The sequence below is a fragment of the Rutidosis leptorrhynchoides genome, chromosome 1 (genome assembly GCF_046630445.1).
Source record: "Rutidosis leptorrhynchoides isolate AG116_Rl617_1_P2 chromosome 1, CSIRO_AGI_Rlap_v1, whole genome shotgun sequence".
Lineage (NCBI taxonomy): Eukaryota > Viridiplantae > Streptophyta > Magnoliopsida > Asterales > Asteraceae > Rutidosis > Rutidosis leptorrhynchoides.
The window spans coordinates 590,894,959-590,967,047 of NC_092333.1; positions in this window are offsets into that span (position 1 = coordinate 590,894,959).

Below are 72,089 nucleotides of genomic sequence, written 5' to 3' on the forward strand. Positions count from 1 at the left end.
GAAATTTCTTGCAAAACTTCACAATAATCATGCGTAGGTTCAGTAGGCTCAACCCCTTCAGGCACACGGTAAAGATTTCACCCTTAATCTCTTTAAATTCGAATTATGTGTGTTCTTGAGCCATTTTACCTAATTTAATTTTTGTTAATTTTTATTGAAATTAGTATTAAATTGATGTTATATTATGCATGTATATCCTAGATAGAAGCTATTTAACATGAATTGAAGCTAAAAACTTCAAATTTTTAAGAATCTAGGGTTTGTGTTCTTGAGCAATTTGGGACTTTTTGATATAAACAGGTTATGGCCGATTTTTGTCATGAATTGTTGCTAAATTAAGTAGTGTAACATGTTTAGGTAGTTAATTGATCCAAACTTTGAGCCTAAACATGTTTTTGATAATTAAAGTAGACTTTTTAAGTCTAAAAAATTCATAAACTAGGTTAAATTGATATAAAGGCCATTTTAAACTTGTTTAATTGCTAGTAGTGATTAGTTTGGCATGTTATTTAAGATGAATGTTTAAAAACTTGATGAATATTTTCATATGTACTTATTTGAAAAAAATGTAGGATTGACAAAAATATGAAAATGAGCACTAGTTTGATATGAATGCCATGTAACAAGTGTTTAATTGTTATAATAATTATTGTTGACATGTTTAAGAGTTTAAATGTGATAAAACATTGTACACATTTTCGTATGTAAAAGTATAGAATTGTTATTTTTAGGAAAATATGTATAAAATGTGTTATGAATTGAACATGTCATCATAATTGTTTCAAGTTATTATTTTGCTAACACTAATGCATATTTGGATGCACAATTTTTGTGTTTAATGTGTTTTGCAGAGAAATACAGATACGGACGGTGCATCATCGTCCAGACAACCAGAGCCCGAACCGGAAATGTTTAATGAACAAGAACAACAAGTGCAAGAAGAAGAAGAACAACATGAGGATCAACATATTCCATATCACGATCAAGATCAATTATTCATGAATCAGTTTCGTCAATTCGCTCCACATCAAATGATTCTGAGCTTAGACATTAATGAAGATCAGTTACACCCAAATCTGAGATTTGATCGATGTTGGATAGAGTATCCAGATTATCAAAAGAACATGCACATTCTCTACTTTAAGATTGTTGAAATGCCCAGGACAATTGACTGGGTACCTTTGGAAACAGTTGACCTTGCCGAACCGATTCGGGAATTATTGGTGCAAAGGTATGGTAATTCTCAGTTTAACGATTGGATGCGCCTATTTTCCATTCGTAGAACCATATATAGGGAATGGTGTATAGAATTACTTAGTACTATTAAGTTAAACAGTGCTGTTAGGAGGTTAGATGATAGAAGCTTTATTAGATTTCTATTAGGTGGACGCATGTACAGAATGTCCATGATAGATTTAGCCAGGGCCTTACAGATTTACACCCCTGCTGAACTTTTGAGCCCAGACTGTAATGGCCTGATTGCCCAAGGAGAAAGGGTAGATAGGGAATTTAATGTTAACGCCGTCTGGAGGCGTATGTCCCATTTTAATGAGTTTCAAGCTGGTGGGGGACATACATACTTAGATATTGATAGAGCTGAACTCCAGGTGATACATCGATTCTTAGCAAACACAATTACACAAAGGGGTAAGAATAAGGAGAAATTGACTTTAAATGATTTATTCTACCTTAAGTGTATTAGAGACCCGAGGAGTTTCGTTAACATTCCCTATTGTGTTGGTTATTATCTATCTAATGTAGTTGGGGGGATGAAATCGGGGAGTATTATAGGTGGTGGTATTTTCATTACTCTCATTGGAGAGTATTTAGGTGTTGACAAGAACCGAGGGGGTCCAATGGTAGAAATAGAGGACGAAGGTGAAACTATAAGTTCACACGTCTATCAGGGTGCAAAGGTTTTATTGATGAGACGTAATCGGGTATATCGATACGAGGGACCTCAGCGACAGGTGGAAAGAGGTTCGGATGACGAAATGGAGGAGGCGAACAACATTATGGAAGTTGTTCGGGAGACTGCTCTTGATTTAGGCGTTCGTATGGAGGAAGAATACATGACGAACGATGATAGGCATATGCAGTACGAGGCGTGGCAACGCCGGAATGATTACGAGCATTCCCGGCAACGAGAGCATCACCGATGGGATTATCATCAGCGCCAAATCATAAGCCGGCTGCAGCCTAATGAGATTTATTATCCGACCCGACCCGCATTCTATCCTGCACACCAGCCAGAAATGAGACTGCCCTATGACTTATATGATTATGACGCAGCATACCAGTTCACCTATCAACAGCCATGAAACCCTGATCCGAACATGAATTGGGATCCCTATCCTAATTATCCTCATAACCCACCTCCTGATCAGTAGAGATAAGTTGGTAATTTATATTTTTATTATTTTAAACACTTAACATTTTAATTACATTTATGTAATGTTTGATATTTCTATTATTATTGTGTACTAATATTTTTCTTATAGTTTGAAAGTGGGATGCCAAAGTTCCATTTCAAATTGCATGTATGATTATATTTGTATTGTATGTATTTTATGTTATGCACAAAACAGGATAAAACAACGCGTTTTCAAAGACTGGCATTAAGTTCAGCAAAAGCAAGTAATTTTGACGACAAGATGCAAAATATGTGTGAAATAACAACAAGACGGAATGAACAAGTGACGTGCACCATTTATCATTCAACAATCAAACGACAATATGTTTGAAACTTTGATAAAATTTAATCATTTTTCTACGCTAATAACCCTCAATAATTTAAATTGTTTCTGATTTCTTGCAAATGAGGGCATTGCAAGATCTTAAGTGTGGGAAGGGGTTAAATTCTTTCGGATTTTAAAATTTTTATTTTATACACTTGGTTACCATTAAAAATACTAGTAAAGCAGTAGTTGTATTAGAATCTAGTGCTCTCCGATAACAAGGAACAGCTCTAGTCTTATATACTAACTACCCACTTCTAGTAAATTTTTCAAAATTTTTAACAAAATGAATTCAAAATCATGTTTATACATATTTATGAACGATGAAAACTAGGTCATTGAGCCGAAATTATCGTTACCTCGGAAAGGACATAAATTGAGAAACAACCAAAATGTTAGAATTCATTTAATAAGAATGGAATAGAAGAGAAAAAGGCAAAGAAAAACATAAATAAATGCCAAGTGTGGGAAAAGTTTACCAAGTCATTCAAAACATATATCACATATTTTTGTACAAACAATTGAAAATACTTTTGTTTTGAACGATAATCAACTGTTTTATCCAATGAAACTATCAAAGAGAGATGGATCTACACGATGAATCAATTCCATCATTAAAAGGAAGTAAAGTCTTCCGAAAAAGACACGCGCTTCTTGATTTAGGTCAAGAAGTTGTCGTCCAGACCAGCTGTAGGTTGACGAAAATTCTAGAAAAGTCATCTCTAAAATCAGCAGGAAATCCACGGACCTCAGCATCAAACAGGTTCGCCAAGTGGTCAGACTTATCCTAACCATGAGAGGATCTGTCTCGTAAAATGGGGAGGGCGCCGTGCAAATTAGCTTGATAAGACTAATGAATCAGACCCCCAGAAAGGATAATCTCCTTAAAGATTAAAAATCAGCTTTTAAGCCTGATATTACTCAATCCTTGAGATTGACCTTAAAGATTGAGAATTACAAACTCATGGAATTCGATGATATCTAAACTCGAGCTTGAACGAGAAAATATTTTGATCAAAATTACAAACCGATTTGTTTTCTAAAAACCTATTTTCAATGCGTTCATTACCATTGAACGTAAAATCCTAAGAATTCATCAGAATTCATTAGGTCACCTGAACCAAATCGGGTGTCAACCGTAAGAACGGTGGTTGCATAGCATGGTCGGAGACAGGACCTTGTGCCAGACCGAAAAATTATAGGATGATCTTTACTATTGCTCCTACCAAGGATAGTTCTAGCATCCGACACGTTAAAAAGACCATAATCATCTGCATGTCACTGGACATTGCCTTAACAGTTTCTTGTTCATCGCTTTCCTTTACAACCGGACGGTAGTTTACCGAAAGGTAATATACGGAACAAGTAAACTGGATGTGTGCTTTCCGATACAGGGATAGCAGTGGATTACACGAGCCTAAAAGTTTTAGCCAAAATATTGATCCACAGATATATTTTGCAACACCGATGATGGATCAAATCAGAAAACTTGTCTAGGGTAAAATCTAGCTTGAATTTTCAAAAGATCAAATGTTTTCATAAAGATCCAATTTCCTTAAGGATCTAAATTTTTATAGTCATGTGGGACTGTAAACCACCTTTCAAATGTGCACTTTGCTTTGGAAACCGAAAGTAAATCGGCTATTTGATTGCAAGTGTCGTTGACCTAAACCCGAGGCAACTATAAAAGACACACCCACCTTTAAACCACATCGTTACTATCATTGTTTATACCGCTGTATTGAAGTCACTTATGTACAAAGTGTGAAAAATAAAGAAGTGATTCAAGTGTTTCAAGACTATATTGCTTGAGGACAAGCAACGCTTAAGTGTGGGAATATTGATAAGGCTAAAAATGAACACATATTTTACAGCATTATTCCCCAAGAAAGACAAAATTTTAGTTGATATTGTTCGATTTACAAGCACTATTCGTTTAAATATTAAAAAGTGAAGATAAAAGGCAGATTCGACAAATTGAAGACGGAAAGGTCCAAAAAGCTAAAAAGTACAAGATTCAATCAAAAAGGTTCAAATTATTGATGAGGAACGTCTCAAAATAACAAGAGTACAAGTTACAAGACGCAAAGTACACGATATAAAATAGTACGCGAGGACGTCCGAAAATCCGGAACCGGGACCTGAGCCAAGAAGAAACGCCCGACGCAACGGACCAAAAATATCTAGTCTACTATGCACAAGAATATAATATAATATATATATAATTATATATAATTATATATTATATATTATTATTATATTACGTCGGCAAGAAGAAAACAAAGCAATTTGGCTGGATCCAGGGTGGCCATGCGACTCGCATGGCCAGAGGCACAAAATCCATGCGAGTCGCATGGAGTGAAAATGCTGGTCAGGTCCTATATAAAGCCAGTTTTCTGCCGAGTTTTAAACACACAAAAAAATATATCTCTTTCTCTCAATATATCGTATATATTTATATTTATATTTATAATTTATATTTTAATTTCAATTATAATTCTAATAATAAGGGTATGTTAGCAAATGTTGTAAGGGTGTAAGTCAAAATTCTGTCCGTGTAACGCTACGCTATTTTTAATCATTGTAAGTTATGTTCAACCTTTTTATATTAATGTCTCGTAGCTAAGTTATTATTATGCTTATTTAAAACGAAGTAATCATGATGTTGGGCTAATTACTAAAATTGGGTAATTGGGCTTTGTACCATAATTGGGGTTTGGACAAAAGAACGACACTTGTGGAAATTAGACTATGGGCTATTAATGGGCTTTATATTTGTTTAACTAAATGAAAGTTTGTTAATGTTAATATAAAGATTTACAATTGGGCGTCCCTATAAATTACTATATACACTCAATCGGACACGATGGGCGGGGTATTTATATGTACGAATAATCGTTCATTTAACCGGACACGGGAATGGATTAATAGCCACTAGAATAATTAAAACAGGGGTGAAATTACATTCAAGGGTAATTGGTGTAATTGTTAACAAAGTAGTAAAACCTTGGTTTACACGCAGTCGATAACCTGGTGTATTCATTAAACAAAGTATTAAAACCTTGTTACAATTCGAATCCCCAATTAGTTGGAATATTTAACTTCGGGTATAATAATAATTTGACGAGGACACTCGCATTTTATATTTATGACTGATGGACTGTTATGGACAAAAACCAGACGGACAGATTAAATAATCCAGGACAAAGGACAATTAACCCATGGGCATAAAACTAAAATCAACACGTCGAACATCATGATTACGGAAGTTTAAATAAGCATAATTCTTTTATTTCATATTTAATTTCCTTTATTTTATATTTAATTGCACTTCTAATTATCGCATTTTTATTGTTAATTTATTTTATCGCACTTTTAATTATCGTACTCTTTAATTATCGCAAGTTTATTTTATCGCACTTTTATTATTCGCAATTTCATTATTGTTATTTACTTTACGCTTTAATTTAAGTCTTTTATTTATTTAATATTTTACATTAGGTTTTAACTGCGACTAAAGTTTTAAAATCGACAAACCGGTCATTAAACGGTAAAAACCCCCTTTTTATAATAATAATATTACTTATATATATATTTGTATTTTTATAAAAGTAAACTAATATAGCGTTGAGCTTTGTTTAAAGATTTCCCTGTGGAACGAACCGGACTTACTAAAAACTACACTACTTTACGATTAGGTACACTGCCTATAAGTGTTGTAGCAAGGTTTAAGTATATCCATTCTATAAATAAATAAATATCTTGTGTAAAATTGTATCGTATTTAATAGTTTTTCCTTGTAAAAATTAATAGTATTTTATACCCCTCTGCTTTGACATCATGCATATAAGAATATCCCCATCATTCCGGGATCCTCCTTCGGACATGATATAAATTTCGAAGTACTAAAGCATCCGGTACTTTGGATGGGGCTTGTTGGGCCCGATATGTAGTGACCCGAACTTTTCCATGTTTATATATATTAATTGAGATTGATATTTACATGATTAAATGTTTCCAACATGTTAAGCAATCAAACTTGTTAAGACTTGATTAATTGAAATATGTTTCATATAGACAATTGACCACCCAAGTTGATCGGTGATTCACGAACGTTAAAACTTGTAAAAACTATATGATGACATATATATGGATATATATATATAGTTAACATGATACTATGATAAGAAAACATATCATAAAGTATATTAACAATGAACTACATATGTAAAAACAAGACTACTAACTTAATGATTTTTAAACGAGACATATATGTAACGATTATCGTTGTAAAGACATTTAATGTATATATATCATATTAAGAGATATTCATACATGATAATATCATGATAATATAATAATTTAAAATCTCATTTGATATTATAAACATTAGGTTAACAACATTTAACAAGATCGTTAACCTAAAGGTTTCAAAACAACATTTACATGTAACGATTAACGATGACTTAACGACTCAGTTAAAATGTATATACATGTAGTGTTTTAATATGTATTTATACACTTTTGAAAGACTTCAATACACTTATCAAAATACTTCTACTTAACAAAAATGCTTACAATTACATCCTCGTTCAGTTTCATCAACAATTCTACTCGTATGCACCCGTATTCGTACTCGTACAATACACAGCTTTTAGATGTATGTACTATTGGTATATACACTCCAATGATCAGCTCTTAGCAGCCCATGTGAGTCACCTAACACATGTGGGAACCATCATTTGGCAACTAGCATGAAATATCTCATAAAATTACAAAAATATGAGTAATCATTCATGACTTATTTACATGAAAACAAAATTACATATCCTTTATATCTAATCCATACACCAACGACCAAAAACACCTACAAACACTTTCATTCTTCAATTTTCTTCATCTAATTGATCTCTCTCAAGTTCTATCTTCAAGTTCTAAGTGTTCTTCATAAATTCCAAAAGTTCTAGTTTCATAAAATCAAGAATACTTTCAAGTTTGCTAGCTCACTTCCAATCTTGTAAGGTGATCATCCAACCTCAAGAAATCTTTGTTTCTTACAGTAGGTTATCATTCTAATACAAGGTAATAATCATATTCAAACTTTGGTTCAATTTCTATAACTATAACAATCTTATTTCAAGTGATGATCTTACTTGAACTTGTTTTCGTGTCATGATTCTGCTTCAAGAACTTCGAGCCATCCAAGGATCCATTGAAGCTAGATCCATTTTTCTCTTTTCCAGTAGGTTTATCCAAGGAAATTAAGGTAGTAATGATGTTCATAACATCATTCGATTCATACATATAAAGCTATCTTATTCGAAGGTTTAAACTTGTAATCACTAGAACATAGTTTAGTTAATTCTAAACTTGTTCGCAAACAAAAGTTAATCCTTCTAACTTGACTTTTAAAATCAACTAAACACATGTTCTATATCTATATGATATGCTAACTTAATGATTTAAAACCTGGAAACACGAAAAACACCGTAAAACCGGATTTACGCCGTCGTAGTAACACCGCGGGCTGTTTTGGGTTAGTTAATTAAAAACTATGATAAACTTTGATTTAAAAGTTGTTATTCTGAGAAAATGATATTTATTATGAACATGAAACTATATCCAAAAATTATGGTTAAACTCAAAGTGGAAGTATGTTTTCTAAAATGGTCATCTAGACGTCGTTCTTTCGACTGAAATGACTACCTTTACAAAAATGACTTGTAACTTATTTTTCCGACTATAAACCTATACTTTTTCTGTTTATATTCATAAAATAGAGTTCAATATGAAATCATAGCAATTTGATTCACTCAAAACGGATTTAAAATGAAGAAGTTATGGGTAAAACAAGATTGGATAATTTTTCTCATTTTAGCTACGTGAAAATTGGTAACAAATCTATTCCAACCATAACTTAATCAACTTGTATTGTATATTATGTAATCTTGAGATACCATAGACACATATACAATGTTTCGACCTATCATGTCGACACATCTATATATATTTCGGAACAACCATAGACACTCTATATGTGAATGTTGGAGTTAGCTATACAGGGTTGAGGTTGATTCCAAAATATATATAGTTTGAGTTGTGATCAATACTGAGATACGTATACACTGGGTCGTGGATTGATTCAAGATAATATTTATCGATTTATTTCTGTACATCTAACTGTGGACAACTAGTTATAGGTTACTAACGAGGACAGCTGACTTAATAAACTTAAAACATCAAAATATATTAAAAGTGTTGTAAATATATTTTGAACATACTTTGATATATATGTATATATTGTTATAGGTTCGTGAATCAACCAGTGGCCAAGTCTTACTTCCTGACGAAGTAAAAATCTGTGAAAGTGAGTTATAGTCCCACTTTTAAAATCTAATATTTTTGGGATGAGAATACATGCAGGTTTTATAAATGATTTACAAAATAGACACAAGTACGTGAAACTACATTCTATGGTTGAATTATCGAAATCGAATATGCCCCTTTTTATTAAGTCTGGTAATCTAAGAATTAGGGAACAGACACCCTAATTGACGCGAATCCTAAAGATAGATCTATTGGGCCTAACAAACCCCATCCAAAGTACCGGATGCTTTAGTACTTCGAAATTTATATCATATCCGAAGGGTGTCCCGGAATGATGGGGATATTCTTATATATGCATCTTGTTATTGTCGGTTACCAGGTGTTCACCATATGAATGATTTTTATCTCTATGTATGGGATGTGTATTGAAATATGAAATCTTGTGGTATATTGTTACGATTTGATATATATAGGTTAAACCTATAACTCACCAACATTTTTGTTGACGTTTAAAGCATGTTTATTCTCAGGTGAATATTAAGAGCTTCCGCTGTTGCATACTAAAATAAGGACAAGATTTGGAGTCCATGTTTGTATGATATTGTGTAAAAACTGCATTCAAGAAACTGATTTCGATGTAACATATTTGTATTGTAAACCATTATGTAATGGTCGTGTGTAAACAGGATATTTTAGATTATCATTATTTGATAATCTACGTAAAGCTTTTTAAACCTTTATTTATGAAATAAAGGTTATGGTTTGTTTTAAAAATGAATGCAGTCTTTGAAAAACGTCTCATATAGAGGTCAAAACCTCGCAACGAAATCAATTAATATGGAACGTTTTTAATCAATAAGAACGGGACATTTCAGTTGGTATCCGAGCGTTGGTCTTAGAGAACCAGAAAATTTGCATTAGTATGTCTTATCGAGTTTGTTAGGATGCATTAGTGAGTCTGGACTTCGACCGTGTTTTCTTTAAAAATGATTGCTTAACATTTTTGTTGGAAACTATATATTTTTAACATATGAATATTATGTGATATATTAATCTCTTAACGTGTTTGATATTATGTGATAGATGTCTACCTCTAGAACAAGTCCCATTGACTCACTTAATAATAATGAAGAGTCAAATGTAAATTGGAATGATTTGTGGACTGATTCACAAGTTCCCGAAGAGGAACCGGAAGAAGAGTCGGAACCGGAAGAAGAATCGGAACCGGAAGAAGAATCGGAACCGGATGAAGAAATAGAACCGGTGGGGGAAATAATAAAACGGTTAAGTAAAAGAAAATCCTCAACCAACCGACCAAAGTTAATTATGGTCAATGGTGTTTCCGCCAAGGAAGCAAAATATTGGGAGGATTACCAATTCTCCGATGAATCGGATTCCGACGAGAATTCCGATGACGTTATAGAAATTACCCCAACTGAATTTAAAAAGGCAAAAGAAAATAATAAGGGAAAGGGCATAAAAATAGAGAAATCTAATTCCAACCCCGATGAACTTTATATGTATCGTCAACCTCCGAAGTCCTTAAGTTGTAACAATGACCCGGGAACCTCTAAACCACCAGGTTTTTCTAAACCAATGTGGACAACGACGGCTCGTATTAGGGGAACATCATATATCCCTAGAAACTTGGCAAAACGAACCAAAACCGAAGAAGAAGAAACGAGCGAGTCGGAATAAGATAGTTGTATTCGTGTGGTGTAATATATGTAATATAGTGTTCTTATGCTTTATGATATATGTAAAAATTGCTTGTATTAATAAGTATTTTTTTTATGAAACTAACTCTTGTCTATTTTACAGTTTAAAAACACAAAATGGATAGACAACCCAATATTTTAAGAGACCTACCCGGAGACATGATTGATGAAATCTTGTCTAGAGTCGGCCAGAATTCTTCGGCACAACTATTTAAGGCGAGATCAGTTTGTAAGACATTCGAAGAACGTTCCAAGAATGTCTTGGTTTATAAGAGACTTTCATTTGAAAGATGGGGGATATCACATTGGGAAACCCATAAGTTACGATGTGTTTACTTTGACGCATATATTGCGGGGAACCCAAATGCTATTTTACGCAACGGGTTAAGAAATTATTTTGACTCAATATATCCGAATATTGGACTTCGTGATTTAGAAAAAGCGGCTAACATGCAACATAAAGAAGCATGTTATGCTTACGGATTAGTAATGTTCGCTTCTCACCAAAGTGAGAACAAGAACATCGGGCTACAACTATTAAACAAAACATTTCCACAAGTGACGGAGTCGGTAATTGGGGTAAGAAATGAGGTTTTTAGATTATTACGGGACTGTTGGACATTACGTAACCCTCGTCCCTTTGATGACGTTACAACACGCTGTCTTATCAACGGCCATAACGGTTATGTTGCACAAGACCAAGGATGGGAAGTAGTCCTAGTAAAACCAGAATGCATGACTTGTTTCTGGACGTATGAATTACGTGTCTTTATTGCCTTTGCCGAACGACTTGTGTACTAGCTAGAATTGTCTTCACAACTATCTTGTATCAAAGTTATTGTGTGCTATATTTCATGCTTTATGTAAAATAAGCGGTATTGTAAGTTTGTAAAATATTGTATAAAAGTTTGAACGCGAAATATTATTACAATCAGTTTTTCATATAGAATTGTAGTAGTTGAATTGTATATTAGCTACTAAGTATAAACTTAACGGGTAGGTACTACCCGAATTTAAACTTATAAAACGCTAATATGAAGAAAAAGCTTTTATAAATGAGTTCATATTATGCTACGAAATACTATTAACTACTCTTAATATTCTGTATGATTAACTTGTTCCATTTAACTATTTTGAAGGAAATGGCACTGACTACTCGACACACCGTGAATATGAATGAAGAGGAATTCCGTACTTTTCTAGCTTCAAACATAGCCGCAGTACAGGCTGCGTTACATACCAACAATAACCTTGGATCTAGCAGTACAGGAAATCGTGTAGGATGCACCTACAAAGAATTCACTGCCTGCAAACCTTTGGAATTTGATGGAACCGAAGGACCGATCGGATTGAAACAGTGGACCGAGAAGGTTGAATCGGTGTTTGCCATAAGTAAGTGTACTGAAGAGGACAAAGTGAAGTACGCTATGCATACCTTCACAGGTTCTGCGTTAACATGGTGGAATACCTATCTAGAGCAAGTGGGACAAGATGATGCGTACGCACTACCGTGGTCAGCATTCAAGCACTTGATGAACGAGAAGTACCGTCCCAGAACCGAGGTCAATAAGCTCAAGACAGAACTTAGAGGGTTACGAACCCAAGGATTTGATATTATCACGTACGAAAGACGATTCACAGAATTGTGCCTATTGTGTCCGGGAGCATTCGAAGATGAGGAAGAGAAGATCGACGCGTTTGTGAAAGGATTACCGGAAAGAATCCAAGAAGATATAAGTTCACACGAGCCCGCCTCCATACAACAGGCATGTAGAATGGCTCACAAACTAGTGAACCAGATTGAAGAAAGAATTAAAGAACAGACTGCTGAAGAGGCCAATGTGAAGCAAGTCAAAAGAAAGTGGGAGGAAAACGGTGATAAGAATCACCAATACAACAACAACAGCAATTACAACAATAATCGCAACAATTATCCCAACAATCGCAACATCAATCGCAACTACAACAAACGGCCCAACAACAACAACAACAACAACAACAACAACAACAACAACAGCAACTACAACAATCATCCCAACAACAATAATAACCGCAACAACAACAACAATCAGAAGCAGCTATGCCAAAGGTGTGAAAAGAATCACTCGGGGTTCTGCACCAAATTTTGCAACAAGTGTAAAAGAAATGGTCATAGCGCGGCGAAGTGTGAGGTCTACGGACCAGGGGTTAATAGAACGAAAGGAACAAATGGTGTCGGAACGAGTAATGGCGGAGCAAGTAGTGTCGGAGCAAGTTATGCCAATGTAGTTTGTTATAAATGTGGAAAACCGGGCCACATTATTAGAAATTGCCCGAACCAGGAGAACACGAATGGACAAGGCCGTGGAAGAGTTTTCAATATTAATGCGGTAGAGGCACAGGAAGACCCGGAGCTTGTTACGGGTACGTTTCTTATTGACAATAAATCTGCTTACGTTTTATTTGATTCGGGTGCGGATAGAAGCTATATGAGTAGAGATTTTTGTGCTAAATTAAGTTGTCCATTGACGCCTTTGGATAGTCAATTTTTACTCGAATTAGCAAATGGTAAATTAATTTCAGCAGATAATATATGTCGGAATCGAGAAATTAAACTGGTTAGCGAAACATTTAAGATTGATTTGATACCAGTAGAGTTAGGGAGTTTTGATGTGATAATCGGTATGGACTGGTTGAAAGAAGTGAAAGCGGAGATCGTTTGTTACAAAAATGCAATTCGCATTATACGAGAAAAAGGAAAACCCTTAATGGTGTACGGAGAAAAGGGCAACACGAAGCTACATCTTATTAGTAATTTGAAGGCACAAAAACTAATAAGAAAAGGTTGCTATGCTGTTCTAGCACACGTCGAGAAAGTACAAACTGAAGAAAAGAGCATCAATGATGTTCCCATTGCAAAAGAATTTCCCGATGTATTTCCGAAAGAATTACCGGGATTACCCCCACATCGATCCGTTGAATTTCAAATAGATCTTGTACCAGGAGCTGCACCAATAGCTCGTGCTCCTTACAGACTCGCACCCAGCGAGATGAAAGAACTGCAAAGCCAATTACAAGAACTTTTAGAGCGTGGTTTCATTCGACCAAGCACATCACCGTGGGGAGCTCCTGTTTTGTTTATCAAGAAGAAAGATGGTACATTCAGGTTGTGTATCGACTACCGAGAGTTGAACAAACTTACCATCAAGAACCGCTACCCACTACCGAGAATCGACGACTTATTTGATCAACTACAAGGCTCGTCTGTTTATTCAAAGATTGACTTACGTTCCGGGTATCATCAAATGCGGGTGAAAGAAGATGATATTCCAAAGACTGCTTTCAGAACACGTTACGGTCATTACGAGTTTATGGTCATGCCGTTTGGTTTAACTAATGCACCAGCTGTGTTCATGGACCTTATGAACCGAGTGTGTGGACCATACCTTGACAAGTTTGTCATTGTTTTCATTGATGACATACTTATTTACTCAAAGAATGACCAAGAACACGGTGAACATTTGAGAAAGGTGTTAGAAGTATTGAGGAAGGAAGAATTGTACGCTAAGTTTTCAAAGTGTGCATTTTGGTTGGAAGAAGTTCAATTCCTCGGTCACATAGTGAACAAAGAAGGTATTAAGGTGGATCCGGCAAAGATAGAAACTGTTGAAAAGTGGGAAACCCCGAAAACTCCGAAACACATACGCCAGTTTTTAGGACTAGCTGGTTACTACAGAAGGTTCATCCAAGAATTTTCCAGAATAGCAAAACCCTTGACTGCATTAACGCATAAAGGGAAGAAATTTGAATGGAATGATGAACAAGAGAAAGCGTTTCAGTTATTGAAGAAAAAGCTAACTACGGCACCTATATTGTCATTGCCTGAAGGGAATGATGATTTTGTGATTTATTGTGATGCATCAAAGCAAGGTCTCGGTTGTGTATTAATGCAACGAACGAAGGTGATTGCTTATGCGTCTAGACAATTGAAGATTCACGAACAAAATTATACGACGCATGATTTGGAATTAGGCGCGGTTGTTTTTGCATTAAAGACTTGGAGGCACTACTTATATGGGGTCAAAAGTATTATATATACCGACCACAAAAGTCTTCAACACATATTTAATCAGAAACAACTGAATATGAGGCAGCGTAGGTGGATTGAATTATTGAATGATTACGACTTTGAGATTCGTTACCACCCGGGGAAGGCAAATGTGGTAGCCGATGCCTTGAGTAGGAAGGACAGAGAACCCATTCGAGTAAAATCTATGAATATAATGATTCATAATAACCTTACTACTCAAATAAAGGAGGCGCAACAAGGAGTTTTAAAAGAGGGAAATTTAAAGGATGAAATACCCAAGGGATCAGGGAAGCATCTTAATATTCGGGAAGACGGAACCCGGTATAGGGCTGAAAGGATTTGGGTACCAAAATTTGGAGATATGAGAGAAATGGTACTTAGAGAAGCTCATAAAACCAGATACTCAATACATCCTGGAACGGGGAAGATGTACAAGGATCTCAAGAAACATTTTTGGTGGCCGGGTATGAAAGCCGATGTTGCTAAATACGTAGGAGAATGTTTGACGTGTTCTAAGGTTAAAGCTGAGCATCAGAAACCATCAGGTCTACTTCAACAACCCGAAATCCCGGAATGGAAATGGGAAAACATTACCATGGATTTCATCACTAAATTGCCAAGGACTGCAAGTGGTTTTGATACTATTTGGGTAATAGTTGATCGTCTCACCAAATCAGCACACTTCCTACCAATAAGAGAAGATGACAAGATGGAGAAGTTAGCACGACTGTATTTGAAGGAAGTCGTCTCCAGACATGGAATACCAATCTCTATTATCTCTGATAGGGATGGCAGATTTATTTCAAGATTCTGGCAGACATTACAGCAAGCATTAGGAACTCGTCTAGACATGAGTACTGCCTATTATCCACAAACTGATGGGCAGAGCGAAAGGACGATACAAACGCTTGAAGACATGCTACGAGCATGTGTTATTGATTTCGGAAACAGTTGGGATCGACATCTACCGTTAGCAGAATTTTCCTACAACAACAGCTACCATTCAAGCATTGAGATGGCGCCGTTTGAAGCACTTTATGGTAGAAAGTGTAGGTCTCCGATTTGTTGGAGTGAAGTGGGGGATAGACAGATTACGGGTCCGGAGATTATACAAGAAACTACCGAGAAGATCATCCAAATTCAACAACGGTTGAAAACCGCACAAAGTCGACAAAAGAGCTACGCTGACATTAAAAGAAAAGATATAGAATTTGAAATTGGAGAGATGGTCATGCTTAAAGTTGCACCTTGGAAAGGCGTTGTTCGATTTGGTAAACGAGGGAAATTAAATCCAAGGTGTATTGGACCATTCAAGATTATTGATCGTGTCGGACCAGTAGCTTACCGACTTGAGTTACCTCAACAACTCGCGGCTGTACATAATACTTTCCACGTCTCGAATTTGAAGAAATGTTTTGCTAAAGAAGATCTCACTATTCCATTAGATGAAATCCAAATCAACGAAAAACTTCAATTCATCGAAGAACCCGTCGAAATAATGGATCGTGAGGTTAAAAGACTTAAGCAAAACAAGATACCAATTGTTAAGGTTCGATGGAATGCTCGTAGAGGACCCGAGTTCACCTGGGAGCGTGAAGATCAGATGAAGAAGAAATACCCGCATCTATTTCCAGAAGATTCGTCAACACCTTCAACAGCTTAAAATTTCGGGACGAAATTTATTTAACGGGTAGGTACTGTAGTGACCCGAACTTTTCCATGTTTATATATATTAATTGAGATTGATATTTACATGATTAAATGTTTCCAACATGTTAAGCAATCAAACTTGTTAAGACTTGATTAATTGAAATATGTTTCATATAGACAATTGACCACCCAAGTTGATCGGTGATTCACGAACGTTAAAACTTGTAAAAACTATATGATGACATATATATGGATATATATATATATATAGTTAACATGATACTATGATAAGAAAACATATCATAAAGTATATTAACAATGAACTACATATGTAAAAACAAGACTACTAACTTAATGATTTTTAAACGAGACATATATGTAACGATTATCGTTGTAAAGACATTTAATGTATATATATCATATTAAGAGATATTCATACATGATAATATCATGATAATATAATAATTTAAAATCTCATTTGATATTATAAACATTAGGTTAACAACATTTAACAAGATCGTTAACCTAAAGGTTTCAAAACAACATTTACATGTAACGACTAACGATGACTTAACGACTCAGTTAAAATGTATATACATGTAGTGTTTTAATATGTATTTATACACTTTTGAAAGACTTCAATACACTTATCAAAATACTTCTACTTAACAAAAATGCTTACAATTACATCCTCGTTCAGTTTCATCAACAATTCTACTCGTATGCACCCGTATTCGTACTCGTACAATACACAGCTTTTAGATGTATGTACTATTGGTATATACACTCCAATGATCAGCTCTTAGCAGCCCATGTGAGTCACCTAACACATGTGGGAACCATCATTTGGCAACTAGCATGAAATATCTCATAAAATTACAAAAATATGAGTAATCATTCATGACTTATTTACATGAAAACAAAATTACATATCCTTTATATCTAATCCATACACCAACGACCAAAAACACCTACAAACACTTTCATTCTTCAATTTTCTTCATCTAATTGATCTCTCTCAAGTTCTATCTTCAAGTTCTAAGTGTTCTTCATAAATTCCAAAAGTTCTAGTTTCATAAAATCAAGAATACTTTCAAGTTTGCTAGCTCACTTCCAATCTTGTAAGGTGATCATCCAACCTCAAGAAATCTTTGTTTCTTACAGTAGGTTATAATTCTAATACAAGGTAATAATCATATTCAAACTTTGGTTCAATTTCTATAACTATAACAATCTTATTTCAAGTGATGATCTTACTTGAACTTGTTTTCGTGTCATGATTCTGCTTCAAGAACTTCGAGCCATCCAAGGATCCATTGAAGCTAGATCCATTTTTCTCTTTTCAAGTAGGTTTATCCAAGGAAATTAAGGTAGTAATGATGTTCATAACATCATTCGATTCATACATATAAAGCTATCTTATTCGAAGGTTTAAACTTGTAATCACTAGAACATAGTTTAGTTAATTCTAAACTTGTTCGCAAACAAAAGTTAATCCTTCTAACTTGACTTTTAAAATCAACTAAACACATGTTCTATATCTATATGATATGCTAACTTAATGATTTAAAACCTGGAAACACGAAAAACACCGTAAAACCGGATTTACGCCGTCGTAGTAACACCGCGGGCTGTTTTGGGTTAGTTAATTAAAAACTATGATAAACTTTGATTTAAAAGTTGTTATTCTGAGAAAATGATATTTATTATGAACATGAAACTATATCCAAAAATTATGGTTAAACTCAAAGTGGAAGTATGTTTTCTAAAATGGTCATCTAGACGTCGTTCTTTCGACTGAAATGACTACCTTTACAAAAATGACTTGTAACTTATTTTTCCGACTATAAACCTATACTTTTTATGTTTAGATTCATAAAATAGAGTTCAATATGAAATCATAGCAATTTGATTCACTCAAAACGGATTTAAAATGAAGAAGTTATGGGTAAAACAAGATTGGATAATTTTTCTCATTTTAGCTACGTGAAAATTGGTAACAAATCTATTCCAACCATAACTTAATCAACTTGTATTGTATATTATGTAATCTTGAGATACCATAGATACGTATACAATGTTTCGACCTATCATGTCGACACATCTATATATATTTCGGAACAACCATAGACACTCTATATGTGAATGTTGGAGTTAGCTATACAGGGTTGAGGTTGATTCCAAAATATATATAGTTTGAGTTGTGATCAATACTGAGATACGTATACACTGGGTCGTGGATTGATTCAAGATAATATTTATCGATTTATTTCTGTACATCTAACTGTGGACAACTAGTTATAGGTTACTAACGAGGACAGCTGACTTAATAAACTTAAAACATCAAAATATATTAAAAGTGTTGTAAATATATTTTGAACATACTTTGATATATATGTATATATTGTTATAGGTTCGTGAATCAACCAGTGGCCAAGTCTTACTTCCTGACGAAGTAAAAATCTGTGAAAGTGAGTTATAGTCCCACTTTTAAAATCTAATATTTTTGGGATGAGAATACATGCAGGTTTTATAAATGATTTACAAAATAGACACAAGTACGTGAAACTACATTCTATGGTTGAATTATCGAAATCGAATATGCCCCTTTTTATTAAGTCTGGTAATCTAAGAATTAGGGAACAGACACCCTAATTGACGCGAATCCTAAAGATAGATCTATTGGGCCTAACAAACCCCATCCAAAGTACCGGATGCTTTAGTACTTCGAAATTTATATCATATCCGAAGGGTGTCCCGGACTGATGGGGATATTCTTATATATGCATCTTGTTACTGTCGGTTACCAGGTGTTCACCATATGAATGATTTTTATCTCTATGTATGGGATGTGTATTGAAATATGAAATCTTGTGGTCTATTGTTACGATTTGATATATATAGGTTAAACCTATAACTCACCAACATTTTTGTTGACGTTTAAAGCATGTTTATTCTCAGGTGAATATTAAGAGCTTCCGCTGTTGCATACTAAAATAAGGACAAGATTTGGAGTCCATGTTTGTATGATATTGTGTAAAAACTGCATTCAAGAAACTGATTTCGATGTAACATATTTGTATTGTAAACCATTATGTAATGGTCGTGTGTAAACAGGATATTTTAGATTATCATTATTTGATAATCTACGTAAAGCTTTTTAAACCTTTATTTATGAAATAAAGGTTATGGTTTGTTTTAAAAATGAATGCAGTCTTTGAAAAACGTCTCATATAGAGGTCAAAACCTCGCAACGAAATCAATTAATATGGAACGTTTTTAATCAATAAGAACGGGACATTTCACGATAGATCTATCTTTAGAGTTCGCGTCAATTAGGGTGTCTGTTCCCTAATTCTTAGATTACCAGACTTAATAAAAAGGGGCATATTCGATTTCGATCATTCAACCATATAATGTAGTTTTGATTACTTGTGTCTATTTCGTAAAAACATTTATAAAAATTGCGCATGTATTCTCAGCCCAAAAATAGAAAGGGTAAACAGGTAAATGAAACTCACGCATATAAATATTGTAAAACAGTTAATAAAGCATTTGCATGTATTCTCAGCCCAAAAATGTAATGAGTAAAAAAGGGAGTAAATGAAACTCACCATACTGTATTTCGTAGTAAAAATACATATAACGTCATTGAACAAGTGCAAGGTTGGCCCCGGATTCACGAACCTAAATTAATTATATATATTTATGTGTTGGTTAATATTTGTCTAACAAATTAGGTCAAGTCATAGTGTACCACAATCCTAATGCTCGAGACTAATATGCAAAAGTCAACAAAAGTAAATTTGACTCAAAATAATTTCTAAAAATCTATACATGATTAATATATAGTTTAAATATCGTCGTTTTATATTTTTAAATATTTTTAAAAGATTTATTAGAGTAAATAATATAATTTATTTATTAATAAATAAAATTTTATATTAAATTTATATAATAAAATATACTTTTATATATATTAAGTAATAAAATTTATAGGGTTCATTTAATATCATAAAGATAATATGATAGATATTATTAAAGTAAGTTATTACACGTAGTAAAATATGTTTGTATCACATATTTATTTGATAAAATAATATCTATAATGAATAGTAAGTAAAAGTTGTATTATTTTGTAATAATAATTATTATTATAAAAATATCAATATTTATAATTACTAAGATGACATTATGATAAAACGATAATTCTAATTATGAAAACTTTAATATTTACGATAATTTTTAATATTATCTTTAAAAATAATAATTCTATTTAAAATAATAACAATAATGATATTTTATAGTAACAATGACATTTCTATTAAAATGATAATTTTTGTTAAAATGATAGTTTTAATACTAACGATACTTTTAATAATAATAGTAATGATAAAAAATAATAAGAACGATAATTTTATCTAAATCAATATCTTATAATACTTTAATTTCATCATGATACTCTTACTCATTTATTCCTAATCGTTTCATTTAATAGCTTTTAATCGTCTTTTATATCGTGTTCATAATAATGATAATAATAGTAATCAAAATAATTAGGTGTTACAAATATTTGTTTTAATTACACCAATATTAATAATGATAGTTACTATAACATTACTAACGATAATACTAATAATTTTCCTAATGGTAATATAGTAATAGTAATAATAATAATAACAATAACAATAACCATTTTTAAATAATGATATATATATTAATAATAATAATAATAATAATAATAATACTAATAATAATAATAATAATAATAATAATAATAATAATAATAATAATAATAATAATAATAATAATAATTGGATAATAATAATAATACTAATTATAACTTTAACGATAATAACGATAGTAATAAATAAAAAAAATAACAATTTTTAATGATAAATCCCTTTTATTGATAAAGATAATAATAATGATAATAATAAGATAAAACTAGAACGATGATAATAATAATCATTTTTAATAAAAATATCGAAAATTCAATTGATTATAACTTCTAATCCGTTCATCGAAACCATTCGATATCTAAAGGAAAAGTTCTTAATTTTTCGCTAACTTTCCAAGGACATGCATATCTTATACCTTATCTCAACCGCAAATATAACTAATTTAAGATTCAACCTAACCTGTCTAAGGGCAATATCAAAAGTACAAGCATGCATAATCCTAAATACTCGAGCACTAGTCAGGGATACACTATTAGTATGTAAAAGTTAAATTATGAGTACTCACGTATCAATATTGAGATTCAATATTGCAGGAAAGGTACGTAGACGCAACGAAAATGATAAACACTATATTGACCTCACGAGCATACCCATGAACCATACTCAATCACCTCCATAGCTATAACCCATAATTTCCTTCATCCTATCCTACTCGAAAAACAATTTCGAAATCACTCGGACAGCACTCCGTCGTAATATTTTATGTATACTAATAATATCTTGAAATAATACGGAGTAAATATATATATATGTAAATCGATTGAGAGAGTTTAGAGAAAAATATTTTCAAGTTTCTATGAAATAATGAAACCTATTGAATTCTATTTATAATAGATTTTTGAATTATTAAAGTAAATTATTAAAGTATAAATTATTAAAGTGAATTATTAAAGTATGAATTATTAAAGTGAATTATTAAAGTATGAATTATTAAAGTAAATTATTAAAGTATGAATTATTAAAGTGAATTATTAAAGTATGAATTATTAAAGTGAATTATTAAAGTTAAAGTAAAGTAAAAATAAAGTAAAGGTAAAGTTTAAGTATAGTAAAAGTATAAAACTATGTACGTATAATACGCGTATAAATATATATAATATTAATTTAAATCGTTATATATATTTAATAAAATAAAATATAAATATCGTTATCTTTATCATTCTAGTTAAGTAATGAGTTGTCAAAAGTGGTTCTAGATATTTATAAAAGTTATATACCTTTTAATAATAAAGTTTCTTTTAAACTGAAAACGTTTTTTGTACGTTTGAAACTAAATAGATCAATCAAGTCTTTATGAGATTCAATCTTCCACTATCCTTTGTCTAGTTCTCAATGATTGACAATTTGTTCTTATTTATAAATCACTTTACCATTTCTCGAATATTGTTAAAATGGAAAGATTTCTCAAATCAACGTGGGCCTTTCAACAGAGACTTGTAATCATAATTCAATATATCTGATAATTCAATCATTTGTTCTTATCTTCTAATTCCATTGATAAACATTTTGAAATAGATACAATCATGTAAAGTATTTAATCTAATATTTTGTTTACGTTTCAAATTATAATATATATACACATATACATATATAATCATATGCGTTTAATGGTTCGTGAATCGTTGGAACTTGGTCGAGGTTGAATGAATGTATGAACATAGTTTAAAATTCTTGAAATTTAACTTAACAAATATTGCTTATCGTGTCGAAAACATATAAAGATTAAAGTTTAAATTTGGTTGGAAATTTCCGGGTTGTCACAGTACCTACCCGTTAAAGAAATTTCGTCCCGAAATTTGAGTGGAAAGGTCGTGAATGATAATAAGTATGTTTTCATGATGCATACGGGCTGAAAATTAGAGTTTTATCATCAGCGAATAATTTGGATAAACAATCCATTTATATGAAGAGTACGAATGAAGCTAACATAGAAGAGTGAAATGAGTAAGTGTAGATTCATCTTATCATTTGCCGTAGATATGATTGATTCCCAGATTTCAAGGGATTTGAAGAAAATCTTCTTAATAAGATTTGACTCTCCGGTAATCAAGGGAATTAGGATCCGCTTTAAATGCGATCGTCCATTTTAATTGTTCTGTCGGAGATTTTCTTATAAATTCACCTCCTTCATTTCCTTACAACTCACACCTTCTGTTGATACATTTTATGCAAGTCCCTAGACATCTACCCACGTCCATTGCAGGTACAACAGTTTACAGGCCACCATGATTGCTCGTTATTATCCTATCCGTGTTTGTATGTGGTTACAGGAACTGCAGGAACGTGATTTAGATGTTTGACTATGTTAGACTTAGTCAGACGTACGAGTGAAGCCTCACTAGTACGGCTGACAGGCTCATACGCACGGTTGATGCTGAGCAAATTTACAATTACAACCTAAATGAGAAGACACGAGTGAGTGATCATCCGTACGGCTGATGAAGCCAACTCGTACATGTGATGAATGAATCGTATGGGTGAGTCAACAGAAGGGGTATATAAAGTCTTATGTTCTTCATTTTAGGTTAAGCCTCTCATTTGTTACACACTCAGATCTAGTGAGCTCCTCCGATTCTTTCTCAGTCCAAATCACCCAGGTGGTGAATAATAGCTCTAGGTGTTGATCTAATCACACTTGATTTAGTTGTGATTTGACTAAATTAATCAAAAAAAAAACTTAACCTATTCATTAGAGGGTTTGATTCACTTATTCCGCCATTGTGTGAGTTAAATCTGTTGATTTCTAAGTTCCTAGTCATGTTTCATCACCTTCTATTCTTTCCCCCTCAACTCGTATTTTAAAGTATTCATCAATATGCTCCATCCAGTTCTGATTCTCGATATACTTCTAACTTTCATATCGGTCATTCTTCTTTTTCATCTACCGCCGGAAGAATCTATTTACTTCTACTATACTCTTGGGTTTATAGTGTTTCTAGTTCTCCCGTGTCTTTATATTGCTATATGCATCGATATATGGTTTATAATTTCTGGCTTGTCGTTGGGCTTTATATGTTCCCTTATATTTCAAAGTCTCTGCTTCTGTCTTCTATAATCATTATCATTCCCAGTTAATGCTCTCTTTTATTTGCTGCAATTTATACCCCAATTTCTATTTCGGAGTTTTGTCCTTTCGTTTCTTCTTCTTGCGATTAAGCACCGCTTGTAATGGTCCAGAATTCACAGATATGAATTTCAGAATGAACATTTTTAATGTTCTAGGAAGGAGATTGTGATGGCACGATCTTGACTTGTCAAATTACTAGAATACCTTGGAAAAGGCCGAATCATCAAGAAATATTTTCTTGATATTTTAGAGGTTAAATAGAATACAAGAGTCGTATAACATGGCACATGATGATGTTATGATCTGTGAATCATCACGTTCCATTTAGAAACTCAGCATGACTTACTGTAATATAATCACATTGATCAAGTGTCATTATATTATACTAATTCATGCTTCAGTTCCCAACACTACTTCAAAATATTCCTATTTTAAACTTGAATGTTTCAGAATTTAGAAACTAAAATAGTTTCTTTATGATGTAATACAGATAGCGCGAAGAGGTAAATGATTTCAAATAAGAAAAATTAAGAAAATATCTTCAGAAATATGGAGGATATTTATAATGAAAGATATGATGATATTTTAGAATTTCTAATATCAGAGGATGATGAAGAATACTGTCCGCAGGGGTTTAGAGTCAGGAGCAAGGTATTCGTTAATGACTTCAGCAGGTACTGAATCATTTGGATCCTTTAAAGTCAGGTTCAGTCTTTGTAATTTGTCCACAGCCTCCTTCCTACTTTGCTCAATCCGTTTTCCAGTTCCAAAACTTCTCTTTTTCTGCGCTTTGCCAGCACACTTCATCATTATCATCCAGCCTTTACCGTTTAAAGTCGTTTATAGTTTTTGCTACTTCATCAGCATTTTTTCCATTTTTGAAGAACCAATTCGTAGTTCGGAGTGTTTTTCAGAAACTTCACATTCAAATTAAGTCCAGAAGATAGACGTTATATATACACATATAACGTTGGTGTAGACATGCTGCGAGATTTCAAAATACTGATTGCTAATTCCCAATGATTCGTATGGCAATTCTCATTACAAGATGTGAATGAGTAAATGATGGGGTTTCAATGAATAATTATAATGACTTTTTGGAGAGGCTAAAGTTAAAGGGTAATGAAGTTGTTGGTACATCTGCTAATAATGGGGTGGAATGTAAAAGGTTCCCTGGTAACGATGGTGTATATCTCAAGGTTATAATAAGGTTAGTCTAACTGAAAAGTCGAAGTTGACTTGCTGGAGCTGTGACAAAACTGGCTACTTTGAATAGGAGTCGCAAAGTTATTTTTTCTAATAAATGCCAAAGAATCTGAAGCGGATACGTTGTTTAAACTTTTACTTTGGTTTCAAGAGTTTTTCGGGTACATAACTGTGGGTAGCATGTGGTTGGATCATCATCTCGATTGCTCATCATTCGAAGTGTCTTCAGAAATTTTCAAAGGGTTTGAACACAGATTGTAATCGTTAACATACATTTGATGTTCTAACACAGTTTTGAAATCAAAATATAGCTTGTGAAAGATGTAAGGATCTAAGAGTGATGATTTTGGTCATATCTCAAGTTGAATTTTGAGATTTCAAAATCAAAATATGTAATTAAATTTTGAATGAGTATGGTTGTTTTGATTTCTATAAAAGAATGTATATTGTTGTGAAAGTAGGGAGTATAATGGATGATTTACTGAATCAGATTCAAAGAATGTAACATATTAATTGTGAATTTATATATCTCTCGGGTATTACCTACCAGTTAAAAAAAATTTCACAATTAATATTTTGTACAAAAGAATTTTATTACAATTAATATTTTGTACAAAAGAATTTTATTACAGTCTTTATGAAAATATATATATATATATGTATATTTTCTTCAGATGTAACATAGATTTAATGAGTTAATGTTAAATTAAACTCATTTGATTTACGGTTGAAACTAGAATTGAATAATCCCTAAAGGCTTTAAAAAGTACATAACTTTAACGCAGTATTTCTTTAATGACATTGAAATTATGAATCAATACTTCGTTATTTGTTGATGTATGATGTTCGGTTCGTGGAATTCTTGTGAATTTCGCAAAGTACGAATGATGTTATCTGAAAAGTTTCGGGTACATCGATGATGAAAGTGTAAAATCAAATATATACTTGATTTATTATGAATTGGAATTTGTTGAATTGCGACAGATATTGTAGTTAACGTTGGTTAAGTTGCGGCCGAAGGACGTACATTATTGCATATTTGTAATATGAATTAACCGAGTAGTTAAGATTCACACACAATAGCTTAGCACGGAAAGATTTATTTCAAAATATATATATATAATATACATATAATTTCTTCAGAGGGAATGAGTTAATTCTTCATAACTCGTTGATACAATATACACGTTATTGATTCGTAATGATGTCCACAGTGATTCTTGAACTGACGAAGTTTGTGATGTTATCGGTATTGTTGATTCGGATGTTGACTGTACTGACGATGATGGTAATGCTGACGGTACTGTTGATGCTGTTGGTAAATCAAGTTTAGCTTGTTAATCACACACCATTTTTGTCAGGGTTTCTACTCTTCCTTCTATCATTTTGGTTCGCTTAACTGATTTATGGTTAGGGCTAGATTAGATAATCTCTAAGACTTTAGAGATTACATAATCGCCGCGGAAATGTTTCTCTAATGAAGTTATGAATTAATACTTCGTCAGTTATTGTTGTTGGTACTCCTTGGTATCTATGGTGCGTATGACGTTGATGCTCGTGGGACAGATTATGAAGTTGAGGTTTACGACGCGGTTGTGGTTGAAGGTGGTAATGGTATTGTTGGCGTTGATGATGGTGGTACTGGTTATGCTGCTGATGCTGCTGCTGGTGTTTGTAATCTCTGCACCATATTCTCCAAAGCCACTACCCGAGCGCGAAGCTCGTTGACTTCTTCTATTACACCGGGGTGATTGTCGGTTCGGACGAGCGGATAAATAAAATCTAAAATTTGATGTAATATATAATCGTGACGAGATACTCTGGAAATGAGCGAGAAAATGGTGTTTCGGACAGGTTCGCAGGTAAGTGCTTCAGGTTCTTCGTCAAGAGGGCAATGTGGTGGATGGAAGGGATCACCTTCTTCTTGTCTCCAATGATTGAGGAGGCTACGAACCCATCCCCAATTCATCCAGAATAGGTGATGACTGATTGGTTGATCTATTCCGGTCACACTACTTTCGAAGCTTGAATGGGATTTCATTTCAGAATCTGAGTGACTTGAACTGATGACGAATTCCATTTCGTACGATTGGATAAAGGATTTTTTTTTTTTTTTGATATGAAATGATTTTGGCTAACGGATGGTATTCTAATTACATAGAATATATATATATATATATATATATATATATATATATATATATATATATATATATATATATATATATATATATATATATATATATATATATATATATATATATATATCAAAAGATTTCGTAGATTACGGAGAACTTTGCGGGATATGTCAGGCAAAGTTTAAAGTAACAGATACGATAAGATATGATTTAGCAGATATGCTAAGAAATGAATTTTTGTCTATACACTATTCATGCAATCAATGCAGCAAGACGTGTCTTAGACTAAAAATGATAAGCAGGTAATTTCCTGAGGATGATAAGTAGTTAATTTTCGACACAAAATGATAAGCAAAACTTTTGACATGCAGACACGGTCGAAGTCCAGACTCACTAATGCATCCTATCGACTTATCAGTTAGACACACTAATGCAGACCTGGTTCGCTAAGACCACCGCTCTGATACCAACTGAAAGGACCCGTTCATATACATTATAAACGATTCACAATAGTTGATTACATTGCGAGGTATTTGACCTCTATATGATACATTTTACAAACATTGCATTCGTTTTTAAAAGACAAACTTTCTTTACATCGAAAATTGACAGGCATGCATACCATTTCATACTATCCACTATCCAACTATAAATTGATTTAATAATAATCTTTGATGAACTCAATGACTCGAATGCAACGTTCTTCGAAATATGCTATGAAAGACTCCAAGTAATATCTTTAAAATGAGAAAATGCACAGCGGAAGATTTCTTTAACACCTGAGAATAAACATGCTTTAAAGTGTCAACCAAAAGGTTGGTGAGTTCATTAGTTTAACATAAATAATCATTTCTATCATTTTAATAGACCACAAGATTTTTCATTTCTCATAAATATACGTCCCATGCATAGAGACAAGAATCATTCATATGGATTGAACACCTGGTAACCGACATTCACAATATGCATATAAGAATATCCCCATCATTCCGGGATCCTCCTTCGGACATGATATAAATTTCGAAGTACTAAAGCATCCGGTACTTTGGATGGGGCTTGTTGGGCCCAATAGATCTATCTTTAGAGTTCGCGTCAATTAGGGTGTCTGTTCCCTAATTCTTAGATTACCAGACTTAATAAAAAGGGGCATATTCGATTTCGATCATTCAACCATATAATGTAGTTTTGATTACTTGTGTCTATTTCGTAAAAACATTTATAAAAATTGCGCATGTATTCTCAGCCCAAAAATAGAAAGGGTAAACAGGTAAATGAAACTCACGCATATAAATATTGTAAAACATTTAATAAAGCATTTGCATGTATTCTCAGCCCAAAAATGTAATGAGTAAAAAAGGGAGTAAATGAAACTCACCATACTGTATTTCGTAGTAAAAATACATATAACGTCATTGAACAAGTGCAAGGTTGGCCCCGGATTCACGAACCTAAATTAATTATATATATTTATGTGTTGGTTAATATTTGTCTAACAAATTAGGTCAAGTCATAGTGTACCACAATCCTAATGCTCGAGACTAATATGCAAAAGTCAACAAAAGTAAATTTGACTCAAAATAATTTCTAAAAATCTATACATGATTAATATATAGTTTAAATATCGTCGTTTTATATTTTTAAATATTTTTAAAAGATTTATTAGAGTAAATAATATAATTTATTTATTAATAAATAAAATTTTATAATAAATTTATATAATAAAATATACTTTTATATATATTAAGTAATAAAATTTATAGGGTTCATTTAATATCATAAAGATAATATGATAGATATTATTAAAGTAAGTTATTACACGTAGTAAAATATGTTTGTATCACATATTTATTTGATAAAATAATATCTATAATGAATAGTAAGTAAAAGTTGTATTATTTTGTAATAATAATTATTATTATAAAAATATCAATATTTATAATTACTAAGATGACATTATGATAAAACGATAATTTTAATTATGAAAACTTTAATATTTACGATAATTTTTAATATTATCTTTAAAAATAATAATTCTATTTAAAATAATAACAATAATGATATTTTATAGTAACAATGACATTTCTATTAAAATGATAATTTTTGTTAAAATGATAGTTTTAATACTAACGATACTTTTAATAATAATAGTAATGATAAAAAATAATAAGAACGATAATTTTATCTAAATCAATATCTTATAATACTTTAATTTCATCATGATACTCTTACTCATTTATTCCTAATTGTTTCATTTAATAGCTTTTAATCGTCTTTTATATCGTGTTCATAATAATGATAATAATAGTAATCAAAATAATTAGGTGTTACAAATATTTGTTTTAATTACACCAATATTAATAATGATAGTTACTATAACATTACTAACGATAATACTAATAATTATCCTAATGGTAATATATTAATAATAATAATAACAATAACAATAACCATTTTTAAATAATGATATATATATTAATAATAATAATAATAATACTAATAATAATAATAATAATAATAATAATAATAATAATAATAATAATAATAATAATAATAATAATAATAATTGGATAATAATAATAATACTAATTATAACTTTAACGATAATAACGATAGTAATAAATAAAAAAAATAACAATTTTTAATGATAAATCCCTTTTATTGATAAAGATAATAATAATGATAATAATAAGATAAAACTAGAACGATGATAATAATAATCATTTTTAATAAAAATATCGAAAATTCAATTGATTATAACTTCTAATCCGTTCATCGAAACCATTCGATATCTAAAGGAAAAGTTCTTAATTTTTCGCTAGCTTTCCAAGGACATGCATATCTTATACCTTATCTCAACCGCAAGTGTAACTAATTTAAGATTCAACCTAACCTGTCTAAGGGCAATATCAAAAGTACAAGCATGCATAATCCTAAATACTCGAGCACTAGTCAGGGATACACTATTAGTATGTAAAAGTTAAATTATGAGTACTCACGTATCAATATTGAGATTCAATATTGCAGGAAAGGTACGTAGACGCAACGAAAATGATAAACACTATATTGACCTCACGAGCATACCCATGAACCATACTCAATCACCTCCATAGCTATAACCCATAATTTCCTTCATCCTATCCTACTCGAAAAACAATTTTGAAATCACTCGGACAGCACTCCGTCGTAATATTTTATGTATACTAATAATATCTTGAAATAATACGGAGTAAATATATATATATGTAAATCGATTGAGAGAGTTTAGAGAAAAATATTTTCAAGTTTCTATGAAATAATGAAACCTATTGAATTCTATTTATAATAGATTTTTGAATTATTAAAGTAAATTATTAAAGTATAAATTATTAAAGTGAATTATTAAAGTATGAATTATTAAAGTGAATTATTAAAGTATGAATTATTAAAGTAAATTATTAAAGTATGAATTATTAAAGTGAATTATTAAAGTATGAATTATTAAAGTGAATTATTAAAGTTAAAGTAAAGTAAAAATAAAGTAAAGGTAAAGTTTAAGTATAGTAAAAGTATAAAACTATGTACGTATAATACGCGTATAAATATATATAATATTAATTTAAATCATTATATATATTTAATAAAATAAAATATAAATATCGTTATCTTTATCATTCTAGTTAAGTAATGAGTTGTCAAAAGTGGTTCTAGATATTTATAAAAGTTATATACCTTTTAATAATAAAGTTTCTTTTAAACTGAAAACGTTTTTTGTACGTTTGAAACTAAATAGATCAATCAAGTCTTTATGAGATTCAATCTTCCACTATCCTTTGTCTAGTTCTCAATGATTGACAATTTGTTCTTATTTATAAATCACTTTACCATTTCTCGAATATTGTTAAAATGGAAAGATTTCTCAAATCAACGTGGGCCTTTCAACAGAGACTTGTAATCATAATTCAATATATCTGATAATTCAATCATTTGTTCTTATCTTCTAATTCCATTGATAAACATTTTGAAATAGATACAATCATGTAAAGTATTTAATCTAATATTTTGTTTACGTTTCAAATTATAATATATATACACATATACATATATAATCATATGCGTTTAATGGTTCGTGAATCGTTGGAACTTGGTCGAGGTTGAATGAATGTATGAACATAGTTTAAAATTCTTGAAATTTAACTTAACAAATATTGCTTATCGTGTCGGAAACATATAAAGATTAAAGTTTAAATTTGGTTGGAAATTTCTGGGTTGTCACAGTTACAACACGCTGTCTTATCAACGGCCATAACGGTTATGTTCCACAAGACCAAGGATGGGAAGTAATCCTAGTAAAACCAGAATGCATGACTTGTTTCTGGACGTATGAATTACGTGTCTTTATTGCCTTTGCTGAACGACTTGTGTACTAGCTAGAATTATCTTCACAACCATCTTGTATCAAATTTATTGTGTGCTATATTTCATGCTATATGTAAAATAAGCGGTATTGTAAGTTTGAAAATATTGTGTAAAAGTTTGAACGCGAAATATTATTATAATCAGTTTTTCATATAGAATTGTAGTAGTTGAATTGTATATTAGCTACTAAGTATGAACTTAACGGGTAGGTACTACCCGAATTTAAACTTATAAAACGCTAATATGAAGAAAAAACTTTTATAAATGAGTTCATATTATGCTACGAAATACTATTAACTACTCTTAATATTCTGTATGATTAACTTGTTCCATTTGACTATTTTGAAGGAAATGGCACCGACTACTCGACACACCGTGAATATGAATGAAGAGGAATTCCGTACTTTTCTAGCTTCAAACATAGCCGCAGTACAGGCTGCGCTACATACGAATAATAACTTTGGATCTAGCAGTACAGGAAATCGTGTAGGATGCACCTACAAAGAATTCACTGCCTGCAAACCTTTGGAATTTAATGGAACCGAAGGACCGATCGGATTGAAACGGTGGACCGAGAAGGTCGAATCGGTGTTTGCCATAAGTAAGTGTACTGAAGAGGACAAAGTGAAGTACGCTACGCATACCTTCACAGGTTCTGCGTTAACATAGTGGAATACCTATCTAGAGCAAGTGGGACAAGACGATGCGTACGCATTACTGTGGTCAGCATTCAAGCACTTGATGAACGAGAAGTACCGTCCTAGAACCGAGGTCAATAAGCTCAAGACAGAACTTAGAGGGTTACGAACCCAAGGATTTGATATTACCACGTACGAAAGACGATTCACAAAATTGTGCCTATTGTGTCCGGGAGCATTCGAAGATGAGGAAGAGAAGATCGACGCGTTTGTGAAAGGATTACCGGAAAGAATCCAAGAAGATATAAGTTCACACGAGCCCGCCTCCATACAACAGGCATGTAGAATGGCTCACAAACTAGTGAACCAGATTGAAGAAAGAATTAAAGAACAGACTGCTGAAGAGGCCAATGTGAAGCAAGTCAAAATAAAGTGGGAGGAAAACGGTGATAAGAATCACCAATACAACAACAACAGCAATTACAACAATAATCGCAACAATTATCCCAACAATCGCAACATCAATCGCAACTACAACAAACGGCCCAACAACAACAACAACAACAACAACAACAACAACAGCAACTACAACAATCATCCCAACAACAATAATAACCGCAACAACAACAACAACAATCAGAAGCAGCTATGCCAAAGGTGTGAAAAGTATCACTCGGGGTTCTGCACCAAATTTTGCAACAAGTGTAAAAGAAATGGTCATAGCGCGGCGAAGTGTGAGGTCTACTGACCAGGGGTTAATAGAACGAAAGGAACAAATAGTGTCGGAACGAGTAATGGCGGAGCAAGTAGTGTCGGAGCAAGTTATGCCAATGTAGTTTGTTATAAATGTGGAAAACTGGGCCACATTATTAGAAATTGCCCGAACCAGGAGAACACGAATGGACAAGGCCGCGGAAGAGTTTTCAATATTAATGCGGCAGAGGCACAGGAAGACCCGGAGCTTGTTACGGGTACGTTTCTTATTGACAATAAATCTGCTTACGTTTTATTTGATTCGGGTGCGGATAGAAGCTATATGAGTAGAGATTTTTGTGCTAAATTAAGTTGTCCATTGACGCCTTTGGATAGTAAATTTTTACTCGAATTAGCAAATGGTAAATTAATTTCAGCAGATAATATATGTCGGAATCGAGAAATTAAACTGGTTAGCAAAACATTTAAGATTGATTTGATACTAGTAGAGTTAGGGAGTTTTGATGTGATAATCGGTATGGACTGGTTGAAAGAAGTGAAAGCAGAGATTGTTTGTTACAAAAATGCAATTCGCAGTATACGAGAAAAAGGAAAACCCTTAATGGTGTACGGAGAAAAGGGCAACACGAAGCTACATATTATTAGTAATTTGAAGGCACAAAAACTAATAAGAAAAGGTTGCTATGCTGTTCTAGCACACGTCGAGAAAGTACAAACTGAAGAAAAGAGCATCAATGATGTTCCCATTGCAAAAGAATTTCCCGATGTATTTCCGAAAGAATTACCGGGATTACCCCCACATCGATCCGTTGAATTTCAAATAGATCTTGTACCAGGAGCTGCACCAATAGCTCGTGCTCCTTACAGACTCGCACCCAGCGAGATGAAAGAACTTCAAAGCCAATTACAAGAACTTTTAGAGCGTGGTTTCATTCGACCAAGCACATCACCGTGGGGAGCTCCTGTTTTGTTTGTCAAGAAGAAAGATGGTACATTCAGGTTGTGTATCGACTACCGAGAGTTGAACAAACTTACCATCAAGAACCGCTACCCACTACCGAGAATCGACGACTTATTTGATCAACTACAAGGCTCGTCTGTTTATTCAAAGATTGACTTACGTTCCGGGTATCATCAAATGCGGGTGAAAGAGATGATATTCCAAAGACTGCTTTCAGAACACGTTACGGTCATTACGAATTTATGGTCATGCCGTTTGGTTTAACTAATGCACCAGCTGTGTTCATGGACCTTATGAACCGAGTGTGTGGACCATACCTTGACAAGTTTGTCATTGTTTTCATTGATGACATACTTATTTACTCAAAGAATGACCAAGAACACGGTGAACATTTGAGAAAGGTGTTAGAAGTATTGAGGAAGGAAGAATTGTACGCTAAGTTTTCAAAGTGTGCATTTTGGTTGAAAGAAGTTCAATTCCTCGGTCACATAGTGAACAAAGAAGGTATTAAGGTGGATCCGGCAAAGATAGAAACTGTTGAAAAGTGGGAAACCCCGAAAACTCCGAAACACATACGCCAGTTTTTAGGACTAGCTGGTTACTACAGAAGGTTCATCCAAGACTTTTCCAGAATAGCAAAACCCTTGACTGCATTAACGCATAAAGGAAAGAAATTTGAATGGAATGATGAACAAGAGAAAGCGTTTCAGTTATTGAAGAAAAAGCTAACTACGGCACCTATATTGTCATTGCCTGAAGGGAATGATGATTTTGTGATTTATTGTGACGCATCAAAGCAAGGTCTCGATTGTGTATTAATGCAACGAACGAAGGTGATTGCTTATGCGTCTAGACAATTGAAGATTCACGAACAAAATTATACGACGCATGATTTGGAATTAGGCGCGGTTGTTTTTGCATTAAAGACTTGGAGGCACTACTTATATGGGGTCAAAAGTATTATATATACCGACCACAAAAGTCTTCAACACATATTTAATCAGAAACAACTGAATATGAGACAGCGTAGGTGGATTGAATTATTGAACGATTACGACTTTGAGATTCGTTACCACTCAGGGAAGGCAAATGTGGTAGCCGATGCCTTGAGCAGGAAGGATAGAGAACCCAATCGAGTAAAATCTATGAATATAATGATTTATAATAACATTACTACTCAAATAAAGGAGGCGCAACAAGGAGTTTTAAAAGAGGAAAATTTAAAGGATGAAATACCCAAAGGATCGAAGAAGCATCTTAATATTCGGGAAGACGGAACCCAGTATAGGGCTGAAAGGATTTGGGTACCAAAATTTGGAGATATGAGAGAAATGGTACTTAGAGAAGCTCATAAAACCAGATACTCAATACATCCTGGAACGGGGAAGATGTACAAGGATCTCAAGAAACATTTTTGGTGGCCGGGTATTAAAGCCGATGTTGCTAAATACGTAGGAGAATGTTTGACGTGTTCTAAGGTCAAACCTGAGCATCAGAAACCATCAGGTCTACTTCAACAACCCGAAATCCCGGAATGGAAATGGGAAAACATTACCATGGATTTCATCACTAAATTGCCAAGGACTGCAAGTGGTTTTGATACTATTTGGGTAATAGTTGATCGTCTCACCAAATCAGCACACTTCCTGCCAATAAGAGAAGATGACAAGATGGAGAAGTTAGCACGACTGTATTTAAAGGAAGTCATCTCCAGACATGGAATACCAATCTCTATTATCTCTGATAGGGATGCCAGATTTATTTCAAGATTCTGGCAGACATTACAGCAAGCATTAGGAACTCGTCTAGACATGAGTACTGCCTATCATCCACTGATGGGCAGAGTGAAAGGACGATACAAATGCTTGAAGACATGCTACGAGCATGTGTTATTGATTTCGGAAACAGTTGGGATCGACATCTACCGTTAGCAGAATTTTCCTACAACAACAGCTACCATTCAAGCATTGAGATGGCGCCGTTTGAAGCACTTTATGGTAGAAAGTGCAGGTCTCCGATTTGTTGGAGTGAAGTGGGGGATAGACAGATTACGGGTCCGGAGATTATACAAGAAACTACCGAGAAGATCATCCAAATTCAACAACGGTTGAAAACCGCCCAAAGTCGACAAAAGAGCTACGCTGACATTAAAAGAAAAGATATATAATTTGAAATTGGAGAGATATTCATGCTTAAAGTTGCACCTTGGAAAGGCGTTGTTTGATTTGGTAAACGAGGGAAATTAAATCCAAGGTATATTGGACCATTCAAGATTATTGATCGTGTCGGACCAGTAGCTTACCAACTTGAGTTACCTCAACAACTCGCGGCTGTACATAACACTTTCCACGTCTCGAATTTGAAGAAATGTTTTGCTAAAGATGATCTCACTATTCCGTTAGATGAAATCCAAATCAACGAAAAACTTCAATTCATCGAAGAACCCGTCGAAATAATGGATCGTGAGGTTAAAAGACTTAAGCAAAACAAGATACCAATTGTTAAGGTTCGATGGAATGCTCGTAGAGGACCCGAGTTCACCTGGGAGCGTGAAGATCAGATGAAAAAGAAATACCCGCATCTATTTCCAGAAGATTCGTCAACACCTTCAACAGCTTAAAATTTCGGGACGAAATTTATTTAACGGGTAGGTACTGTAGTGACCCGAACTTTTCCATGTTTATATATATTAATTGAGATTGATATTTACATGATTAAATGTTTTCAACATGTTAAGCAATCAAACTTGTTAAGACTTGATTAATTGAAATATGTTTCATATAGACAATTGACCACCCAAGTTGACCGGTGATTCACGAACGTTAAAACTTGTAAAAACTATATGATGACATATATATGGATATATATATAGTTAACATGATACTATGATAAGTAAACATATCATTAAGTATATTAACAATGAACTACATATGTAAAAACAAGACTACTAACTTAATGATTTTTAAACGAGACATATATGTAACGATTATCGTTGTAAAGACATTTAATGTATATATATCACACTAAGAGATATTCATACATGATAATATCATGATAATATAATAATTTAAAATCTCATTTGATATTATAAACATTGGGTTAACAACATTTAACAAGATCGTTAACCTAAAGGTTTCAAAACAACACTTACATGTAACGACTAACGATGACTTAACGACTCAGTTAAAATGTACATACATGTAGTGTTTTAATATGTATTTATACACTTTTGAAAGACTTTAATACACTTATCAAAATACTTCTACTTAACAAAAATGCTTACAATTACATCCTCGTTCAGTTTCATCAACAATTCTACTCGTATGCACCCGTATTCGTACAATACACAGCTTTTAGATGTATGTACTATTGGTATATACACTCCAATGATCAGCTCTTAGCAGCCCATGTGAGTCACCTAACACATGTGGGAACCATCATTTGGCAACTAGCATGAAATATCTCATAAAATTACAAAAATATGAGTAATCATTCATGACTTATTAACATGAAAACAAAATTACATATCCTTTATATCTAATCCATACACCAACTACCAAAAACACCTACAAATACTTTCATTCTTCAATTTTCTTCATCTAATTGATCTCTCTCAAGTTCTATCTTCAAGTTCTAAGTGTTCTTCATATATTCTACAAGTTCTAGTTACATAAAATCAAGAATACTTTCAAGTTTGCTAGCTCACTTCCAATCTTGTAAGGTGATCATCCAACCTCAAGAAATCTTTGTTTCTTACAGTAGGTTATCATTCTAATACAAGATAATAATCATATTCAAACTATGGTTCAATTTCTATAACTATAACAATCTTATTTCAAGTGATGATCTTACTTGAACTTGTTTTCGTGTCATGATTCTGCTTCAAGAACTTCGAGCCATCCAAGGATCCGTTGAAGCTAGATCCATTTTTCTATTTTCCAGTAGGTTTATCCAAGGAACTTAAGGTAGTAATGATGTTCATAACATCATTCGATTCATACATATAAAGCTATCTTATTCGAAGGTTTAAATTTGTAATCACTAGAACATAGTTTAGTTAATTCTAAACTTGTTCGCAAACAAAAGTTAATCCTTCTAACTTGAATTTTAAAATCAACTAAACACATGTTCTATATCTATATGGTATGCTAACTTAATGATTTAAAACCTGGAAACACGAAAAATACCGTAAAACCGGATTTACGCCGTCGTAGTAACACCGCGGGCTGTTTTGGGTTAGTTAATTAAAAACTATGATAAACTTTGATTTAAAAGTTGTTATTCTGAGAAAATGATTTTTATTATGAACATGAAACTATATCCAAAAATTATGGTTAAACTCAAAGTGGAAGTATGTTTTCTAAAATGGTCATCTAGACGTCGTTCTTTCGACTGAAATGACTACCTTTACCAAAACGACTTGTAACTTATTTTTCCGACTATAAACCTATACTTTTTCTGTTTAGATTCATAAAATAGAGTTCAATATGAAACCATAGCAATTTGATTCACTCAAAACGGATTTAAAATGAAGAAGTTATGGGTAAAACAAGATTGGATAATTTTTCTCATTTTAGCTACGTGAAAATTGGTAATAAATCTATTCCTACCATAACTTAATCAACTTGTATTGTATATTATGTAATCTTGAGATACCATAGACACGTATACAATGTTTCGACCTATCATGTCGACACATCTATATATATTTCGGAACAACCATAGACACTCTATATGTGAATGTTGGAGTTAGCTATACAGGGTTGAGGTTGATTCCAAAATATATATAGTTTGAGTTGTGATCAATACTGAGATACATATACACTGGGTCGTGGATTGATTCAAGATAATATTTATTGATTTATTTCTGTACATCTAACTGTGGACAACTAGTTGTAGGTTACTAACAAGGACAGCTGACTTAATAAACTTAAAACATCAAAATATATTAAAAGTGTTGTAAATATATTTTGAACATACTTTGATATATATGTATATATTGTTATAGGTTCGTGAATCAACCAGTGGCCAAGTCTTACTTCCCGACGAAGTAAAAATCTGTGAAAGTGAGTTATAGTCCCACTTTTAAAATCTAATATTTTTGGGATGAGAATACATGCAGGTTTTATAAATGATTTACAAAATAGACACAAGTACGTGAAACTACATTCTATGGTTGAATTATCGAAATCGAATATGCCCCTTTTTATTAAGTCTGGTAATCTAAGAATTAGGGAACAGACACCCTAATTGACGCGAATCCTAAAGATAGATCTATTGGGCCTAACAAACCCCATCCAAAGTATCGGATGCTTTAGTACTTCAAAATTTATATCATATCCGAAGGGTGTCCCGGAATGATGGGGATATTCTTATATATGCATCTTGTTAATGTCGGTTACCAGGTGTTCACCATATGAATGATTTTTATCTCTATGTATGGGATGTGTATTGAAATATGAAATCTTGTGGTCTATTATTATGATTTGATATATATAGGTTAAACCTATAACTCACCAACATTTTTGTTGACGTTTTAAGCATGTTTATTCTCAGGTGATTATTAAGAGCTTCCGCTGTCGCATACTTAAATAAGGACGAGATTTGGAGTCCATGCTTGTATGATATTGTGTAAAAACTGCATTCAAGAAACTTATTTTGTTGTAACATATTTGTATTGTAAACCATTATGTAATGGTCGTGTGTAAACAGGATATTTTAGATTATCATTATTTGATAATCTACGTAAAGCTTTTTAAACCTTTATTGATGAAATAAAGGTTATGGTTTGTTTTAAAATGAATGTAGTCTTTGAAAAACGTCTCATATAGAGGTCAAAACCTCGCAACGAAATCAATTAATATGGAACGTTTTTAATCAATAAGAACGGGACATTTCATCAAGTGTACTTTGACGGGTCGTTAAAGTTACCTGCTTTATTTTTATTTTTGTTTTGTTTTTCTTTTGTGGTGTGATTGCAGCTAGGTTACAGGTATAATTTGGCTGGGTATGATTATATGATTTCGAAAGCCATGTATGATGTCCAACAATCAGGTGAATCATCAGTTTTCAAGGGTATAATTGAAGATTGGTATATGGGTTCTTGGGAAGCTAGGGTGGAACCAAGAGGTGTTTATGAGACTTATGGAGGTTACTATATGTCCGAAGAGTGTGATGATAGTCTTATGTATCATTATAGCCCTATGGACCAACCATGGGATTATTATGAAGATGGTAACTCATCCTGGGATTCATCTCAACAACACTTTCAAATTCAAGAAGGAGAGGAGAGTCAGTCGAATTTAGAAGATGTAATTTTAGACTTCATGAGAAACGAGACTGAACGGAGCCAAAATTTGCAAGAAACACTAGCGGGCCAATAAGAATCCATTGAGCGTTTACAGAGGACCATGAGCTGTCTACTCCAGCAAATTGAAGAAAGGAAGCCGGACACTTTTTCGGCTAATTCACTAGCTGATTCGAGGGGTAATACGCAGATACCCGAGGTAGAAAGTGTTGAGCGTACCATTATTATACCACCTACCACCCCAGTTATGTCCACGTTTGCAATGCTTTATCCAGGAATTGATGAAGGGGAATTGCGGGCGATAGGTTGTTATTCATGGGATAGTGATGATGATGACGTTTTAACTACCGAGGTTGAAGAAATGGATTCATCAAATATCATCGACGATGAGGAGTCTAATATAATGGAACCATTTGAGGAGTCACCTTCTCATGTGGAATTTGTATATCCTCACGAGATTAGCACTTGGAATATATTAAAAGATGATTCGTTTGGACATGATCCACCTGAAAGAATAAAATTTTTGCTGCAAGCCGTACTTAGGAGAGAGTCATGTGTTGACTCTCGGGTTAGGTATTCCTTTTTCAAGAAATTGAAAAAGGAATTATATGATATATTGTATACCACCCGAGGGGTTAATGACTGGCCCACGTTACTTATTCGTGGAACTTTTTCCACTGATTTTTTATGTCGTCCGATAAGTGTGGGGAAGAATGACCCCATTAGGTGTTAAAATAAGGGATAAAGTTTGGTGCATAACTCATTAATAAATATGCACCATATAAAATGAGTATTGTGCTATGTACTGCAATTTTCAAAGACTGGCATGAAGTTCAGCAAAATACTTGCATGATGATTGGTTTGTGATAGCGTTTAAGGAATGGATGATGTTCTTATCGTGACAGCCAATTCAGCGCCATCATTCCGTGATCTTCGGCCTAAAGCCTAGAAAGTATTAACTCTCTTTCATACTATTTGCCCTCTCGAATTTACAATTTTTCTGATTTCATGTAATGAGGGCATTACATGATCTTAAGTGTCGGGAAGGAGTAAATTCTTTCGGGTTTTACAAAAACTTGGTTTAAAATGGCTTAAAATGTGGGTTTTACAAAAAAAAAAAATGGTTTAAAATGGCTTAAAATGTGAAAATTTTTAACTTTATAAATTCATTTGCATGAATTTATTTTGTATAAAAGACTCAAGAAATAGCCAACTAAGGAAATGATCAACACGCTATATCACATACTTCGCGCAAGGATTCTATAGTACTTTGTTGAATCGGAAATCAAATCCAATACTCATTGAATTAAGGAAGTAAAGTCTTCCAAAATGACGCACTTGCTAACTTATGTTAGAAGATGTAGTCCAGAACAGCTGTAAGTTGATAAAAAATCTTGAAAAGTCATCTCTATCATCGGCTGGAAATCCACCTCACCTCAGCATCAAACAGGGTTTTTGGTGGTCAGACTTATCCTAACCATGAGATGGATCTGTCTCGTATAATGGGGGGCACATTGCAAATAGCTTTTAAGACTAATGAATCTAATCCCCACATGGATGATCTCCGTAAAGATCAACTGCATCTATGTTGACCGCGGTCAACATACATATGCCATAACAAATTGAGGTGTGCAAACTCATGGTTCACCGATGATATTTGGACACGATATAGTTGAAAGGACCCGTCCTAATCCATCCGGATGAAGTCCATATCGATTACAAACGATTCACAACAGTTGATTACATCGCGAGGTAATTGACCTATATATGATAAATTTTACAAACATTGCATTCGTTTTTAAAAGACAAACTTTCGTTACATCGACAGTTGACAGGCATGTAAAGCATTTCATAATATATCCAAATATAATTGACTTAATAATAATCTTGATGAACTCAACGACTCGAATGCAACATCATTTGAAATATGTCATGAATGACTCCAAGTAATATCTCTAATATGAGCAAATGCACAGCGGAAGATATCTTTCGTACCTGAGAATAAACATGCTTTAAAGTGTCAACCAAAAGGTTGGTGAGTTCATTAGTTTATCATAAAGAATCATTTCATAATTTTAATAGACCACAAGATTTCATACTTCCATTTCTCATAATCATACGTCCCATGCATAGAGACAAAAATATCATTCATATGGATTGAACACCTGGTAACCGACATTCACAATATGCATATAAGAATATCCCCATCATTCCGGGATCCTCCTTCGGACATGATATAAATTTTGAAGTACTAAAGCATCCGGTACTTTGGATGGGGCTTGTTGGGCCCGATAGATCTATCTTTAGGATTCACGTCAACTAGGGTTTCTGTTCCCTAATTCTTAGATTACCAGACTATATAGGGTGATATTCGATTTGATAATTCAACCATAGAATGTAGTTTTGATCACTTGTGTCTATTTCATAAAGCATTTATAAAAGCAGCGCATGTATTCTCAGTCCCAAAAATATATATTGCAAAAGTATTTAAAAAGGGAATAATGAAACTCACATAATGTATTTTGTAGTGAAAATACATATAACGATATTTAACAACTGAACAATGCAGGGTTGGCCTCGGATTCACGAACATATATCAATTGTACCTTTATTAATATATCTAATCGTATTCGAATGAATATATATATATATATATATATATATATATATATATATATATATATATATATATATATATATATATATATATAAATTTATTAATTACATTAATTTTATATTAATAACATATATCTTAATTTGTATGTACATTCAAATGGTTAATATTTTTATAGTTATATTAATATATTCATATACATACTTGTTTAATGTTATATTTAAAAATCGATAATTTGTTGTTTGTAAGTGTTTATATAAATAATTTTAGTAGGTTATATATATATATATATATATATATATATATATATATATATATATATATATATATATATATATATAGTTATGTGTAGTTTTAATATAAGTATAGTATATATAATAAATATATTTTATGTATAAAATATTTACTTGTTTAAAAAAAAATAGTTTCGATAATAACGATTTACTAATAATAATAAGCATAACATTATTAAAAAAAAAATGATAATATTAATAATAATATTGATATTGTTAATAATAATACTAATAGTTATAAGAGTGTTACTAATACTTAATATTAATGAAAATAATGATAACTTGTATTATCTTCATAATAATGTTAATAATAATGATCCTAATCATAATAATAATAATAACACATCTGTTAATAATAATAATTATTATACTTTTAATAGCAATAATAATATCGATATTTTTGATAATTTTAATGATAACATTTATAAAATTGATAGTGATGTAAATAAGTTTTATAATACTAATAATAATAATAATATTACTTAATAATACTACTAATACTCATATTAACCATATTACTAATATTACTTATAATAATAATACTTTTAATACTAAATACAACAATAATAATAATTAGAACAATAATAATAATATTAATATTAATAATAATAATATAATTAATAATAATAATAACTTGATAAATGAATTACCTTCAAGACTCCAAAAAGAATAATAAACTGTCCAAGCCGAGACTTGAACCCGAGACTTCTCGTAAACCCTAAACACTCACAAGCCAACTGGGCTACTGCCCATTTTCTGTAAGGATATTGATTTCATATTTATTTAATCCCGTACGTTCCCAGTTTCCATTTATCCTCTTCAATTTGAAAATCAACCAAATATCAAACCATGTTATTAAAAAGTTTCTTAATAAATTTTAAGACCAGAATTTGATACAAAAACGACTCTTAAACTGGATTAAATTAATTTAAATAAAACAGAAAGAGATTGAATGAAACAGAAAGAGATTGAGCTGTAACAGCTTATTAGGACACGTTCATGATCATAAAACATTTAACAATCATAGTAGCAGTTAAAGAGTTTGTTTAAGGTGTTAATTTGAAACAGAAAACGATTTTCAAAGCCTGATTAATTCAATTTACACAAAAATTAATCTGTAACAGGTTTGAAGAACACGACATAGAACTCAAAATCAATTTGAAGATTAGAGACTGTTACAGTGTATGATTCCAACATGAAAAAGATCCTAAACGTTTAATAAAATCTATCTGAAGCATCAATTAAACTTAAAACATTAACATGATCACTAATTTTACTATGAACACTCGTTTGACTTTTTAAGAAAAATACTTTGACTCAAAAATTCGATTTCAATTTAATGAATTGAAGATTAAAACTTTCCAGATAGATTGGATAGAAGGTTTCAAGCAACACTGCATTTGTAGATTTTTATATAAAACAGAATTTCAAAATTTGGCCAAAATTTTCAAGAACAGAGGTCGAGTTTAAAAATAAATAGATAATAAATAAATAAATCTGTTAAATCTTACTTTTGTTCGAGGATTGTTGTAAATGCTTTGAAGAGTGGAAGGTTGGTTGGATTGTTAATAATTCGTTCGATTGATAGTAATACCCATTCGACAGTTTCCATTGCATCAGACATGAATTTAGTAAATAAATAAATAAAATGTAAAAATAAAAAAAAATATCCATGATACTGATTCGTAACAGATTTTGGAGTGTTATAGCAACTTGGTTTGACTGGTAACGACAGGAACAAAAATTTCCCACAGTTGATAGCAACAAGGGACTGATTTGTACCATTTTCTTGATTTATATATTATATAATAAATATTAATAATTAATAAATGTATTAGTAATTATATTAATAATAATAAATAAATAATAATGATAATGATAATACAAATAATAATAAAACTGATAATAATCATATTACATGATGTTCATAATAATAAAAGTATTATTTGTTAATAATCACAATTACAATAATGATATTAATAATAATTTATAAAAATAATAATTCTTTAATGAAAATGGTAATAATAATAATCAATAATATTACTAATATTAATCATATAACCAAAATTATAACTTTACTTCTAGTTATAATGATATTGATATTTACAAATCAAATGTAGAATTTCAGTATTATAACTTTAATAATATTACTAACACTAATATTATTGTTAATGCTAATATAGTATCTATAATTAAACTTGTAATTAAATTTAATATATTAATATTACATTTCATTAATTATGTGATACTTTTATTATATAATAACATTTTAAATATTTAGTATTTATATATATATATATATATATATATATATATATATATATATATATATATATATATATATATATATATATATTACAACATACATACAACATTAGTTGTGTACATAATTCATATGTATATTTATATATTTATTTTGATAACATCTTACTTATTTTGTATATTACTCTACATATTTAATTCAAGTGATTAAATGATATTATATTAATTCAAATTAATATATACACTTATATCTATATTCATAGATATATTTATTTACATTTTTTATTTACACACAATTGTTCGTGAATCGTCGGGATTAGTCAAAGGGTTATTGATGACATGAATATAGATTTCAAAGTTTTCGAGACTTAACATTACAGACTTTGCTTATCGTGTCGGAAACATATAAAGATTAAAGTTTAGATTTGGTTGGAAATTCCCGGGTCATCACAGTACCTACCCGTTAAAGAAATTTCATCCCGAAATTTGAGTGAGGTGGTCATGGCTAACAATAAATATGTTTTCATGACGAACATGAGCTGATAAATAGAGTTTTCATCATTACAGAATAATACAGATAAAATAATTCGATTATTCGAAGAGCACGAATGAAACTATCATGAGAGAGGTCCCAACGGGCATCGTCCACCTTCGCCCAAAAACTTGCCCAAATTTTTAGCCGTTAGTAAAATAAAAAAAATTCCAACGGCTATCCCAACGGTCACTTTTACACTATAAAAACACCAACCATATACATCATTTTATACACTCAAACATATATTTCTTTTATATTTCCACCTTTCTCAAAATCAAAATCAAACACTCCCAAACTGCAAAATGTTAACACTTCCCCCAATGATTATTTCATTCAACGTTCATTACGGAGGTGATTTCCGTAATCAAATGAAGGAATATAAGTGGGGCGACAGTATTTCGTTTGAAGATATCGACATTCGTGATGTTGGTTTACAAGACTTGCTATCCTTTCTGAAGGAAAAAGTTCTGTGTGAATTCACGTCTGTGTTCTTTTATAAAGACGATTATGATGCGGATTGTAGGGCAAGTTTTCTGTGTACCGATGATCAATGGTACTTTATAAAAGATACCATTGAAGATCGCGGTAAACGCATTTCTTTGTATGCGGTTCTTGAAGATGAAGAGACGTTGGGTTATCGTTACCTCGATGAATCAGCTGAAACAGTAGTTGAGGCATCAAGAGAAATACCGATGTCTCCAGAGTACCTCACGGATGGTGAAATGACTGGTGAACGCTACTTTGCAGATGACAATTGACGACGACGAGTAGTTTGATTGTAATCTTTTAATTTTTAATTGTCGTGATGTTTTAAATTTTTAATTATTGTAATTTCGGTGTTGTTGTCGAGTTTTATATCCTCCTTTATGTTTCGAAGCTCTTCGTCTTTTTAATCTCCTCTCGATCTCTAGTAAAACGAGTAATGGTCTAGAATTTGTAAGTATGGAGTTTCGAATGAATTTAATGTTATAATCAAGAAAGAACGTAATAGCACGATTTGATTCGTCAAATTACCAGGATCATTGAGAATAGAGCTATCAAAAAATATACTTTCTTGATATGTTCAGAAGTTAATTAGAATGAAAGAGTTATGTAACATGATACATGATGGTGGTATGATCTACTGTGAACCATCATGTCCCATTAGAACTCAGCATGACTTACTGTAATATAATCACGTTGATCAAGTGTCATTATATTATACTAACTCATGCATCAGTTCCCAACATTACTTCAATAACATTCATATCTTAAGCTTGAAAGTTTACAGAATATAGAAACTAACAGTTTCTATATCATGTAACACTGATAGCACAAACAGATTAATGATTTCGGATAAGAATAGTTATGAAAATATCTTCAGAAATATGGAGGATATTTATAATGAAAGATACGATGGTATCTTGGAATTTATAATATCGATGGATGATGAAGAAGATTTATCCGTAAGGATTTAGGTTCGGAAGCAAGGTATTCGTTAAAGATTTCATCTGAACCAGAATCATTTGGATTCTTTGAAGTCAAACTTATTCTTTGTGATTTGTCCACGGCTTTCTTCATAGTTTCGTATAATCTGCTTTTCGGTACGAAATTTTCTCTTGAATGTTTCCAATATAATGATACACAGGAAGCACGAAGAAGTATATAATTTCAAACGAGAATATTTATGGAAATATCCTCAGAAATATTGAAGATATTGATGATGATATTTTGGAATTTCTATGTTCGATGGTTGATGGATAAATATTTTCCGCAAGATTTTAACATGAGTACGGAGCAAGAAATTCGTTGAAGGTTTCATTAGTTTCAGAATTACTTGGATTCTTTGAATATATGGTATGGTCCTTGTATTTGTCCTTGGTCTCCTTCGTGGTTAGCTCAATTCGTTTTCCAGTTTCAACTTTTCTGAGCTTTTCCAACATACTATTCTTTATCATCAAATTTTCGATGATTAAGGTCGTTTACGGTTGTCTATGGTTTCTGCTGCTTCATTCAGCTTTTTCAACATTCAGAGTATTGATTTGTGACTGAGTGCTTTTCGGAATTTCAGAATGAGAAATCGTAATTCTTAGAGATAAATGTCATACATATAAATGTTGTTGTAGCTATGCTGTGAGTTTTCAAAGTACTGATTGCTGATTCCCGGTAATTGGTATGGCAGTTCTCGTTACCAGATGCGGATGAGTATATGATAGGGTTTCAATGAATAAATATAATGATTGGTTAGAGAGATTTAAGCCAAGATGTAACGAGGTTGCTGGCATGTCTGCTGGTAATATGGTGGAATATAAAAGAATTCTCCGGTATCAAAAGGGTAATCGTATATATCAGGATTATAGTAAGGCTACTTCGAATGAAAAGTTGAAGTTGACTTGCTGGAGCTGTGACAAAATTGGCTACCTTGAAAAGGGATCGCAAAGTTATTTTTGCTAATAAATGCCAAAGGATCTGACGCGGCTACGTGTTAAACTTTTACTCAGTTGCCGAGAGTTTCTCAGGTGCATAACTATATGCATAAATTTTTCTTCTGTAGATGAAGTTCGGTTGATTCATCCTCTCGATTGAGGTGTTTTCAAGAATCTTGAAAGGTTTAAACGCAGATTGTAATCATCAAAATACAAATGAGGTTTAAGATGAAATAAAGTGGCAAACTTGAAGAATTGTTTAGTTTCATAAGTTATAATCAATATTTTAATTCATTTTAATTGTTCAATGTTGATAGTCCTCAGTTGATTGTCCACAGTTAGCAATACACTAATTCATATATAATTATATATATAATATTCGAATTAATATGTATCGTGACCCGTGTACATGTCTCAGACTCGATCACAACTCAAAGTATATATATTATTGTAGAATCAACCTCAACCCTGTATAGAGAACTCGATCATTACTGCATATAGAGTGTCTATGGTGATTCCAAATAATATATATAGATGCGTCGATATGATATGTCAAAACCTTGTATACGTGTCCCGATATTTAAAGTGCGTAAAATAAATAACAGAAATTAAATAACGATAAATAAAGTGCGTAAAGTAAATAACAGAAATTAAATGACGATAAATAAAATTGCGAGAATGTAAATTGCTATAATTAAATTGCGATAAATAAAATGTAATCAGTTAGCTAGGAACAATTAGCTAGGAACAGTTAGCGTGGATTCTTAACAAAATTTCTCATAGTTAATTTGTTTGTTTCTAACAAATTTTATTTTGTCAAATATTTTCTTCATTATGCCACTTGTTGGATTCTGATAAATCAAAATCCCGATATGAAATTGTATGAATATGGTTATTCTGTGGTGAACGGATTTGTATATCGGTGGATGTATGTAGGATAGTAAGTGACTGTTGAATCAGATTCAAAGAATGTACAGTGTATCTTATTAATGTGAAATTTAAATATTTCTCGGGTATTACCTACCCGTTAAAATATTTTCACCATTAATTGTTTGTACAAAAGAATTTTTAGTTACAATCTTTATGAAAATATACTTACATATATATTCTCTTCAGATGTAATCATGGATTTAATGAGTTTATATGATATCAATCTCATTTGCTTTTCGGTTTGAGCTAGAAAATAATCTCTAAGACTTTAGAGATTACATAACTGTCATGAAGAACGAAAATAATTGATGTAGAACGATACGTAGATTGATGATTATAATCGATGTACAGAATGAGATGTTAAGGCATGGATTGTTGATGGTTTATGTTGCTGTTGGTGGTACTGTTGATGCTGCTGATGTTGCTGAAGCTGGTACGTTTTGCACCATATTCTTCAAATTTATTTTTCGAGCGCGAAGTTTGTTGACTTCTTCTATTATATCGGGATGATTGTCGGTTGGAACGAGAGAATGAATAAGGTTTAAAATTTTAGATAGAATATAATCTTGGCGAGATATTCGGGAAATGAGAGAGAAAATAGTATTACGAACAGGTTCGCTGGTAAGTGCTTCAGGTTCATCGCCAAGAGGTAAATTCGGTTGGTGGAAGGGATTGCCTTCTGCGCGTTTCCATTAATTAAGTCGACTACAAACCCATCAGATGAATTGATAATGGCTGATTGGTTGATTCATGCCGATGACGCTGTTTTCGGAGCTTAGGTGAACATCTATGTCGGAATAGCTGTCGGAATAACTATCGGAATAGCTATCGGAATCCGAGGGACTCGAACTAGTTGCAGGATTCATTTCGTACGATCAGATGGAGGATTTTCGATAAGAAATAGATTATAGGATGTAGATTAGTACCCTGCAATACATAATTTACATATGCTTATATAATACTCAAATCCCATAAGTTACGGAGGAATCTACGGATGTTTTCAGGCAAAGTTAAAGTAACAGATACGCTAAGATATAAAGTAGCAGATACGCGAAGATATGAATTTTGTCTATACACTATTCATGCAGTCTATGCAGTAAAATGTGTCTAGATTAAGAATGATAAGCAAGTGATTCCCTAAGAATGATAAGCAAGAAATTTTCAACACGAAATGATAAGCAAAGCTTTTGACATGCAGACACGGTCGGAGTCCAGACTCACTAATGCATCCTAACGACTTATCGGTTAGACACACTAATGCAGACCTGGTTCGGTAAGACCACCTCTCTGATACCAACTGAAAGGACCCGTCCTAATCCATCCGGACGAAGTCCATATCGATTACAAACGATTCACAACAGTTGATTACATCGCGAGGTAATTGACCTCTATATGATAAATTTTACAAACATTGCATTCGTTTTTAAAAGACAAACTTTCGTTACATCGACAGTTGACAGGCATGTAAAGCATTTCATAATATATCCAAATATAATTGACTTAATAATAATCTTGATGAACTCAACGACTCGAATGCAACATCTTTTGAAATATGTCATGAATGACTCCAAGTAATATCTCTAATATGAGCAAATGCACAGCGGAAGATTTCTTTCGTACCTGAGAATAAACATGCTTTAAAGTGTCAACCAAAAGGTTGGTGAGTTCATTAGTTTATCATAAAGAATCATTTCATAATTTTAATAGACCACAAGATTTCATACTTCCATTTCTCATAATCATACGTCCCATGCATAGAGACAAAAATATCATTCATATGGATTGAACACCTGGTAACCGACATTCACAATATGCATATATGAATATCCCCATCATTCCGGGATCCTCCTTCGGACATGATATAAATTTCGAAGTACTAAAGCATCCGGTACTTTGGATGGGGCTTGTTGGGCCCGATAGATCTATCTTTAGGATTCGCGTCAACTAGGGTTTCTGTTCCCTAATTCTTAGATTACCAGACTATATAGGGTGATATTCGATTTGATAATTCAACCATAGAATGTAGTTTTGATCACTTGTGTCTATTTCGTAAAGCATTTATAAAAGCAGCGCATGTATTCTCAGTCCCAAAAATATATATTGCAAAAGTATTTAAAAAGGGAATAATGAAACTCACATAATGTATTTTATAGTGAAAATACATATAACGATATTTAACAACTGAACAATGCAGGGTTGGCCTCGGATTCACGAACCTATATCAATTGTACCTTTATTAATATATCTAATCGTATTCGAATGAATATATATATATAAATTTATTAATTACATTAATTTTATATTAATAACATATATTTTAATTTGTATGTACATTCAAATGGTTAATATTTTTATAGTTATATTAATATATTCATATACATACTTGTTTAATGTTATATTTAAAAATCGATAATTTGTTGTTTGTAAGTGTTTATATAAATAATTTTAGTAGGTTATATATATATATATATATATATATATATATATATATATATATATATATATATATATGTATATATATATATATATATATATATAGTTATGTGTAGTTTTAATATAAGTATAGTATATATAATAAATATATTTTATGTACAAAATATTTACTTGTTTAAAAAAAAAATAGTTTCGATAATAACGATTTACTAATAATAATAAGCATAACATTATTAAAAAAATGATAATATTAATAATAATATTGATATTGTTAATAATAATACTAATAGTTATAAGAGTGTTACTAATACTTAATATTAATGAAAATAATGATAACTTGTATTATCTTCATAATAATGTTAATAATAATGATCCTAATCATAATAATAATAATAACACATCTGTTAATAATAATAATTATCATACTCTTAATAGCAATAATAATATCGATATTTTTGATAATTTTAATGATAACATTTATAAAATTGATAGTGATGTAAATAAGTTTTATAATACTAATAATAATAATAATATTACTTAATAATACTACTAATACTCATATTAACCATATTACTAATATTACTTATAATAATAATACTTTTAATACTAAATACAACAATAATAATAATTAGAACAATAATAATAATATTAATATTAATAATAATAATATAATTAATAATAATAATAACTTGATAAATGAATTACTGTGATGACCCGGAAATTTCTGACCAAATTTAAACTTAATCTTTAACCTTTCCGACACGATAAGCAAAGTCTATGAAGTTGAATCCTAAAATTCTTGAACTATTCAAATACCCTTCGATTGTTCTCAATGATTCGCGAACAAATATATGTAAATAGATACATATATATACTATAACTTGAAAATGTAACAAAGTGTTATGAAAACGATACTGTGCATTAACCTTATTGGTTTGATTATCTGATTGATATATTTAACTACGGAGTTAAAAGATTATGTCAAAAAAATTGAATTAAAAGATATTTATTGAGTCCCTTAAATATTATGATATTATTAATAGTCTCTGTTGTGAGGTCCACGTTGATTTGGGAAATCGTTCATTTTTTAACGATATTCGAAATAAATGGTAAAGTGTTTGTTTAAATAACGTAATTTGGAGACATACAATAATAAGGAATATTAACTGTTGGAATTAGATATATGAATAACTTGTGATATGTATTTTAAAACGTATATATTAATATTGAAAATATATAAAATATAATATTAAACTGGTCATAAAACGAATTGTTATTATATATATATTAACAAATAGTGAGAAAATGATTTATAGAAGTAAATGACCAAAACACTCGAAAGTTTAATATATACTTTGAGTGGTATAGTTTAGGGATAATTTAAGGCTATATTTTGACAAAGGTACGTGACACGAAACGTAAAATGCAAGTTTTCTAAGCGTACGAAAATGCGTTCGAGAAACCGAAACCGGGACATGAGTCGAGTGATGACGTACGACTTATCGGAACAAAAATTACAAGTCAACTATGCACGTGAATTTAATATAATATATAATTAATTATTTAAATTAAATATATTATATATATTATATAAAAATATGTCGACAAGCTAAAAGTTAAAAAAATTGTGAGCTGGATTTTGGGGCCATGCGATCGCATGAAAAATAGGCATAAAACCCATGCGATCGCATGGGGTCAGATTTCAGGAAAAGTCTATAAATTGAATTCGTTTTTGCTCTATTACACACACATATATGCTCACATCCTCTGCTCTCTTTATATATTATTATTATTATTATTATTATTATTATTATTATTATTATTATTATTATTATTATTATTATTATTATTATTATTATTATTATTAATTAATATTATACATAAAATACTACGACGAGGTCATGAGTGTGTCACTTCAAAACAAGCTTTTCAAACGGGATAGAGCTAAGGAAATTATGGGTTATAGCTATGGAGGTTATGGGTAATATTCGTGGGTATTGTTTGCAAGTCAAACCTAGTGTTTATCATCTCTGTTGCGTCTACGTACGTTCCTGCAATATTGAATCACAATATTGATACGTGAGCATTCTTATCTTATCTTTTATATATTAATTGTGTATCCATGTCTAGTGCTCGAGTATATATGTTTATGCATGCTTGTATACTAAATTTTGTCGTTAAACAGTTTATAATGAATCACGAATTAAATACATATATTACTAGTAAAAGGTATATGATATACATGTTTTTGGAAAGCTGGCGAAAAATCAATAACTTTTCATTTAGATATCGAATAATTTCGATGAACGGATTAAAAGATATGATCAACTGAATTATGATTAACGTTAATTGAAATTGCTTTTGAATCTACAATTAAGATTTAAACAACTTGTTTACGAGATTGATAAATTGGATTTTTGAATATTACCAACCGAGTAAATGAATCCTTATATAAGGTATGTCTCGTTTTGTTGAACTATTGTCAAAATTGACTTTTTGAAACGACTTTGGATAACTTTTGTATGTCGATCTCGAGCATTAGGATTGTTATACACTATGACCTGACCTAGCTTGATAGACATTTATTGACCAACATATGTTCTCTAGGTTGAGATCTACGGTTATTTGATATTCCGAGTTTCGGTCACGTTTTGGTGAACAACTTTATGTGCTGCTAAGGTGAGTTTCATTTGCTCCCTTTTTAATTGCTTTTGCAATCTATATTTTTGGGCTGAGAATACATGCACTTTGTTTTAAACGCAATGGACACAAGTACATACTAAATTCTACACCGAGTTTGAACCGAAAATCCCTTAGCTTTGGTAACAAGTAACTGTCGGTTATAAGAACCGATGGGCGCGAATAGAGGTATATAGATCCATAGGGCTTGACATCCCCGTCTGTTCCAGGTATAGAAACCCTAGCCTGAACTATTAAACAGACGTATGCTATTTGAGTTTAGTACACGTTGGTTTACGTGTATTGTACATGTTGGTTGCATGTATGTTAAAACAGGGGTACTTATTATATAGACGTTAAAGTTTAGTTACCAGGGTGCTCAATCTTGTAGAATATTTTGATAAACGTTTCTGGATGAAACAACTGAAATCTTGTGATCCACCTTTATGTACAGATTATGCAAAACATTAAAACTATGAACTCACCAACCTTTGTGTCGACACTTGTTAGCATGTTTATTCTCAGGTTCCCTAGAAGTCTTCCGCTGTTTGCTTATATGTTAGACAAGCTATGTGCATGGAGTCTTACATGGCATATTTTTCAAGGAAACGTTGCATTCACCAAATCATCACCATGTATCTTATTTTGACTACATTGTCAACAGAATTACTATTGTAAACTATTATTTACAGTGATTGTCTATATGTAGAAATCATCAGATGTCGAAAACCTTTGATTTAAATATTCATTTATGGTGTGTCTTTTCAAAAGAATGTAATGTTTACAAAACGTATCATATAGAGGTCAAATACCTCGCAATGAAATCGATGAATGACGTGTTCGTCCATATGGATTTGGAGCGATCGTCACAATTACCTTCAAGACTCCAAAAAGAATAATAAACTGTCCAAGCCGAGACTTGAACCCGAGACTTCTCGTAAACCCTAAACACTCACAAGCCAACTGGGCTACTGCCCATTTTCTGTAAGGATATTGATTTCATATTTATTTAATCCCGTACGTTCCCAGTTTCCATTTATCCTCTTCAATTTGAAAATCAACCAAATATTAAACCATGTTATTAAAAAGTTTCTTAATAAATTTTAAGACCAGAATTTGATACAAAAATGACTCTTAAACTGGATTAAATTAATTTAAATAAAACAGAAAGAGATTGAATGAAACAGAAAGAGATTGAGTTGTAACAGCTTATTAGGACACGTTCATGATCATAAAACATTTAACAATCATAGCAGCAGTTAAAGAGTTTGTTTAAGGTGTTAATTTGAAACAGAAAACGATTTCCAAAGCCTGATTAATTCAATTTACACAAAAATTAATCTGTAACAGGTTTGAAGAACACGACATAGAACTCAAAATCAATTTGAAGATTAGAGACTGTTACAGTGTATGATTCCAACATGAAAAAGATCCTAAACGTTTATTAAAATCTATCTGAAGCATCAAATAAACTTAAAACATTAACATGATCACTAATTTTACTATGAACACTCGTTTGACTTTTTAAGAAAAATACTTTGACTCGAAAATTCGATTTCAATTTAATGAATTGAAGATTAAAACTTTCCAGATAGATTGGATAGAAGGTTTCAAGCAACACTGCATTTGTAGATTTTTATATAAAACAGAATTTCAAAATTTGGCCAAAATTTTCAAGAACAGAGGTCGAGTTTAAAAATAAATAGATAATAAATAAATAAATCTGTTAAATCTTACTTTTGTTCGAGGATTGTTGTAAATGCTTTGAAGAGTGGAAGGTTGGTTGGATTGTTAATAATTCGTTCGATTGATAGTAATACCCATTCGACAGTTTCCATTGCATTAGACATGAATTTAGTAAATAAATAAATAAAATGTAAAAATAAAAAAAATATCCATGATACTGATTCGTAACAGATTTTGGAGTGTTATAGCAACTTGGTTTGACTGGTAACGACAGGAACAAAAATTTCCCACAGTTGATAGCAACAAGGGACTGATTTGTACCATTTTCTTGATTTATATATTATATAATAAATATTAATAATTAATAAATGTATTAGTAATTATATTAATAATAATAAATAAATAATAATGATAATGATAATACAAATAATAATAAAACTGATAATAATCATATTACATGATGTTCATAATAATAAAAGTATTATTTGTTAATAATCACAATTACAATAATGATATTAATAATAATTTATAAAAATAATAATTCTTTAATGAAAATGGTAATAATAATAATCAATAATATTACTAATATTAATCATATAACCAAAATTATAACTTTACTTCTAGTTATAATGATATTGATATTTACAAATCAAATGTAGAATTTCAGTATTATAACTTTAATAATATTACTAACACTAATATTATTGTTAATGCTAATATAGTATCTATAATTACACTTGTAATTAAATTTAATATATTAATATTACATTTCATTAATTATGTGATACTTTTATTATATAATAACATTTTAAATATTTAGTATTATATATATATATATATATATATATATATATATATATATATATATATATATATATATATATATATATATATATATATATATTACAACATACATACAACATTAGTTGTGTACAGAATTCATATGTATATTTATATATTTATTTTGATAACATCTTACTTATTTTGTATATTACTCTACATATTTAATTCAAGTGATTAAATGATATTATATTAATTCAAATTAATATATACACTTATATCTATATTCATAGATATATTTATTTACATTTTTTATTTACACACAATTGTTCGTGAATCGTCGGGATTAGTCAAAGGGTCATTGATGACATGAATATAGATTTCAAAGTTTTCGAGACTTAACATTACAGACTTTGCTTATCGTGTCGAAAACATATAAAGATTAAAGTTTAGATTTGGTTGGAAATTCCCGGGTCATCACAATAGTTTCTTCTAAAACTTATGCTATTTTATGAACTATATTGTGTAAAACCATTTTTAGGACATCCGGTTTCAAGTTTCATGATACTTCAATCACGGAGGCGAGTAGCTTGCTAAACGCCGACTGAGGCTTCGGTTTTCAGTTACCCTCAACCGGACTTTGAGGTTAAAACCGGAAAACTTGTTAGTGTAAAAACTAACATGACTATTTTTCAAAATATCAAAGGTTTTTCGCAAAGGTCCTAATTTCCCTAAGGATCCAAATTTTTAAGAAATGTGGGACATTAAAACCACCTTTCGACTTTGGTGTGATTTCAATTCGCGTGTGTACTCTAAGTGTGTGTGTATACTCAAAACGCGTGCGTGTGTTACATTGTGATATAAATAAAAAGTGTGAGTGTGATTCATGTGTGTTTTCAGAAATGTGTGTGTTCATCATAATATATTTTAGTAAGTCTTGCTTGAGGACAAGCAAGGTTTAAGTGTGGGTATTTGATAACGCCAAAATTATACATATTTGTTGTCGTTATTTCGATCCGATTTTGTATCATTTTGTATGTAATTGTTGTACTTGTGTATTGTAATAAGTTAAAATGTGTGTATAATCCATTACGAGTGTTGAAGCGAAGATTTATGGAAAATATTGCTGATTTTAGAAGATTATGCGCACCTGCACCGTTTTGGCCATAACTCGGTCATACGAACTCGAAAAAGGGTGAATCCCGAGCCCAGACGTCCATAACTCAGAGCTCTACAACATCATATTGGAAAATTACCAATAAACAGTACCAGATGCAGTGCATCTGCTATAGATGCGGTGCATCTGAGGCCAAAATAGTCCCGACAGCTTTAAATGCTGCGCATCTGTGCCAGATGCGGCGCATTTGTGCCAGATGCGGCGCATTTGAGCCAGATGCGGCGCATCTAACTCAGATGCAGCGCATCTGAGGTCCTGCCAACAGTTCTAGGTCCTAAAACGAACTGTAAACCACTAAAAATAAAGGGATGCGGCGCATCACCTTTAGATGCGGCGCATCTGATGCATTTCTGGCCATTTTACCTAACTTTTGAGCCTATTTAAGAAGTGCTTTGGTTACACATTTGAGACACCACAATATAGATCAGTAGTAGTCCGAGAAGAGGGGTTTCCCCAGCCATTCTAAAGGGTTCTTCACCCTTTTGAGCATCAAGATTGAAGAAGGGATCATACGCTACGATAGGTACTCTCGGTTTCATTTATTATAGTGATAAGATTATGAATTCCTATTGTTTCGATTGTATCGTTGTAACCTTCATTATTATGATTGGCTAAAGCCTTGTGTGTTTACTTTAATGTAAGATTTATGGTTTGGGATTGTTTTATCTTTTAATGTTATTTAAGTTACTATGATGTTTGATTGATTAAATTACCATGTCCAACCAAAAGAACCATAGTTATGCTAGTTTGGTACTTTCCTTCAATTACATAGATTGTTAACTACATGTGACACTAGGAACACAATCTATCCTTCAATACTTTTAGTAATCTAGACGGGTAAACATATATTTAATTGACGACTTTGCTATATATTTAGATCGGTAATTGAATAAGTACTAGAACTACATAGTCATGAATTTACCTCAAGTGATTGTTGTAATTTAGGTTTTACGTGAGTTTAATCGGGTTGGGTCTAATTAATCTAATCAATCTAAATCAATTATGTTCTTCCATAGATCCATTTTTGTAAGTATCCATTTACTCTAGTTCAATTATACAAGTTATGAATTGGTTTATGTGAGTTTATCAATGTTCATGGCTAGTACTTCAACACCTAGTGATTTAGACATCTACATGTGAGTGTAGGATGGTAATTGAATGGTAACTAGATTTTACAATAGTGTAGTTTATTTAGAGTGATCTTAATAAACTAGGTTTTATGTGAATTCAACCAAGGAAGAGTCTTATTGATTAAACATAGGTGAAGAAGAACTAATGACAAGGTTTATGTGAATTTACTAAGTTTATAGTTCTCGGTTTATAGATATTGTGAGATTGATATGAACCATTTACTTGTAACTACAAAATAACGGGTTTAAGTATAAAAGAACAATCATTATCATTTATCAAGCATTGAAGTAAACACCGCCTTCTCATCCTTGTTATTTATCTCATTTTATTTCCCGTTTGTTACTTAACAATTCTACAATTAAAACTCCCATTTTTCTTAGAATAATTAACTGTTTTTGAAGTCCTTAAAACAAACTTCTCCCTGTGGATCGAACTGGTCAATTTACTTGCTAGTTACTACATGATCGGGTTTTAGTTACCTGTATTATGTGTTAATTATTAAGCATATTGTCTACATTTTAAAGGTTACGTCTTAACACATCAACTACCGAAAAGATCGTTCAGATTAAGCAACGATTAGAAACTGCCCGTAGCCGACAAAGGAGCTATGCCGATAAGAAACGAAAGGACATAGAATTCCAAGTTAGAGATAAAGTCATGTTGAAAGTATCCCCTTAGAAAGGTGTTGTCCGTTTTGGTAAACGAAGCAAACTCAGTCCACGATATGTCGGACCTTTCACAGTTACCCAAAGAGTCGGTCCCGTGGCGTATAGATTAGAACTAATAACTGAACTTAGCCAAATACATGATGTGTTTCATGTCTCAAATATTAAACGGTGTCTTGCTGATGACACACTCGTTATTCCTTTGGATGATGTCCGCATTGATGAGCAAATGCACTTCGTTGAAGATCCTATAGAAATCATGGAAGGAGAGGTCAAACAAACGCGTAAAAGCAACATACCTAGCGTTAAAGTCCGTTAGAATTCGCGTAGAGGCCCCGAATATACCTGGGAAACCCAAAGACCACATGAAACGGAACTATCCCCATATCTTCTCAACTGCTGATGCAAACGAGGAATCTACCTAAAACTTCAGGACGAAGTTTTCAATTACGGGGAGGTACTATAACGACCCTCATTTTTCCATTCTATACTTTTCCATATTAAATCCCCTACAATATAATTAAACTTAATAATTAAACTTTAATCGATAATTGTTAAGCGTTAAGAATTATAAAATATACTCGTACTAATTAACTTTGTGTAATAAAAGACAAGTTATTAAAAGATAATATAATGAGTTAATAACTTTTGGGAACAAATAAATAACTTTAGAACTTGTACACTTAAAGTAATTAAACTTGGATAATTAAGGAACCATTTAAGCTAAGTTAAAGTACAAGGACTAAAGTGAAAAAGTTAAACCCTAATTCCTTAAACCCTAGCTGATTTTAAGGAGGGTAAAATTACCCTTTTGCCCCTCAAATTTTTGGCCCAAGTCATCCCCCATAACCCCCTCTTCAAGCCAACTTGTTCCCTAAGTAATTCCTAATTAAACCCTAATTCTAGAATTCTCCTAACACTCCTATAAATAGAGGCCTAAGCTAACCCATTCTATGTACCAAATCACAATTACAACTCTCTCTCAAAATCTCTCTCCCTCTCTCCCTAGTTTCGGCCAAAACCGAAACCATCACCACCATCACCATCGAAATCCATCACCACCTTCAAGGGTTTTCCAAGTCATCTTCAAGTGTTCTTCGCGTTCTTCGTAGATCTTAAAGGTGTTCTTCAAATCTTCAAGGTTTTTGATCATCATCTTCAAGTGTTCATCAACTTTTCTTGTTAGTCTTCATCCATCTTCATCAAGGTAACAAACCCTAGATCCAAAACTCTTAAAGTTTACTTTCAATTCATGTTATAATCATAATCATATTCATACTAGTTCATATACATATATATTGTTCTTGTAAAAAAAATAAAATATATATATATATATATATATACATATACATATACCTACGGTATATATATAAAAAAAAGATTTTTAGTTTGATCTTCCAAACCCTAAAGATTGTTAGAAGATTTGTTAATGTTTAAAAGGGTAACTAGATATGTACATACCATAAATAGATACACTATGCCTATTTGTAAAAGAAAAATATATAAAACATATATATACATATATATACACGAGTATATACATATATATATAAATATAAAAAAATACTATATATATACATATATACAAAAATATATATATATATATATATATATATATATATATATATATATATATATATATATATATATATATATATATATATATATATATATATATATATATATAAAACCCTAATTACACCTAAAATATACTACATTAATTAAAACCCTAAAACCCTAATACTACTTTAATTATTAAAACCCTAATCATTACTACATTAAATAAAACCCTAAACCTAACCCTAATTACTTAAACCCTAATTTACTAAACCCTAATTTATTAAAACCCTAATTTATTAAACACTAGGACATTAATTAAACCCTAGACATTTATTACAAAACCTAAACATTAAAATACTTCTTTAATTAATTAAACCTAATTAATTAATGAAACCCTAATATTACTTATACTAATATTTAACACTTACACTTACACTATTAACACATATACTATACTACCTATGTTATAACGCATAAAAACATTTTTGGATATATATTGGATATATATAAATCTTCGAACTTTCTTGACGAATGGTTTCTACGAAACTCTAGGCGGAAGGGTTTGGATTTTCCGATTTAAAGGATCCTATAGCTCAAGCCCCTAAACCTGAAATGGCCATTCGAAGGGAAAGGGGTGATTGGAAGTATATCTAATATGGCAAGTATCCTAAAATGGAAACACTTTTAAAATAGAAACTTCCTAATTATAAACTTACTAAAATGGAAAACTTACTAAAAATAGAAACTTTCTAAAAATAGGAACTTTCTAAAAATGGAAACTTTCTAAAAGTAGAAACTTACTAAGAATGGAAACTTAGTAAAACAAACTATACTTTAACACTTACATACTTAAACTTAAACTTGGGCAAAACACTTACTACTCTTAAATGTCAATAGGTTGACTTTTCTGCTCACTAATCCAACTTTCTATTCCAAGGAATAACTAGCTCATCTCTCTACTTACTAAGGTGAATTCATAGCCCCACTCTTTATTGCTAGCAAACTTATTTACTTTTATAGGGGTGAGACACATGCTACTTTTACTATTTACAATTTAGACACAAGTGCCAACTGTTAAAACTATGCTATACCCGGCTATGTCTGACTAAGTCCCTACAGTGATATTTTTAATTGCTCGTTGAATGCATGCTTAATTATTGGGGGTAGGCCTATCGGGAGTAACGTCCCCGATAAATTTGACCAATAATGAATTAAACCGACAAGTATAAACTACAACTTGTCTTTGGGGCAAACTTGAACGTTTAGTCTAAATATCACGCACTGGCATAACTTTTTGATTCTGCGAGATCAACTTTACAAACTAAATCTTGTGGTCTAAAACAACGGTCAAACTTATTTGTTAAACCTATGAACTTCACTCAACCTTTTGGTTGACACTTTAGCATATTTTGTCTCAGGTGCTGATTGATTCAAGCTTTCTTACTTACTGCTTATGTGATGCTACTTGGACATAGGATCAAGAGATATCGCATTAATTACTATTGCATTTGAACATTTACTATGTTGCTATTTCCGTCATTGTAACGACATTTCATTTATTCCGCTGCGTACTCAATAAAGTTTATTTTATCATTTAGTATTGTTCTCGTATATTATAATATGTTGGTTTATTTGATATTAAGTCACATTTCGCCGCCCTAACTGGGGGTGTGATAACAAGCTTTCATTCATTGGGTTAAAGTGGGCCATGAGGGACCCAACCTCTCATGTGGATCGACCGAAATCCCCTAGGAGGGGGGATATGTGTCATTTTTGAAAAACTTGTGATTATTGGAACAAATCACATCTTAATTCATTTCTAACCCTAGCAACTCCCCTCCCTCCCCTCTCCTCTCACCTTGAACGAATTATACAGCCCCATCATCATCATTTTCAGTTTTCTTCATCAACATATCAATTATTCATCATCTCTAAAGATCAATTGCATATACGGGTTCTCCATCTCGCGATCTTCAACATCCTTCTTCTTGATTTTTGATTGGGGTATAAACCCTAACCCTAAATTTTTCATTATCATTCAATTTTTCTATTTTTGATGTTTAATATGATATTATAGTGCTTGTATGTTGTTGGATTATTGATTGTATGCATAGAATCGCTCATTATTACATGTTTTCGGGTTGATTAATTGTGGACAGCAGACTAATCGACCATTTCAGTAAACTTAACTGATGTTTTTGTTAAATTAAAGTGTCTAGATGTGTTTCTCTCATCAAGAGATTGATTTTAGACTCCGGATTCATGTTATTTCGATTCCCGGAACTTAAGTTATGATTAAAATGGTGTTTTCATGAAATCAAAATGTAAAAATGAATTGATTCAGGTTTGGTCCGACTTTGTGACCATTTTTGGAGTCTCTAGGGTGTACTAGTGTGTTAGGATTGATGATTGGATGAAAATTCATGTTCGGGTCATCAAAATCCGAGCCACAGATCACCCGGTATGACTAAAACATGTTTTTGAACGAATTAAAGCTCCAAGTTGAATAATGGCTGTTGGTCACAATTTAGTGGCTATTCTTGGGGTGTTCTTGAGTACACTAATGTTTCGTGTGGGTTGGTTAGGCGAAGATATATATAAGACTCGTCGAAAACCGATTCCCGGGGCTCAAGTTATGACCCGATGAACTTTTAATTAAAACTTATGGTTATGAAATAAGACTTATAACATAAATAATGATTTTCATTATTAATAAATTACTTATGATATAAAAGTAATTATTCTAATTTAAGACTTATGATATATATATTTATTATATTATTTATTAATTAATTATGACTTAATTAAACATTTAATTAAACTTGTGATTTATAATACTTTTATTATTAACGAGAAACACTTATGGTAAGTATTAAACTTATGTTATGAGATTATTATAATAAGACTTATAATAAGGATTAATTAATTATTTAATTATTATAAGGCTTAGTTATTATTTAATTATAATTTAATTATTAAATACTTATGATTTAATGATTATAATTAGAAACTTATGATATGATTAATAATTCATTATTAATTAATAATACTTATGATATGATTAAAATTTATTATTAATTAATAATACTTATAATATGATTAATATTTAATTAATTAATTAAATACTTATGTTATATTAATTATATCATTTAAACTTATGTTAACTTTAATAATTTATTTTAATTTAATTAAACTTATGATATGACATAATTATACATTTATGACTTTAAATAACATTATAACTTATATTATTAATATAACTTACACTTTAAGAATTAATGTTGACTATGTTTGACCAAGGTTGACTTTTAAGTTGACTTTTGGTTGACTTTGACTTTTAGTTGACTTTTGTTGACTTTCTAATTAAGGAAACTTTCCTAAGTTATAAACTTTCCAAAAATAGCAACTTTCTAAAAATGGCAACTTTCTAAATATGGAAACTTTCCAAAAATAGAAACTTTCTAAAAATAAAAACTTTTCTACAATAGAAACTTTCCTAAAATAGAAACTTTCCAAAAATGGAAACCTGCTAAAAATAGAAACTTTCTAAAAATAGAAAGTATGTGTCCCTACGATGTCCTGATCAAACTGAAGCATACTGAGTGTTGTTCTATGTTTACTTGCAACAAGTACTATAGCCATCATACTAAGACTTGACCTAAGTTAGTTATTTATATCGACCTGCTTTATTTATAGGTCAGCGTTGTGATCATTCTTGATCACTTTACTTCGTGCAGTTCACGTTTTCTGTGTTACAACTTCGTTTACATTAAGGTGAGTTATAGTCCCATTTTTCTATTTTATATCTTTTGGGATGAGAATACATGCATTTTATTTTTCATATTGGACACATTTGGAAGTTGGTTTAAGTTATTCATTGTGAGTTGAACAAAAATATTCCCTAGTCTGGTAACTGTATTCACTGGTTTCTACTGGTGAACGTGAATCCTATGGATAGATCTATCGGGTTTGACAACCCCATTTCGTGCTAGTCGCGCTAGCAATTTTTGAAGACTGAATGTATTAGTACTTCGTAATTATTTGAAGATACACCTGTTCAGTGTATATTGTGTTTGGTAAGGGTGGAATTGGTTAAGTGGTTACCAGGTGGCTCACGGGTTAATGGAATAATGTTTTATATGTTTTCGAGCATATAATTTTTGTGGTCCAAAATAAGGCTTTATGTTTTCAAACATAAATTTTTACGGTTTAAATTAAATATTGTTTGCAATAATAAACCTATAATTCACTCAACATTTTTGTTGACAGTTACTCGCATGTTTTATTCTCAGGTTCATGATTGATTGCTTCCGCTGTACTTAGAGAGTCTGCATATTTATGATGGTAGCTTTTGTTAAACATTAACTTGCATTATATTTTGATACATTAAATTGTGGGTGTTTGTTGACTTTGTTTTGGTCAACTTTTGATTAAGTATTTATGTATGATTTTTCTAAACTTACATATGATGGTATATTTCCTTTATAGGAAATCATTTTTAAATTAAGAAATGCAAGGTTATTTATTAAATTCATTCAGAGTTATGATCAAGCTGTGGGACCAAGATAACGATGGTCGTCAAGTGTACTTTGACGGGTCGTTAAAGTTACTTGAGAAGAACCTTGGTTCGTACCACCATTCAGGCGGTCAGTCACATACTACTTTGCCATCAGAGAGTAGACAAGTATTCAAAGCCCTAGTGTTACCAAAATCAACACACTAAACTTGAGAACAGTGGATAAACAAGTCTCTCAACCATCTCCACAACCCCACTAGTTGTCTAACTCCCACAAGCTTGATAACTTCTGTCGGTTATCAAACTCAAATCGAGTTTCCAACACCTCAACGATCTTAGAAAGCTCAAATTTCGGGACTTACACGATTATCCTTCCCTACTTAAAGACTTCTAATTGATCACCCTCTAAGGAAAAAATCGCTCCATTAGTTGAACCGTCAACCAAACCCGAGCAACCGTCAAACGCGTTCTATCCGGCACCCTTCGACAATAAATTTCCTTAGTAACAAGGAACTCTAACCCGCCCGCATATTACATAGTTCCTGGAATATCTGATCAACCACCATTGGTCATCCGATCATCCCGTTTCCAAACTGCAAGTACCAAACTTCCTCAATAGTCATACCATTGACTTTCAACCGATGCATCTCGTTTATTACCCAGTCGCTCTAACATGAAAGGAAACCACCCTCTTGAGCTCCCATAACAAACCTACATCCTTGAAAACATAGCTCGTATCTCTTGAAGTTTCCGAGATAAAACCGTTTCGCACTCGTGTTATCAAACCTGAAAAATTCATCCTAAAACTGCTCAAATTCGAAAAATCAGATATGAAAATTCAACGGTCCGATCTACTTCAAAATTTTACCACATTTAGACCCATGTGTCTGTTACCTACATTCGAAAATCAAGTTGATCCAACGATTAACAAACCCACTATGAATTTTCTCCTGCAACTGTGCATGAACATCCGAATTTTGTACAATCATTCCTTCGCACGGGATAGCGAGGTACAAGAACCCGAACCGTCACCCGGATCGTACAAAAAATCTCTCCGCAAAGAAACCATCAAACCGACCCCTGACTCCGTAAACTTTCGCGAAGAAAAAACCACCATCATAATACAATTGTCGCGACCAATCGCATCATGGCTCTTCAGATGCATTACCCAGTTCCCGATGTGATCAACTCTCCCTGATACATAAACAAACCCCTTGAGTTTATCGCAAACAACTAAGTTACTTGGTCTTGATACATGTTGCAAGACAAATTCCTAAGCCCGTCGTTTAGTAACCCCGATGAAAAAAATCATCAACCGATCTCGTAGCTTATAGCTCTGGTACCACTTTTTAGAATTTAGGACCCAACAAGACATGTGATTTTAACCAATCACCAAACCCACGAACGACAAAAGAAATAAATCATAAAATGATAAATAAATGCATAAACGACACAATGATTTAACATGGTTATATCCCAACTCCAAACACGGAGAAGGGTTTACTCCACGGACGCAAACCAAAAAAAATTTAACTAATAATTTGTGCACACAATTACAATGAGGCTATGAGTCTACTTATAGTGAAACATTAAACCTAGTTCTTGTTGCACAAGTTAACTTGGCCTTCAAGCAAAAGACATTCCAAAAATTAATTAGCACTTGTTGAAGAAGTTAACTTTGCCTTCAATTAAACAACTTTCCTAAAATCATAAACTTGCTCCACAAGTTAAACTTAATCTCCAAGTAAAACTTATTCAAGCAATCTTGATTTTCATTCCTTGTTTAAGGTTTCCATATCTCAACATCATCCTCGCCCGAGATTTGGATTAAGTCACCGTACTCTTCGACCAACTTTTTCATCAACTTGATTACACATTTCTTTTCCTTCGGGTTAGTGATGTTTAAAATTTTAATCGATGCGATAAATCTTGTAGCATCGATTGCGGCTTTCGTATGTTCCGCCCAAGTGATTGTTCCATTTGTACAAACTATTTTTTTGCAACTTCGTTCTTGTACGCGTTAACTTCTTAAACTAACTCCTTAAATCTTGAAGAGTTTGTTCCACGAGTGCTTTTCGTCGCATCAGAAGATGCAGAACTCCTAGCTGCTTTCCTTGTTTGATTCCTTCTCATGGGCTTTGGAATCTGTGACCCAAAACATAATACGAGAAAATAACACTTTCTTTTACAACAACATACCAGAACAGTACAGTTGCGCGGCACGTAAAACCTTGCGTGGCATGCCCTATAGCATAAACTGGGACCAGCAACTTTTTAAGATGAAACCAATTTTCCAACAAAGCAAGGTCCATTATTCCAAAATCTGTTTAACGACGTACAATGTCAACATGCAACAAATGTATATAATTTTACAAAACGATTAAAATAACCCATGCAACCCAACGGTATAATTTCGACCCAAATATACATTTAGACGAGTTAGAACTTTATAACCCAACCCGATACCAAGAGCATAATTTCGAGGATATACCAAATCCCCAAACCACGTCTGAATATCCAAAAGCTACCCCATCATAAGCTCAATCAATCCCAAAGCAACTAGTCTAACAACTAAAAGTCTTCTCCTTACCAATCGGTACTTATAAAAAAGGTAACAACAACGAGGGGTAAGCTTACGCTTAGTGAATGCAATAATTATACATGTACGTATAGAATATACTTACATGCAAACACTTACATAAATACCGCATATGAGCTAGCAATCCAATTAGCATACAATCACAATGTATAATGCTAAATAATCACAATTCACAACAAGCTAGCATCACCAAAAGTATATATTCATCACAATATAATATGCTAATACAATATCACACAACCATGGTTAACCATAAGCACAAGGGAATGGTTCTCGCGAATAACCATAGGTGTTCTCAACATCCATTAGTGTACATACGCCTTGTATCACTAACCCCTGGGTGGTGTCTTACACTGCGACTAAACCCACCCATCACGACAAATGTAGTGTCTTACACTGCGACTAAACCTACACGTCACTAACCCCGGAGTGGTGTCTTACACTGCGACAAACCCACCCATAACGTAAAATGTAATGTATTACACTGCAACTAAACCCACATTTCACGCCGCAAATATGATGTGGAGTCATACGCCTTGACTTTAATCCAACACCGTGTTCACCTTACACAAACAAATACATCATATACATACACGTATAATTATTTCACTCACCTTGGAATGCCCGCACAAGTCATGTAATACGATTTTTATCCACATATCCAAGCAAGTAGTTACCTATTATCACACATAGGCACAATATTCACATAAATATACATTCTCTAAAAGAGAATTTGACACAATCATCCCTTAGGCGAGGGATCACACCTTGCTCGATAAAACTCGCCCATTTAACACCTAATGGACACAATTTAATTGCCACTTTGGGTGGTAATTCCCCACTATACGAAGTACAATTTAACCCAAATTATACTTGACACTAAATTGACCAACCTAGGTCCCGACACTAGATTACTACGTAGGTAGTGATTATTTCAAAACGTTATTTACACCAAAACTACAACACGTGCAATATTGACTCATATCACACTTGACCTCCTTTAATTTATGTCAAATTCAACCCAAAATCACTAGTGGCTAGTGATTAGGCCTTAATACACCAATTAACAACATAAACCAAGTACTTAAGTACTTATTACACCAACACTAGCCTCAATTCCTTGTTTGACACCAAATCATGGTCAACACCCATTTTGACCAATAACATGTTCTTAAGAACATCAAAATCACCAACACACTTCCAAACTAGTGATTATTAATCAAATCCATGACAAGTATAACCAAATTCTTCATCTAACCCTAAACCCACAATATTAAAGTTTCTTTACCCAGATCACACACCAAAACCCCCAATTTCATAAGAAATGAGGTTTATAACCCAACACTAACTTAAACCCCAACTAAAATGGAAATTAAACAACAAAATTCGGATTATGGTTTACCTCAAGCATCAATGAGAAGCCTAGAGGCTAGACACACCAAGATGAACTTCAATTTGGGCAAAAATCACAATCTTTTTCTTCCATTGGAGCTTTCTCTCACTAGAACCCTCCTTTCTCTCGAAAAGGGTTTGATTAGTGAAAATGAGGATAAGATTGAGTTTTAGATCAGATTTGGGGTATAAAACCCGTCAATAAGTGAAAAGACCAAAGTGCCCTCTTTAATTTCACAAAATTACAAACCCACCAAAACTGTCAGCTCATTTTGCGTGGTGCGCATTGTAAGGCAATTCAGATCAGAAGGTACAATATAAGGTAATCCCGTCTTTTGTGCGGTGCGCAAAAATATGCGATGTGCACAAAAATATGCGTTGTGCGCAAAATGGTAAATTCAGCATTTTGTGAAACTTGTTTTGGTCTTAACTTTCAAATCGTAACTCCGTTTTTTATGAATCAAATATCACTGGAAACGTAATAAGGTCTACTTCCAATGGTAAGGTTTTAAAACACAAACTCAGAATTTATTTAGGGTCAAAAGATATGATAGCATGTACGCTTCTTTTTATAGAATGTTACAGAATCAGATCATCACCAAAAAGCGCATCATCTCGATCATCCATGATATCAATCGTACGGACTGCGTCTTCATCATCCTCATCTCTCAAACCTCTACCAATAACAGCTCCACCAAACGGAGTATGTGTAAGCCACTTCGGTTTGTCTATTAAAAATCCTCAAACTTCTTTAAACGCCGATGTTTTCTTCTCACTACATACTTGCATATCAAATTTCTCGTTACCTAAACTTATTGTAAAATAAGTTGTTAAATTGTACATAAAATACAATGTAAAGTCTCCAATATTGTTGAAAGTGTGTTGGCTTAAAGTTTATCTAAAATGATTAAATTAATGAGGAAAGTGTATTGTTTGAGTGTTTTTATAATCACATTAAAAAAGGTACGAAATAAAGTATAAAACATCATCTTAAAAGTGCAAAAAATGTTAGAAAATCTTATCCACAAATCTTATATGGATAAGATACACGCAAGTGGCTAGGTATCTTTGCGACTCGCACCATGCGTACCTTGTGAAGTGCATATGATCGAGACTTGCCATTCACTCGATAGGCCGGACCGACCAGGAGTTTTCGATCATGATCGAAAAAATTCCAGGCCGTGACTTAAAACTTTTCGGTCATGGCCGAGAAATTCCAAGGTCAGGGCCGCAGGCCGACCTTGCAACTTGCAGGGGAATTCTGACGTTTTTGCTTTTCTAAGGACGATCGTAATAGTCTGTTTGAAAGAGGGTGTTTTGGTTGTTATGCTAAATCTTTATCGTGTTCGACTTGAGCTCAAATTGTTACCGCTTAACTTGAGCTTTGTTCGTTAATAACTCGAGGTTCAGAATAAGAGGGTAATATTTATAGAAAATATAAGGTTAAATCATACCCTATAAAATTATTAAAATATGGAAAGAGAAGCCATAGCAGGGATGACAGTAAATCGGATATGGATTGGGTGGATCTCATATCCATATCCATTTAATTTTTTAAATTCATATCCACATCCATACAGTTTAGATATAATTTATCAATCCATATTCAAATCTTTTGGATTGAGTGGGTTAAAGGATATCCGTTGGATCTTATTATTATTATTATTATTATTATTATTTTTTAGATATTCCTATATCTATTTATATATGCACATATGTAGTCCGAGTGATAAATAGATATATACGAGATAAATTGTTATCT